This window comes from Rousettus aegyptiacus, unplaced genomic scaffold, assembly GCF_014176215.1.
Source record: "Rousettus aegyptiacus isolate mRouAeg1 unplaced genomic scaffold, mRouAeg1.p scaffold_m13_p_3, whole genome shotgun sequence".
In the NCBI taxonomy this organism is placed as follows: Eukaryota; Metazoa; Chordata; class Mammalia; order Chiroptera; family Pteropodidae; genus Rousettus; species Rousettus aegyptiacus.
The window spans coordinates 80,117,222-80,189,310 of NW_023416306.1; positions in this window are offsets into that span (position 1 = coordinate 80,117,222).

A 72,089-nucleotide genomic window follows, 5' to 3' on the forward strand; every position below is an offset into this window, starting at 1 on the left:
GTAGGATCAGGAAGAGAAGAAGGCTATGATGAGTTAAATGGTGACCCCCCCCCCCCCAAAAAAAAAAGACATGTCCATGTCCTAGTCCTCAGAAACTGTGAATGCGACCTTATTTGGTAAAAAGGTCATAACATGTAATTAAAGAATCCAAGATGAGATTATCCTCAATTGTCCAGGTGGGCATAAATCCAATGACAAGTTTCCTTCTAAGAAACAAATTGGAAAGACACATAAAAGAGAAAGCCATGTAAAGATCGAGGTAGAAATTAGAGCAATGAAGCCAAAGAATGCGTGGGGCCACCAGAACCTGGAAGGAGCAAGAAAAAAGTCTCCTTTAGAGCTTTCAGAGGGAGTGTAGCCCTGTGATACCTTGATTTTGGATGTCTGACCTCCAAGACTGTAAGAGAATAAATGTCTCTTGTTTTAAGCTACTGAGTTTGTGCTAATTGATTACAGCAGCCTTAGGAAATTAATACAGATTTTGGTACTGGGAAGTGGAGTGCTACTGTAACAAATACCTAGAACTGTGCAAGTGGCTTTGGAATTAGGTAATAGGTATAGGTTGGAAGAATTTTGAGATGCATGAGAGAAAAAGCCTAGACTTCCTTAAAGAGACTACTAGTAGAAAAATGAACTTTAAGGCAATTTTGGTGAGAACACAGAAGGAATTGAAGAGTATGATAGGGAAAGTTTCTTTTATCTCAGAAAATGCATCTCTCATCATGAACAGAATGTTAGTAAATATGAATGTTAAAGGCATTTTTGTTGATGGCTCAGAAAAATGAGGACCATGTATTAGAAACTGGAGGAAAGGCAATCCTTGTGAAATGGTGGCAAGGAATTGGGCTAAATTGTGTCTTGTAGTTATGTGGAAAGCAGAACTTGTAAGTGATGAACTTGGATAATTAGCTGAGGAAGTTCCTAAGCAAAGTGATGATGGTGTGGACTGTTTTTTTTTTTCTGTTATTCATAATAAAACATGAGGAAGGAGATAAGTTGAGAAAGGAACTGTTAAGCAAAAAAGAAACCAGCACCTGATGAACTGAAATGTTCTTGGCTTATCTGTATTACAAAGGAAAGTGTGCTCTGGAGAAAGAGCAAAGGGTGCAGCTAGACAAACTTTTGCTGTAAAGATTAGGCATGTGACTCCACTCAAACTTCTCAGCAGAGCCAGGAATAGAGAGGGGGTTATTCAGGAAATATCTGTAGGGGACCCTCTTGTCTAATGGCATACATCCTCATGACATATATGGGAGGCTCACAAGGTTTTGAGAATGTTACATGAACACGAACACTTCCAGCTTGGCCTGAAGGGACAGAGATGGGAGAAAGTGAAAGAGAACTGATTTTTAGAAATTCTCTAGGCAGAAAATAGGCTGATAGAGCTATTCGGCTGTATGTATATGCTGCCTATCAAGAAAAAGGAAAAATTGCCATGAGGGCAGAACTATGGATGCAGAGGTAGAGGCTGGAGAAATGAGATCAAAGGCCTATCAAGCTGTTATGCGTACAGAGGACTATAGAGCTGTGGGCATAGATGATATAGATTTGAGCCACAAAGGATTACTCTAAAGACTGAAATCAAATAAAACTTGCCCTGGTGGATTTTTTATTTAGAATTAATGACGCCTTTATTACTTTCATTTTCTCCCTTTTAGAATGGAAATATACCTATACTTGTCTCACCATTGTATTTTGTATGTAATCTTCTAGTTTCACAGGTCAATAGATGAAGAATTTTTCCCTTGGATAGATTATACCCAGAGACTTACCCTATCTGATTTAGATGACTTAGATGAAAAGATTTGGGGCTCTTTGAGCGGATAATATTTAGACAAGTGTTAAGACTTTTGGCGATGTTAGGATGGGGTGAATGTATTTTGCATGTGAGACATATGAATTTGTGGGGCCAGAGGTCTGACTGTAGTGGGTAGAAGTGCAACCCACCGAAAGACATGTCCATGTCCTAATACTTAAAACCTGTGAATATATCTGCATTTGGAAAAAGTTTCTTTGAAGATATAACTAAGTTAAGGCTCTTGAGTCGAGACCACCTTGGTTTATCAGGATGGGCCCTAAATACAGTGACAAGTCTCTGTAAAGAGGCACATAATAGACAGACAAGAGAATGTCATGTAAAGACATAAGCAGACATTGTAGTTATGCAGCCACAGCAAAGGAATGCCTGGAGCCACCAGGATCTGGAAGACACAAGTAAGGATTCTCCCCCAAAGACTTTAGAAGGAGTGCAGCCCTGCCAACACCTTTGTTTTGGACTTCTGACCTCTAGAAAGATGAGATAATAAGTTTCTGTTGTTTTAAGCCACTCAGTTGGTAATAATTTGTTATGGCAGCCATAGGAAAATAAAACAGAAAATAAAACTGCTGTATACAAACAATCCCAAAGTAAAGGTTTAAAATAATAACAATCATCTAAATTGCTCACAAATTTTGAGTTTGTCTGTGTTTAGCTAGGCATTTCTCACTGTTGAGTGGTTGTAACCAGCAGGTGGCTAGAGCTGGGGCCATCTTGAAGATGTCTTACCTCGTATGTCTGGCACCTGGACTGATAAGACTCAAACAGCTAGGGGCTGGAGCTCAGACCCTTTGATCCTCTCCTTCTCACCCTATGTGATCTCTCTATGTGGAAGCTACCATCTACTGTAGAAGCTTCCACAAAGATATGTCCAACCACAGGTAAGATAACGTAGGTTCTATTTCTTGATGGTGTGTAAAAGAATTAGCAGTATCATTGACTTAATCCAGGGGAGATGATATAGTTCACCCCTCAGAGTTGGTGTGCTTTGGGGGGCAAGGAAGCTTCAATATGTATATCCCAGCAACCATTAATCATGGGCTGCCTGGGGAAAACAAACATTCTCAGATGCTTCCAATTGTCCATATGAGCAAGGAAACATAGATTCTGGCAGCCTGAAGGTAAGCCTCTTAAAAATGCAGATGATGGCTGTTGGGAATAAAAGCACCTAGAGTAGGCAAAAGATACACTGTACTGGATTCTGAGGGGTGTTGGCAGAGCTCTGACGTCATCTGGTAATTAGTGCCAACTCCATTTGGAAATGTAATGCGTAGTGCTAGTGCCATTTCACAGGACTGGGAAAAGTCAGAATTAGGCAAATAAATGGCGTTGGCAAATTTTGTTATACCTTTAGGAAAAGATAATTATAAGGCCCATACAAAAATATAATTTCCAGAGTAAGTAAAGAGCTAACTATAAACTACAACAAACTGATGCAAATATGGGAGGAAAACATACATGTGGTAAAGATGAGCTTTCTAAGCAAGATACAAACCCAGAGGTAATAAAGGAACAGACTGATACATTACATAAAATTTAAAATGTAGGTATGACAGAAGACAACATAAACAACTAGAAGAAACTTGGCAAAAATTACTGTCAAACATGAAATAGGAAAACATAAGATATTCGAAATGTATAAAGAGCTCCTATAGAGCTATAAGAAAATACAGAATAACCAATAGAAAAATGAGCAAAAAATATTAATCGGTGACTCACAGAAGAACTACTGATGCCAATAAACATAAAAAGTTGCTAAACCTCATGAATAACCAGTAGCATGGAAAATAAAACTCAGTAAGGTATCATTGTATCTCCATTAAATTGGCAAAAACTTAAAAAGGTTGATTATAGTCATCATGGGCTAGAGCGCAGCCACACTTTCAAACATTTTAAATTGGTTGACCCATTCTGGAGAACAATATGGCAGTATTTATCTATATTAATAACATGTATACTCTTTGACTAAAATTTCACTTTGAGGATGCTCATCAGAAACGCTCTGACATACGCAGAAAGATATACACAAGTAGATGTTGACTGTAGCATTATTTGTAATAGGGAAAAAATGGAGGGAAATCTAAATGTCCACCAGTAGGAAAATGTTTAAATAAAATGGAACAAGAAATATAAGAAAATATTTCAAGAAAATTGTCTTCTTCAGCCATTAAAAATACAAGAATTATAGGCAAAAATTACAAGAAAAAATAATAGGAAAAAACAAATTGTAGAGCATTGTCCCTATGATCGCAATTGTCTTTAAGAAATCCAATGCAAGGAAATGTGTATGCACATCATGTTTGCATACACCTCCTGCGAACCGAAAAGTGGGCCATACACTAAAACTGACAGGCTCTGGGTAGAGAAAAGCACATGGCAGACCTTAACAAATTCGGTGACCAAAAGTAACCACACAAGATATTACAAACATTAAAAAAAAAAAAATCCTAAGTGGATCATTGTGGGAAATCAAGTCCCAGGCCTGTAGCTTTTATGATAAAGGTCAGTCTTTAAGTGAAACTTTCTATTGTCTTTGTGCATCTAAGATAAGATACCTTTGAGTAATTTTCTTTTCCAGACCTCTGGAAGTCACAACAGCCAGCACTAGAGCACAAGACCATCTGCTTATTGTTAATTACCCCACACCTACCAATGTAAAAGAAGTATATATCTCTTCATTTTACTTTTCATTCAATCCTAGACATTTTCCCACTTTGCTTTCTCCAGCCTCTTTAAGCTTTCACCAATGGATATTATATCATGTAACCTCCCTTAGGTCTCCTCCTTTGATTCTGACGTATTAAAAAAAAACTACAAAACTGAAATACTCCAAAGCTTTTTCTCAATCCGGGAGACTGTTTCCTGGCCTGTCCTCAAATTTTTGGTTCTAATAAACTCTTATAAAACGTTTCTATAGCTTGGATATTCTTTCCTCTGACACTATGAAGACATTGGAATGTTCCACACCTACTTGCTAGTGACTTAATATCTGCATGACACACAGTAAGTGCTAGGTAAGAGTTGGCTATTTTTATTTATATTTCTGTATTTTTAATGATATTACATTCTTAAATTTTTACTTATGTAATTTAAAATAATGTTTTCAATTATATTAATTAATAACACTCCCTGAGCCCAAATGGGAGCCAAGGGCCATTTGATCCCTCCATCCCCAGAACACGACAGGGGCCTGGCATATAATGGACACGTCGGAACATTAGCCCCAGGAACCAGCCTGCTGTTTCCCACCTCTGTCCAACCGTCTGGCGATGCCCTAAGTCCATATCCAACCCTGCAGGGCCCTAAGCTTTGCCCACCCCGCATAGCCCCAGCTTCTCAGTGCCGGGAGAGGGAGAAGACCATAGTCGGGCGCTCGGTCGCCCCCGCCCCTCCAGCGCGAAGACGTCACTGGGCCGCGCCACGCGCGCTGGAGCGTACCTGCGACCCGCCTTCCGGAAGGAGGCCCGGGCGGGTGACCATGGCGACTGCGACGGAGCAGTGGGTGCTGGTGGAGATGGTACAGGCGCTCTATGAGGTGAGCTAGGCAGCCCGGGCGGCCCCCAACTACGCCTAGCCCAGGGGAGGCGTGTCGGCTCGTGTGGACTGTGGTCAGGGGGGGTTGGCCCCGTAACGCCCCGACCCTCGGTGTCTCGCTGGAAGAGCTCGTGGGGGCACACGGTCCCGGTCGCGAAGTGTCTGGAGGGACCGGCGGGAGCGGAAACCGAGAGTCTCGGTTTGAGCTGCGAGCGCGGAGCCCGCCCTGGGTCCTGTCTGGGCGCAGGGAAGGAAAACGTGGGAGGGGTACGGGAGAGAGGCTGGTCCTCAAAAACCAGAACTGGGACTGAAGGTAAAACGAGTTGGTGAAAATACAGTGGTACCGCCCCGTCTGGGGAGGTCCTAGGGAAGTCTAGTACTTGGAACTGCGGAGCAAGTAATAGGGGGAAAGCATTGTAATAAGTTGGCGTTTGTATTTGTCGAGGCGTTGGGTTAAAAGAAAGCCAAAATAATTTAGGATTTAAGCAAAAGTTGCTGTGCTTAGAGAGTGAACCTCGGTTTTCTTTTGACAGTTGAAAAAGATTTTAACATTGCTGCTCACTGGCTTGGGTGATGATGGTGTCTTCTATTGCAAAGCTTATCAAGACTTGCAGAAAAACAGTTGACAGAGTGAATGTGGCAAAAGTTATGTCCAACATTAGATTAATTATAGTAAAAACAGATAAGAGCCACTAAAATTTCATTATTTGTTGCATAAATGAATAATTGTCTGTTATCCTTTGTTGCTCCCTTCTTGAAAACTCCTTAATTGAACAAGAGTGAGACTTGGGAGAAGTGCTTCCGGATGTAACATTTCCAAGAAAAGAAGCTGCATTTGTGAGTTTTATTAATTCAGTAGACAGTATGAGTTTTTCTTAGGATGCTTTCTCTGTGGAGAGGAATGTTTAGTGACTTGGGCAGATGTTTGCCTACTAGAACCCAATTATTGAGAAAACTAAAAGGATATTTAGACTAGAGTCCTTATTTTTAAATGAATTATGTTCAAGGGAGATTGGCAAATTAAAAAGAAAATCATCTTAATGAGAAATTTCTGTTCTTGCTTTCACTTTTTATATTTGTATATCGACCTGGAAGCTTACATACAACTTGGTCAGCAGCTGTCCTATCTCGTCATTCCTGATTTTTTTTTAGACTGGTTAATCATTATTGCTTTCTTTCTGTCTAATGTTGGAAAATAATTTGTGTTTATGTCTCTAAAAACCTTTTAAAAATGATTTTCCAATGACAACCTATTGGAGTAGGGCACCCTGTAACTGGGTTTATTTGATATGTGGAATCTTCCACATGAACTTTTTGTGTGTAGTTGGACAAAGGCTAGAAGTCAGCGTGGTCTTTATCCTGGAAATGTAGAAGTTGAAAAGAAGACATAGATATTTCATTAAAGTGTCTTTATGCCTATTGACATGGACAACACTACATACTTTTGGGGAACTACAGTAGAAAAAAGACCTGCTATCCCTTTAAGCTTTTTGTAAGTTTTTTTTTTTTTTCACTGTCACATTTAAGAAGGATTTAAAGAGGCTTATCAGGAATACAGAAAATGTAGTAAGATGTGCAAAACTCTTTAAGAATTGTGGAAACTGGTTTCCAAATAACACTCTTAACTCATCCGTGATAGATGGCGTTGTAGTCTTGTGAAACTATGAGACGTTTGTTATAGTAATTTCCCATCAGTAAAAATTTAAATTACCTAAATGATCTGATAGTTGATATTGTTTGACATGTTGGGATTCTGTGTAAGATTTTATTTTAAAGATATTTTTTTTTTTTTCCGAAGAGGTTTTAAAGCTGCAGTATTAGAGATTTTTATTATGTAGAGGAAATTGCCTGCTGTTAGAAATGGGAAAAGGAATGAGTAGAAATGAAAAGAGCTTTGAAAGTAAATTTAAGAAGTTATAGGTTAAAAGTCATAGGGAGGCAGTATTTGCGGGTACGTTAAATTTTATATGCAGGTTTTAGAAGTGTTCATTTTTTGTTTTTTTAACTGTCAGGCTCCTGCTTACCATCTTATCTTGGAAGGAATTCTAATATTCTGGATGATCAGACTTCTCTAAAACTTACAAATTGCAAGAACAATCTGATCTTACAGTCAAGGTAAGAAATTAAATCTCTATTATTTGGTATATTATCATAGTTGTTACATCTTCCCAAAAAGGACTTGTAGGGGCTCAGCTATATGCTAACAGGTACTAAAATGTTTTCTGTAATGTAAGGAAATCAAAGGAAATGAAATATCAGGGGTAGGCAAATTACAGGGAAGCCAGGGTAAAGTAACTACCATGTTACAGACCTCTCCACTTTGCCAGGGATAAACAGAGATCTTATGAATAGGTGATGAAAGGGAAGCATAGACTATTACTGGATTTTACATATCCATATGCAAGATTGCAGGACTTGCTCAGGGAAAAGCCCTACTATTTTTGAAGCATGAATGAAGATTTCCCTTGTGGTCTTCGTAAAGGAAATTCAGAGTTGGAAAGAATCCTTGTCACCATGTACTCCCCACTTCCCCACACCAAAGCAAATTTCAATTTCGGTGTGTTCTATATGGCAAGGGACCCAGCTCAAGCCCAAGCCAAACCTTAGGAAGCAGGAGTCTCTAGAGGATGTATGTTGTTGCCCACTTGCATCCCATTACTATGAGGGAAAAGGGGGCTTGCAGAAAAGATGCTTACTCTCTCACTCAGGTAGGAGCATTTAGTGACTGCACCTCAGTGTTGGAGGGGAACGGCAGATTTGACTGCAGCGTAGTTTCTGTCATTCGAATTGTTGTGCCAGAATACTTAGGGAGGCAGGGTCTATGAGAGATTTGGTATATTATTATACCATAGCAATGTATGATTGTTTCCCTGGTTTCACTAACTAGCTGCTGCTGCGCTGATTATTAATCACAAACAGTAAGGCGCTGTTCCCTAGGGAACATGCAGCATATGGTTCTTAGAGCAAAAGGTTTGGCAGCCTGGGTAAAGCAAAATAGAGATGTCTTATTGCATAATTTCTTGCAATCTTCAATATGCCAGTGGATATTTGAACCTCTGTTTGGGGGAATACCCTAAACTTGACCACAGACCTCTCCTCCACCTTTTATTTTGTGAATACTTTGTGGGATTAGTGTGCTGTGGAACACCCTTTCGATAGCATTGCAGTAAGACTTGGGCCTTCCAGGCTAGAAATCCCATCTATACTTTTTACCCTCAGTATTTAGAAACTCCTTGTGAATCATTAAGTGGCCATGAAACAGCTTTCTAGGCCAGCTTTTTAAATGGATTGATTAATCTGAATTTTCTAGTTTTAGTTTAAACATATCGATCCACACATATATACATTTTTTTAGAGTGATACATAAACATAATTTTAGAATAATCCTCTGAAAGCAAACTTAGAACAAGATTTGGAAATCACTGACAGACATCTTTCCCTAAAAGCAGTGGAAGAAAAAAACCTGAGTGTTGCGAGTGAGAAGTGACTTCCTTAGTTTGCTAGACCTGCAGGATTTCTTGAATACCAGAGCATCTTGAGTGGATTCTAATAGCTGTCTACACAGTAGCAAGTGAACAGTGTGCATGACATGTATGTACTCCAGGCCAGTTCAGGCTGCTGTTCTCTACCACAAGGTCAGAAACAGATGAGGACTTTATTGGCTGATTTATTCAGCCAGCATCTTGGAGTGCCCGAACATCAAGTGAATATGCTCTTGGTCCTGCTCTGGAGTTGCCTATCAGGAGAAAAATGCACAGAAGCATTTGACCAGACGTATGAGACTGGAACTATTGAGAGAGGGTTTATCCGTGAGGCAAGAGTCTGTTGCCGTCATGTTAATTTAAGTGCCCATCTCATCCTGTATATCCAAACTACGTTCTCAGAATTATCTTGTTATTCTGAGTCAAGAAAGGATAATAAATTCAAAATAGTCAAAATAACTTAAAATGCATGAAATAACAGGTAAAAGGAATAAAGTAGCTTTTTGGGAGAAATTTCCAAACAAAATGGCATTACAGTAATTATAAGAGAGTTTTTTTTCTGTATTTCAGCTATATCTGAATGCCTGCACATGACTTACAGAAATAGTGCTCTGTGATCTGGTTGATTCCGTTCCATGACAGTTACCTCTATAAACACTTTGAGTGTCACTTTCTGTATTGTCTTAGAATAAATGCTGAGCTGACTTAGCAGAAATCAGGCTTCTCACCTTTGTGTTGTAGACTTTCTTTTTGTTTTATAATCACTATAAGTTATACTTCTATTTCCCACAGAGAAAAATCCTGAGCATAGAAATAAAATTGCTTATTTTATTTGCAAAACTACAAGGAAAAAGAGCCTTTGGCTTGTAGAAGAGGTGAGAAAGTTGAGTGCCCCAAACTCAAAAATGATTCTCTTTCATTGCTAGCCACACAGCTCTTTCTGGGTATATTCATTATGACAGTTCCATTACAACAAAAAATTTAGGTACTGCTGGAGTCACTGTTGTGATTAGCATTGTGCTGTATTTTAGCACCTTTTCTTCTGTAGGAAAAGGAAGAATTGATAGAAGAGTTGCAACCAGAACCTCTTGTTTCTCTTATCTCAAAAGACTATCCAGCTCTCAACTACAGCATTGTTTCAGGGTAAATCTGTTTGCTCCTCGAAGGATTTGTATTTGGTTTCCTGCATTTGGTTTCATATGGTATTCCTTTTTTAACTGAAATACAACATGTAGAAATTTCCACAGATCAGAACTAACTGCTTTACTTCTCAATATAAAAATTTAGTTTTAGGAATGGTATGGGAATTTTTTGTAGTTTTCAGTTTGGGCATTATAGTTTGTCCATTTTTTCTAAAAAAAAAAAATCTCTTTTTCAAAATAGTATATGCACATATGTCAAATGGTCAGATACACTTAAAATGAAAAGGAACACTCCCGCGTTTTCCCACCTGGTTTTGTTTCTGATTTTAGGTGTGCTGCAGGTTACAATTATAAATAGATAGTAATAGCATGCTTACACTACTCTTTCTTGATTGATTGACTATAGACAACGCATATTGACTCTCACAATATGAATTATGAAACATTAACTCACTTAGGCTACCTCTCTTGCTTTCAGTATCTTATTTGTTTTTACTTTTAATTGCTTCATTGTATGTGCTTTATTTAAAAAATATTTTTAAAATTCAGGAAATATCAGACATTTGTATCAACCATCCAGAATTAATAGGCATTAATATTTTGCTGCCTTTAGTTGAAGTGTTTTTTTTAAAAAATAAAATGTTACAGATATAGTTAAAGTAACCCCTTCCCATCTATCACTTACTCTTGCTTCCCACACTAGATAACCACTATCCTAAAGTTGGGTGTTTTTCCTTTGCTTATGTTTGTATTTTTACCACATATGCCTGTTGTCATGAAAATATTTAGTATTTTGTTGAAAAATGTGATGCAGGAAATTTTCAGTGTGTCCTTCTACTTCTGGTTTGATCTGTGAGAGCCTTGTATTTTCCACTGCCATGGATTTGTTTGTTCTTAAAAAAATTCCACATTTTCTAAAATCAAACTTACAAATCATTAATCTTGTGAAAGAAATCTTTCCGTACCCCAGAAGTCTAATTTGCCTTTTTTCCTTGTGATGGTCAGTTGTCTTAGTGTTGTTAGTTGAATAGTCCATTTTTTACCTATTGACTGGTTAGAAATTTCTCTTCTTTTGTACACTAAGTTCTCTTGTAAAGGATCAGTTTCTAGCTTTGTTTCTATTTTTTTTGGTATATTTGTCTCTCCTTGTGCCAGAACCTCACTCACATAAATAGGGCTTAAGAAGAGGCCTTGACAAGAATCAGTCCTTCACTTCCCCTGTTCTTCAAAACCATCTAGGCTACTCTTGATTCTTTACTCTTCACTGTGATCAAATTTGTCCAAAAAATGGTTTTGAGTTTATGACTAGCAATGCATTGAACTTACAAAATGATTTGGAGTGAAATCTTCCTAATACTGAATTTCATCACCATGTACCTGGTGTGTCGCTTGTATACTTAAGTCCTTTATGTCCTGCAGTAAAGCTACATGATTTTCTTCATAAAGACTTGGTCTGTCTTTTCTGTTTCTACATTTATTTTACAATGTGTAGATTCTCATATGGTTGTAAGAAATAATACAGAGAGATTCCATATACCATTTCTTAGTTTTCCCAACAACTAGAAATTGACATTGTGTATTGACTAATAGATTCATCCCTAGTTTACAGAGTGTCTTCATTTCTGTCATGAGAAGCGTCTTTTTCTTCTTGTTGCTGTGTTATTGAACTAGGTTGGACACTTCCAGGTAGTGTAGAATGGAGGCGGTAGCAAGGGCCTCAGTGTCCTATTCCTGATGACTTTTAAGAGATAACCTGTATCAAGTTAAGGGCCTTTTTTTCTCTAGTTTGCTAACAGAGCTTTTTGTTTTTTTAAATCAGAATATTAAAATTTATCCAATATGTTTTCTGTATCTGTTGAGATGGTTATGACTTTTCTTCTCTAATTTTGGTACTATATTAAGTTACACTGATAGACTTTAATTATTTATGCATATACATAAATTTTTATGACAGAAATTGCAATCCACCATGCCACTCTTCTTCATCTCAGATTCCTTTTTCGAAGGAACTTGCTTATAATGTTATTTCTTAATTTCTTCCTCCCCCCCACCCCAGGTTTAATTACATTTATTAATTTTAGGAGGTAAAGATGGCTCTCTGGAAAAAAAAATGTACACTTGCTGCCCCCAGGTCCATAGTAGTCCCTCTGTTGCCTTTGTGTGGACTAGAGAAACCACCCTTCCTCTGGCAAACACAACAGCCTGATGTAGACCTTGGCTGTTGTGTGGCTCCCTGGGCACCATCAACAAGACACTAGCTGTGCAGCCACATGCTGCTACCCTGTTGTTCCCCTTTCTCCTAATATAGTTCTATTATTGCATCAGGTGATTAGTGTTTACATTTTTATGACTGCATTAATATCGTTCATTAGTTTGGGTTAGCATCCATTGTTTTCAATATGCAGAATATTTTAATTACTTTTCTTTCTTGTTTTCTCTAGAGTTAATCATTTTGTTTTGTTTTGTTTTGTTTTTTTTGATCTACTTGCTTGCTTGTTTTATATAACAGTCTAATGCATCCCTTTATCTTCCTCCAAGAAAATGTAAATCTTTATTCAGAATGTTCAGATGCAGGAGTTATCTCTTGTATTCACTTTCATTTTTCTTCCTGGAGCTATTGTTGTCATATTCCAGTCCTGACTGATTGCTCTACTGAGCTGCTGCCCAGGGTGGCCTTGGAATTTCAACCTCAGGTTAGCTCTGGAATTCCCTTTGTGTCTTTCCTTCATTGTCAGTGCCCTCTATCTTGTTTTACTCCCAGATGTTGGTAGAGTACAGGTGGACTTCTGAGGAAGGCCTATGGAAGGTAATTTTTTGAAACTTTACAGGTCTTACAATTATTTTTTAGTTTACTCTTTCACACGAAAGTGATTGTTTTATCTGTTTTTATTGCTCTGTTAGACACTTTCTCGATGTCTAGTGATTCTTGGCATCTTTTTTCCCCCAGTGTACAGAATATTTTATCATAATGAATGGCATTATGAAAATAGTCTGCAAAAACCACAAAAACTATGATGTTTTGTTGATATTGATAAATGAGGAGTTACTTTTCAATGTATGCAATATTTCTTTACAGTCAATATGGAGTTGACACAAAAATAAATGAATTTACTTAATTTGGATATGTCTTTTTCTTGAAATAACAGCCTTATTGAGATATATCCACATACCATAAAATTTACCCTTGTAAGGTGTACAATTAAGTGAGTTTTAGTGTATTCACAGTTGTGTGACCATTGCCACCATCTAACTCCAGAATATTTTCATCACCCCAATAAGAAATCCCATACCCATTAGTAGTCACTCCCCAGCCCCTGACAACCACTAATCTACTTTCTGGATTCGCCTATTCTGGACATTTTATATAAACTTGCCTATTCTGGACATTTTAAATAAAAAGAATCATGCAATACATGGCCTTTTGTGTATGCCTTCTTAAGCATAATATTTTCAAAGTTCATGTTGTAGCATGCATCAGTGTTTCATTGATTTTTATGGGCAAATAATATTCTACTGTGTGTATAGATCACATTTTGTTTCCACATTCCTCAGTTGATGGGCATTTGGGTGGTTTCTACTTAGAAATACATGGGGAAAAAAATATGTATATCATTCCTATGAATACTTGTATACACACATTTTGTGTGGACATATGCTTTCATTTTTCTTGGGTATTTACCTTAGAGGAGTTGTTGAGTCATATGGTAACTTAGGTTGAGGAACCACCATACTGTCTTCTGGGATGTAAACTGGCTGAATCGGTTTACATCCCAGGGCAATGCATGAGTTCTTTTCTTCACATCCTGGCCAACATTGACTCTCTGTCTTTTTGACTCTTGCCATCCTGGTAGGTAGGAGGTGGTCTCATTGTACTTTTGATTTGCATTTTTCAAATGGTTAATAATATTGAGCATCTTTTCATGTGCTTATTGGCCATTAATATGTCTTCTTTGGAGAATTGTCTAAAGTCATTTGCCCATTTTTTATGTAGTTTATTTGTCTTTTTATCATCGAGTTGTAAGAGTTCTTTATATGTTTTGGATACTAGGCCTTTATCAAATATATGACTTGTAAGTGTTTTCTCCTGTGGGTTTTTGTATCAGTTCTCTCATAGTGTACTTGGAAGCACAAGTGTTTTTAATTTCAATGAAGTCCAATTAATTTATTTTTTATTTAGTTGCTTGTGCTTTTGTGTTAAATCTAAAACTCTTTACCTCATTCAAGACTATGAAGATTTTATACCTTTGTTTTCTTTTAAGAGTATATAAGTTTTGCTCTTAATTTTAGATCTGTGAATCATTTTGAGTTAATTTTTATAATGGTGTGAGATAGGGATTCATCTTCATTCTTTTGCATATATACCCAGTTGTCTCAGCACCAGTTGTTGAAAAGAATGTTCTGTCTGTATTGAATTATCTTGGCACTCTCTTGAAAATCAGTTGACCATAAATGTTAGATTGTCCATCCATTTTAAGAATGAGATACTGAAATGCTAACTGGAAGCCCTGTGTAAATGGATTGGACTTCCTGACTGGTGATGGGCATTACTCTAGTATAATCGGACAGGAACTTGTCCATTTATTTTAGGAGACTCCAAACTCAACATTTTCTGTTTTCTCTGGATTTTGAGTTTCACCGAAAGGGAATCTTCCAGTGTGCTGGGGGGCAGGGGGGTAATCCTAATTTCTAGCTGTCTGGGAGATGAGTTGGAGATGGAGGGCTCTGTGTCTCATATTTTATTATGTAGATTTATGCTTAATTTCTGTTTCCAGAGTGACATCTGTCCCCTCACTGGACCTCTGGACTTTCAGTTTATATTCAGCCCTTCTAGAGACTGAATCTCTCGCCTTTCAGTAGGGTGAGAAGGAAATGCGAGGGAATGCCTACTTCTTATGAAGGTTTCTGAGCCATACTCCATAGTCTACCCCTTCTATTCCCCACTCTAATAAGGAGTCATGCTCCCAGCCTGAGAGATGAATATTTCCAAGCTGTCCTCCTAGAGTCCACCCCACAAATTCCCCACTGTCACAGAGAGTCGTGTCCCAAGACTGGGAGCATTTAGACTGTGTAGGAATTTTTTGTGAGGTATCAGAAGGGACCAGAGGTTGACATGTTTTTTTTTTACTTTTGTCTTATTTATCAGAAGTCACTAGTAGGGTTTTCTATTAATAAATAATCCTTACATCCCTAGAATAAACCTATTGAAGCATGAATTTGGTTTTTATACATTGCAGGATTTGTTTTGATAATATTTAGAATTTCAAACATCTAGGTTGAAGCAACACTGTGTATTTCCTGTGTTTGTTCTGTTAAATATAGATTTTTTTTAAATCCTGAATTCAGTGTCTTTGTTTAGTTTGTAAAGCTATTCGGCTTTCCTTTTAGAGTAAGATTTGTTTACCATCATTTAGTCATTGTCCATTTCTTATGTTTCATATATGCTGGTTTGAATAGTTTATAGGATTCTCTTGGGCATGGATGTTTAAAATATATGCATCTATCTTTATTATACAGATGTACATGATAACACATCTGTGGGTTTTGGGTCTCTTCAGTCAGATTCTCCAGAGATTTGTCTGCTGGTTGAGTTGAGTCTCCTTTGTTTTATTTTCTCCATTTTTGAGCCTTTCTTGGAGACATAGACATTAACCTTCTGCTCAGGTCTACTGTTGTCAGCACCACATAATGCAGCACTCTTTGTTGCTTTATTCTTTATTTGCCCGCGTCCATTCTCCACACTAAGGCCCCCCACTGTAGTACCTTGTTACGCTTTCATCATCGTTTCATGTGTTATACATTTGTATGTTATTAAAATGATACATCTTATTTTTATATTGTGTGAATATTTGAAATCTCATAACCTTAATATTTTATGAATGTATGTTTTTAATTTTCTGTTCTAAACTTCATTCTGAGCTTTTTACAAGATTTTTTCTCAACACGTATTTTTTTCCAACAAATATTTGAGTGCCTGCTATGTTCAAGGAATGTGCTGAGCACATTGGTTTATATAACAATAAATCACAATCTTAGTTTCTTAGGGCAGACAGACCAACAGTGAAATAAATAGCATTAGCTAATATTAAATGGTATAAAGAGATATCAAAGCAAAGCAAACAGAGGTGGGGGTGCTAGATCTTTTTGTTCATTTCTTCTGGCCACTACAAATTATTCTGTTGGGTATAGTCACTGAGTTTTATTTAGCCATTTTCCTCGAGATGCAAAAAAATTCCATCACTTTATGCCTTCTTAGAGTCAATGAAATACAGTAAACTCTTCATCACCCATCTGTTATCTTTGTCTGAGGTATCTTTGTTGAACTAGAATTCTTAATTTCGACTTGGTAAGATTCATCCATTTTGGCCTCATGGTTTGTGTGTTTTAAGACTTGTTTTAGAGATCATTTCCTACTCCAAGTTCACAAAGACATTCTTCTACATATTCTTCTATTATCTTTACCAGATGTCTTTTAGGTTTTTAATATGTCTTTAATATGTCTGTTTAATGTACTTTTGTACATAGTTCTGCAGCTTTATTTTTCTTTATAGAGAAAAATCTATGCATAACTTAGTGGTTTGTGGGGCAACTGCTGTCATTTGCCAAGTATTTATGTATACACAGTTTTCTTGAGTATTAGATTCTTTCATTGGTCTGGTTATCTATTCTTGCACCAATTTCAAACCTAATGTTAACAGAGATCAGTAATATTTGTTTCTTGCTGGTAAAGCACCATCCTCCCTATTTCTAAATTCACTTACCATTCATGAACCTTCATTCATCCAAATAATTAACAACTCTCACTAATAATAAGGTTATGGGTTTTGATTGGAAAGGGTTTTATTTTCCCTCTTTCCAGTTCTTTGAGACCTTGCTCGTGGAGATGTCTTTCTAGATTGGTTTTATTTGCTTCTGCTAGGTGATCCTGAGAAATCTTATGCTCCAGGATTCCTGTGTTAGGAGCCTGCATTGGGCACATGTGTGAACCTTTCATTTCTCACTGGAAACAGTTTTCCTTCCCTGTTCCAAGTGCTGGACAGAAATCAGATCCAGACATCCCTGTGTCATGCTGCCTCTTGACTGTGGTCAGGGGCTTTGGGTGTGTTTACTCCTGATAGTTTGATTTCTCTCTGTGTATAGTTTTTGTAAAATGGCCTCAACTTTCATAGCAGCAACCATTACTACAGGCTTGTCTACATAGGTGTTTTTGTTTTTTCATCTTTTTGTGAGTGCCAGAACTTCCACACCAGGGAGGACTCGAGAAACTTAAAGAAGCCTTGAGAATTAGGAAGCTAAATGATGCGATGGATTCACAATCACAGTGATAATTTGAAAGAGAAGACACCCTTGAAGCCATAAGGAACAAGAAAGAAAATATTTAAAGAGCACCTCTTATGGGACAGGCACTTTTATAATGACAATTACCTTGAGAGAAAGGTTCTTTCCTCATTCTGTAGATGAAGAAACTGAGCCTCACAGAGGCCAGGTAATGTCCCCAAGTCTCTGAAGCCATCAGTAGCAATAATGCAGATGAGATCTGTCTGACTGACTACAACCTGTGTTCTTTTCAATGAGTCCTCTTGCCTTTTATGAGTTTATCTGCTTTTGTGAATTTACTTCAAGTTGTCATTGATTCTCTTCCCTAGTTTTCCTGCATCTTGTTATTTTTCTCATAGAAAACCAGTTCTGTTAAAACATACCAGTGAGAGCAGTTTCTGTCTTTCCTGTCTGCAGTACATTTTATAGAGCAGCCCAGTTTGGAGACCAGTGCAGATGCATCATAAGTTCCTGGCCACAGTCCTTTCGCTTCCCCTGTGCAGTGCATTGTGACATTTCCATTCCATTCTAAGGGTTTTCTTTAGTTAAAATAGGCTGGTTGTGACTGAATAAATTGATCTCACAGCCCTTTAATAAATAGCTCATGGCCCTGTGTTTTTGAAGCATGGCCTAGAGCTAGAGTGTTTGTCAGCAAAGGACTTGACAAATTGTCTCCTCGAGAGCCCACCTCCTGCCCCAACCATACTCAGATCCATGCTCCTGATTCCTTTAAAAACTTTCTTTTTTTCAGGTGTGGGCTAGGAATTCCTCTTAATAGTATGCCAGCATTAACTTGAGAAATTGGGCACTGGTCCCACTTACTCTTTTCATGGCTTCCTATAGATAAATTTATTTGTAAATGACTTAACTGTAAGATCATAACTTGTTTTGCCTATTCTTGCTTTTGATCTTTTTTATACTTTCCTCTCTTTTTATCTTATCCCAGAATTTTTCTGAGGTACTTTATTTAGTTGTTCTTTCTTAAGTTAATTTAAAATCAAAACAAAGTTTTCCATCCATCCATCTTGAAATTCAAGCTCACTTTTTAATGTAAGTAGTACAGGGTAGCCAATTAAGAATGGAATTAATGACAGGGTATCTGATTTTTAAAACACCATTGTCTAATTTTACTTTTTAAAATAAAAAGTTAAAGAGCTAAGAGACTGGTGTGTAAATAGGATAGAATGACAACACTTGTATATCCTGACTGCTACCAGGGAAATGTCACAGTGTGTGCGCTATAACACGAATACCTGCTGAAGTAAACCACTGTTGTTTCTTTTCCCCAGCCCACCAAGCCACAGCATCATAGTGAATGGAAAAAAAATGTATAAACTTTGCCTCATTTAATTTTCTTGGATTGTTGGATGACGCTAGGGTCAAGTTAAGCAGCACCTATGCTAAAGTGGACAGATAGCGTGACCGACTTAAGAAACTGGACATAAAATCGAAGACAAATGCACAATATCAGAAAGGGCTCCATAAGTGTCTGCCGTTACTCTTTTCTAGAAGAACTGTGACCTGGATTTACACAGATGGTGGCAGGAATGTCTAATGAGGCTTAGTGTTGTACAAGCCAGACCTCAAGATAGTTGGAGATGTATCTAGGAAATTACTCTATTTCCTATTGAGATTGTTGGCCTGTAAACATTTTTGAGGATAGACTATGTCTACAAATACCAGAAACTACAAAGGCATTGAGTTAATCAGGTTTTGATACTCGAACTAATAGAACAGTTCTATGTTTTAAGTTATATCCCTAAACCTTTATGTTTGACTTTTCTTTACATCCTGTTGTTAGAATGTCATATTTCTGAGAAAGGAAGGAAAATGGTTGAGGGAGGGAGGAGTTATGTAGGTTAATGAATAGGAAATGTCAATTTTGAACTCTTAAAGATAAATTATTACAATTAATTTTCTTTTCTTCCTCAAAGGCAGCAGCTTTGGCATCTCTAAAGAAGTACGGTGTGGGGACTTGTGGACCTAGAGGGTTTTATGGCACATTTGGTATGTTTTTGTTGTATTTTGCAGACTGCTACTTTCAAGAATTAAGATTCTATTTGATTTCAAAACTCTTTGGAAAGGATAGCCTTACTTAGTTACAGTGTTAAGCTGGTGAGTGCTATTTCTTGCCTAATTTTCTCATGGAGGCCAGGTAATGTCCCCAGGTCTCTGAAGCCATCAGTAGCAATAGTGTGTGTTTGGAACCACTGGTGGGAGGTGCATGGGTCTGGGGTTTAGTGACACCTGTGGAGAAGAGCTGTAGGTACATTAGGTGTGTAGCTCATAGGTCTAAGCCTGAGCTGCTATTGCATGTGCCCCAAGAGGCAGAGGTATGAGGAGACAGTTTGTTTCTTTTGTGCATGACAGTTGTAAGGGGAAGGATCTGGTTGTGGGCAGCTCTGCCCTTCATAGTTGTGTGGGAATCCTAATCTTCCTTGTCTCTTTGCTCCAGTGTAAAGGGTACCATCCTGGTTTTTGTGGCTGCCATGTAGGAAGTACATGGGAAACAGGAATGCAGTGTAGCAGTACCGTTTTAGGCGGGCAGGTGGCACTGCACATCACTGTGTCCACATTACATTGGTGAGAATGTAACCCAGGTCATGCCTCACAGTAAAGGAGGCAAGGAAATAGCTCTATCTGGGCAGCCACCACATGCTAAGTAGTAGTAGACTCTGTAGCTCTTTTCCTTCTGGAATGAAGACAAAGGATCATTGATTTCCTTGTGTTCAGGTGACCCCAGGACAGGCTAAATATTAAGATGAGTGTGTGATTTCAAACACTACAAACTCCCTGACAGCTGTCAAAGATGATCCTGGCATTTTGTGGTTATGTTTGTTAAATGCATATTGTTATTTGGTTCTGAAAATTTTGAAAATGTCAAGTAACTGTTAAATGAATATATTACTGGAAATACCATTCTAACTTACAAAGTGTCAGAGTCAGAGTGTGGGGAAGGTAGAGCTTCCGTACTCATTTTTACCTCTGGGTCTTTGTGTGTTTTTTTCACTTTAACATTTAAAATGTTTTTATTTAAGGGAGCACCTTTCTTTTTTCCGTAGCTAGCTTGATGGTTAAATTATTTATATTAGAAACAAGTGACTGGAGTTAGTGTACAAGAATCCTACAGCTGGAAAGGATCTTAAAAGTCTTGTATTCCAGCATCCCAATTATTCATAAGAGGAATAGAAAGCCCAGAGAGGTTAAGTGACTGCCGCACAGTCACACAGTTCATTAACTTTGGCCCTAAAACTAGAAACCAGGTTATGCTGACTGTCAGTATTAGTGGCAGGATCAAAGACTTAAATGAGCTCAGCTCAGTCTCCCTTTTTTCTCTAAGCCTAGTGCGAACATGGGTTGATTTCTTGGTTTCGATCTGTAGGGAATGATTTTCTTGAAAAGTATTAGAAAACTAGAAACAGCATTTTTTATGAGGGAGGTTGTTGTAATCTGATCAACAAGGCTTTCTTTCTATGATCTGCTCTCTCGGCTAAAGTAGTTACTTTCCTAAAGGCCTCTCTTTTTAGTAGATTTTATTTCTGTGTGGCCTTGGCCCCTGCTTGAGAGTTAATCTGAGATGACAGATAAAAGATTTATTGCTAAATCAAGTCATAAAAAACAAATGTTTTAAATCTTCAAGACCAGTTTTCCAAGAGCTGTGGAAGTGCATTGTTAGGATAGCCCAGTCAGCTTTCCAGTTGGATCGCTTGAAATTTAATATGTATAATAGGGTGCTTTGTGCTTCCAAATGTGGGGTATTTAGATGAATGGTTTTTAAATTAATTTTCTTGATTGAACAATTCAAAGGTATATAGAGATAGTGGAAAGTCTTTCCTTTCTTATCACCATCCCACCCCGCAAAAAGACAGCTACTATCAATCAGTAGTATTGTCAGTTCTAACAGAGACTTTTTTTTTTTTAGAATATACAGTCCACTTCCATATGTATATATTTCCCCCCATTTTTACAAAAATAGTAGTATACCACACACATGTTCTGTACCTTGCTGTTGGAGTGTTTTAAATTGAATTTGATTGTTCAGGGGTCTGAATGGACCACCAGAGGCAGTATAATGGACAAACTGTTATATATCAACTCCTCTGTAAACAACTTTATTGGCCACTGAGTCATATTTATTCTAAGTATGTTTGAAGCTTCAGACTGGCATCTGGCAAAGGTTGAAGATTACTTTGTAATGTTTTCATAACAAGACACTAAACCTATAGCTTATAGTCATGTGTAATGTTTTCCTAGCACATTGTCCTTTGGATAAATTTGTCTTGTTCCTTAATATTTACTTGTCATCTTTTTTCTTTCTTTGGATATATATTGTCCATATATTTCCTTTTTCATTTTCTAACAAGATATTTTCTATGTGTGTCCTATTCTGGAAGTAATCAGTTTAATTATCTTAAGTTAGATTAAATTACCTTGAAATTTCAGTGTTAGATAAGATCAGAGAAGGTACTCCAGGTCACTAAATTTAAAATCTCTAAGATACCCTGGATGATTAACTTACCCTAAATGTTTAGAGTTCTTTTGCCCTTTGTGCTGAGCAAGGAAGCAGACTTGAGGGATCCTTTCCTCTTGTTTGTAGTTGCTTGTGTGTTCATGAGGCCTAGATTCTCTTTCCATGGATCCTCAAAAGGGTGCTTTTAATTTTGTCTTTTTTTTTTCCTGGAAGTATCACATTCAGGCATCTGTTTTCAAAGATGAAAATATTCTCTCTCTTAGCTCTTTTTCAGATAACGAATGTAAATCATTTGTTATTAAAATGTTTTTTTATTTCACAGTAATATATTAGATGTTATTAGATGATTAATACAGAAAAAGAAAAATCAAATAATGGTTGAGTCAAAATTCATCTAGTTTCTTAGGCTAAAGGTTCTGCCTCCTAAAGGCCTGGCAGGTAGAACTAAACAAGTTCTTATGGTAGTCTTGTAAGGATTGTATGATCAGAAGTTTTTCCACCTTCCCATTTTATTGTTTTAATGTGTATTTTAGAACTGAGAAAGTAAGTGGTTTTATCAGATTGTGGAGCCTTCCTTTCCTGTAAGGCTAATGGGGTCTCCGTGCACTTTGATAGTTGCTCTTGTTGAGAATATCTTTATTTATTTTGTTTATAATTCTTACAAATCTCATTTAGCTGTGGTTTATTGCCAGTGCCCAGAATCTGCTCTGTATATGTAATGCCTACTTGGCTCTTCAGTCTTAAACTAGGTCAAAGACAATTAATGGCAGGGTTTCATGGTAAGAGAGAATGACATTGACTTGTGTTCTAAAGCCAGCAGTAAATAATTGTTCATTTGTTTTATTTTTAAACATATTCTTTTCTTTGTTCTAGAGTACTCAACGAAACCATGACTGCATGTTTTAGTAGGAAGAGCATTGGGTCATGAAATTCTTAGATCTGCCTCTTCTTCCTACCAGTCATGCCAGTGTAGTTTACACAGTGTAAGAGGGGAACACTTCTTGTTTGCACAACTTAGAACATTTTGGTAAAAATCGTGTAAGATACTACATGTGAAAACGTCTTGAGAAACATTCAGCACTGTATTTATGTTCTATTGAGTGCGTAAGTGATAATACTTGTACTTTTAGGAGAAATTATCCAAGTCTCAAGGGATTTAAAAAACTAGCAGTATATAACACGAAAATATGAAGGCCTTAAGAGAAAACATAGTTGGTTTATTCTAAAGTTGATGTCTCCTCTTATCAGATTAAGAGGAGATATATAATATAATGGGAAAGCGAACAAGTAACTTTAATATAAGATAGTTCTTAAATATCCAGGATTGGGATAAATTAATTAGAAGATAGTGTAACTTTTTCCCTTTTAAAAGAGAAAATTCTAGAATTTTGATTCATATTTCTAGAACTGTAATTGTAATTCTAGAAATATGACTTAATTGAACAAACACATAGCATATTGCATTTTCCATGCCAGGCTTTGTTCTGAGTGTTTTATAAGCATTAACTCCAGCGGTTCTCAAAACAGCCCTTGAGTCAGGTACTATTACCCATTTGACAGAAGAAAGAGGCACAGAGCAGTTTCAGTCCTGTCCAGGATTCACACTTAGTGATGAGAGAGCCCAGATCTGAACCCCCTGTGATTGCCATGAGCAAGCTCTTTGCTGGGTACCAGGCACCCTATAGTGACCCTACACCCAGATCTTACTTTCTGGTGATAGAGCAGGTTCTGAAAAGGGCAGCAAGTTCTGGGAAAAGATACAGAGGCTTTCTGGCCACCTCCCTTTGTGCCCTCTTCCCTACCGTGTTTTCTTCTGGCAGTGAATCAGAGAATGAGGTGCTCTACTCGCACTCCATGCAAAGCTATGGCACCAGTCAGTGAAGTGGATCACACACACACAAGACAGACATTAGAAGTTGGAGAACATACCCTGGCAGTTTTCCTGTTTGCTGCCTTCCCGTCCCTTGGGTCAAGAGTTCCTTCATTGAACACAGTAGCTATTATACATCAGGAGAAGTTAGGCAATTCATCCATATTTACCTATGACCAAACCTGCTTTGCAAGGCTGACATCAGCTAAAACCCAGTGTCTTTCGATCGGAGGAGGACAAGGTCAGTCTTTTTTAAACTTTTAAGACTAGGCAAGAACCAGTAAGTCATTGATTTATTATATAGAGATTCTTCTTACCACTTTATGGCAATGACATAAAAATGGTTGTGAGTATTCCTAACATACAATTTTTATAAACTGGATAACTAACTCCAAGGCTCCAAAACAAAGCCAAGTTTTGTTTTACTATCTCATCACTAATCAAGGGAAAGAGTCCTTTAGAGCTAAGTTTACTGAATGATTTAAAACCCCTTTTGTAGTTAGCAAAAGTAGTTTACATCCAAAGCATGTTTTTCTTTATGCAATAGATATATTGAATGAAAGTGATGCACTGTAGCTACATTGTGAAAATTTGGAGTAGATAGTCCAGTTTAGAGGCAGCATTGTAATTTGAAGGAGGCCTTCCACAGGGGACCTGCCTTTATGTCTGAATGGAAGTAAGAGGTGGCAAGTGGTGGAGACCTGTCTGTAGGGAGGCGTCCAGAGAGCACTAAAGAGAAGGAAGAGGAAGACATGCCTGAGCTCAGCTGCATGGGAAGTGACTGTTTTCTAGTGCTTCGGTGTTTCCTAATTCTTGCAGATTTTTTCTGAAACTTTCCACTGGCTGCATTTGTCATAGAAAGGCAAGCAGTCAGGTGCTCAGATTTGGTGGTGTTGATATCGCAGACCTGATGCTTGAAGAGCTAAGTGCCCCTTTGGTACCATTTTGATCAAATGGATACATTCTTCTGTGTTATTGTAAAAACCCCATTTTTATTTAATGTTGATATAATGAAAATGTCAGTTCTATAAAATGACTATAACCAATTAGTATGGAAATCAAATGATTTTTGTGTGTGTTTTTTTTTCTGTAATAGACTATGTTCGTATACATAGTTTAGCTTGTAAATGGGAAGAAACATACGTAGTTTTTTATCGTTATCTGATCAGAATGGGATAAATAGTTCATTTTCACAGTTCTACAACATTCTATAAGAAATCTGTAAATAAAATGGGCTTCAGTTTCTGGGTATTGCTATTAAATTTTCTAATTCCTCACTGTATTTCTCTTCCTATCTAACTGGGATCTAGTGTAGACCATGTGTGTTTTCCCATCTCTTACTCAGTAGCTGGCTCCCTCCTTCACCTTTGGTTCACCATTGAGTGTTCTCTGTCTTTGGTCATAAATCACCGGATATGTGGTGGTTCTGAGTGTGGAAGGGACTAAGTATTTCAGACCTGTCAGTTGAAGGCACGTCTTCATCTTGTATCTGTTCTCTAGCCTAAAGTTCTTCATTGACAGCTGCCAAATACCTCTCTTAGCTGTGTCACTTTGTCAAGTGTCAGAAACCCTGTATTTTTCCCTGATTCAGTGCTTAATCAGAATATATCTTTATGTGATGTTCACTAAATGTTTGATTAATAAATTAACTGAGAAGATTGTGTTGGATTGCCCTCATCTGACTATTTTTTTAAATTTAGTCCTTCATGAAGTTGCAACTTTTATAATTCTTAATTTTTCCTTTTACTAGTTAAAAAGCATCACAGTAGATTAGCTTGCCTCATAAATCAGTGAGTGGGTTTACAGATTTAATGTGCTAAGAAGTTGTTTCTTTATTTGCTGTAGCTAAACTGACCTTAATTGTCCCTCCCTGGAAGGTGGTGAAAACTTTGCCCTTGACAGTTAACCACATCCCTTACAGTGGAAACATTTAGTCCATTCACAATAAAGCATTGTACCCAAATGGGTTAAGTTGTCTCCTTTGTGTATCTCAGGTCTTCGGGTCTTGTCCCTCCCTCTGTTCTCATCAAGAATGCCTATGAGAGTCAGGGGCATACCTGTCCCTCTGGTGTGGGGAGGCGGAGGACCCTACCTTATCCCTGATCTCTGGAGTGAGGTGCCATTGCTCCCTTAAGGGAAGGCTGATGCTGAGAGCGGGGATTCACCAGTCTCTTGGAGTGATGCTCCCACACATGGGACCTCGACATCTGGGTCAGAGGCCTCTGTCGGCCCATCAGCCGTCTGTCTGTACCACCCCTCACTGGGGACCGTTGTTGGAGCCCCTGCCTAGACTTCCATGTTCTCCTTAGAGGACATGGCACACTGCAACTCCCTCTTCCACAGCCTCAAAGTCTGCCTTTATCACTTGTGACCTCCCTCCTTTTTGCTATGAAGCTCCAAGGCTGGACGGGCCTGACCACATCCTTCCTTATTTGCGTTCTCCTTGCACAGGGCGTGTGGTAAAACTCTGATCTAGTGTCCTGGCTTGGGTCCTGCTGTAGTTAAAGAGCTAAAAGGAAGTTTTAAAAACCTTTTTTTCTCTCCTGGATAACGCCTCATTTTAAGGTCACTTTGAAGTTTTCAGGTTCAAAGCCAGTCAGTGCATTTTATTCTAGACATCACTGGTGCTTCATCCTAGGACATGAAACCTCATGACTCAGCCTGGGAAGGTGAAAGGTTATAAGGAACCATGATATAAGAGAGAAAAAATGACCAGTTTAACAATTACTATTTTTTCTCATTATTACATCAGTGTTTTTATTAAACTGCTTTTATAAGAGGGCCATATTTCTCTTTATACTGTAAATTTGAATTCCCCAGAACACTTGAAAAGGAATTCAGACAGAAACTCAGTCCTGCAGAGTGATGGCAGGTGCTACAACTAAGTCCTGACACCAGCTGTTAGAGGAACAACCACCACTCCTGAAAGTCTTTACTGTCTTGATGCAGAGCATATGGGGTTCTTTTTAAATGAACTACTTTTCTTTTTTCTTTCTTTTCCTCTTAAAAGTTGGTTGACAGTTGTCTTAGTGCCTGGTTTGGTACCTTCTGCTAAAATGCAAAATTGCATTAGTAATTCATGTTGTAGATTGGTAAAGTACTGTTACTATCGGCTGAGGGACTTTAAAGCAGGTGAAATGGTTGGTTGAGGGAAGGGAAGAGACTTCAAAGCAGGTAAAGTCACTGGGCCTTGAGTTCTTAGGCTAGGGTGATATCAAAACAAAATCCTGAGTTGGAACTGTTATAATGGTAACATCGTATAGATAAATGATGAATAGCTGATTCCGTTCACAAATTTTAGGAGTAGTATTGGCCCAGAATTATCTTAATAGATCTTATATAATTTATAACTTAAACATAATTACATTTTGGCCATAAGGTGACAGTACTAATAACTAAACTGCTTATTTTCTTTATTCTTTAGCTGAAGAAAAACTTTTTACTTTTGCTGCTGCTTTCCCTTTTTAACACCATAGCTAGAATAACCATTTTTGAAAAATGCAAAATGTCACATTCTATTTAAGAGCTTCCATTGTTCCTAGAATAAGGATCCAAGTCTTTAGTATGCTTTTATGTACCCCTTGTGTGTTCTAAACTACCTTTGCAGGCTCATTTTCTTACCAATTTCCCTCAGGGGGTCATGTTGTAACCTCATGAGCCTTATATGCTAGTTTCCTTCCGCCTTAGGGCCTTTGCGCATGCTAGTCCCTATTCCTAGAATATTGTTCCTCATCTCTTCTACTTAATTCGTGCTTATCCTGCTCACCCTGCAAATATATACCTCTGCAGGAAAGCCTTCCCCAACCTCTCAGACCAGGTGAAGATCCCCTGCTGCATGTGGAGATCTTAAAGCCAGAGGAGTATGGTATCATTATGAATCCATGACCACGTGGGCACTCACACTTCCTGTCAAAGTCCCTCTGCTTCTCATACCTTTCTTATGCTCACATGTGTACACACACAGGCACACATCCTCCACTCTCTGCCCATCTTGCCTCAGACTCACTGTACTCTTTTATCGCACTTTCACCAGTTTATACTAGTTTATTGCCTAGGATGACATTTTCCATTTAATAGTGCTTAGTAAAATACCAGTTCAAAAAATGAACGAATAGAGGCTGGAGCTCAAAAGAGGGATCCAAGTGAGTGAGCAGACTTCAGGTTTTGGCTTGCCTCAGCCCTTGCAGCCTCCTGCTGCTTCTCTCTCGCTGTTGGAACTCCTGCTAGTGAGAGAGAAGTGATAGATGGGCAAAAAATAAGAAAGGAAAATATGAGACCAGGTCGTGACACAGTTTTCCAAATTAAGAGGTTGTGGAAGCATATTCTCTCTTCTTCCTTCTCCCTTTCTCTTTCTTCCAAGTTTTGCCCACATCAGTGGAGGACTGAGAACTAGACAGTGGGCATTAAGCTTACAGAAGAGACAAAGATGGGAATATTTAAATGGAAAGGTCGGGTAGATCTGGAAATTCAGAAATTTACCCTATGAAAAACCCAGTAGCCCACCATGGAAATAAATGAGGCCATTTCAAGGTGCATTTAGCTGAATCAGGCCTAAATTTACTTGGTGGTGGACAGTGTGTCCCTGTTTCCCTTCCCCATTATTTTCTCGGTCTCTCTTTCACATTTGTTTTCTGTCCAAAGAGCTCCACAACTGTCCACCTCTAGCCCATCTTCTTCATTCATACTTTTCTTACTGAGTACTTCACATTTCTGTGATGCTACTAGAGCCACTTTAAAAAGTGAAAGCTTTTCTCAACTCAGTCTCAATACTTACAATAGTTATGCTAACATCTTATTAATACACTGAGAAAAATTATTATGCTCCTCTTGATAATGAAAAGTGAAAATCTGCTAACACTGATTTTTTCCCCATGACTCTAATTTGTTACTGTTCTTAAAAAATCAAATAAAAATTTATCTTTTGAAATAATATTCTTTTTCTTGGAGCAAAGACCCATTTTTTCTTACTAATTAGTGTCTTGATTCTCTCCAGGCTGCAATGAACTTCTCTGAGTATCTTTTAAAAAATCTTGCCAGTGCTGATTTTAAGACAGAAAACATATCTACGTATAAGAAGTGGGTAAATGAATTTCATTTTAAAGCCAAAGTTGATGGTAACAGGGAAGTTTCTTGGAAGGATGATTTACTGCTTATTTGCACCCCACAGAACTTTTAGCATCTTGACATCTTTTCCTTTGAAGTCCCTTTAAATACTACATGGCTGCACTTAATTGTGCAAACCAATTTCAGGATCGTATTTTACTAGAAGAGTTTGCCTCAAAATACTAAATGTGTTTGGATGTACTTCTGTTATTAGTTTTACATAAACCTTTACAACAGTTTTATTCATAATTGTTAAAAATTGGGGCAAAAAAAACCCCATAAATGTCTTTCAATGGGTGAATGGATAAACCGATCCTTGTATATCCGTACAATAGAATACAAAAAGGAACAGATGACGTACAAGCAGCATGGTTGAACCTCGAAAGCATTTGTTAAGTGAAAGAAGCCAAGCTGAAAAAACTACATACCATAGAATTCCACTTATACGACATTCTGAAAAAGGAAAAACTATAGGGTCAGAGAACTTAGTGGTTGACAGGGTTGAGAATGGGACAAGTAGCTTGCTATGAAGGGCAACAGGAGGAAATTTGGGGAGTGATGGAACTGATCGTTTTCTGGTAATTTTGATGGTCGGTATAAGACTGCAGGTATTTGTAAAAATGCTTAGAACTCAACACCACAAAGAATAAATTGTGTTTCTGCTTCTTTTCTGCATTCTTTGTTTTCTGTCCTTGCTGTCAGACTAGAGTCTTGGGTAGTAACTTTAATCAGCAAGGTAGCATGCTTCATTGAATGGAAATTTTTTGCAATACTTTCCAGGCATTAAACATTTCACTTTTTGCAACAATATATAATTAATTTTTTGAGAAAGGTATATAAACACATTATTATGTGAGAAAAAATAATTTTTCTGGAGTAGATACTTAGAAATGCAATTGGTGAAGAGTATGATATACATTTTCAGTTTTAATAGACATCGTTCAATTGACTTTCAAAAAGATAGTGTGTGAGAGTTTCTATCTCTCTATGATCCAAGTCAAATCCTGCTATTGCCAGATTTTAAAAATTTTGCTCACTTTCTGAATAAAAAATCATATCATATAATTTTAATTTCTTATTATTAAGAGAAAATGTCTATCTTACTAACATCCATTGTCACAATTTTCTATTATTTTCTGCTTTCACTATGGCTATTTGTTGTTTCTTTTTCTCTCATGATGACTTTTTTATATATATTCTGGACACACACACAGACACAGGTGTGTGTGTGTGTGTATAAAGTTTTATGTATATATTCTGGATATTATTTTAAATTTACCAGGTGAATAAAATAAAACCGAATGTAGTTTTAATTATCATGTTTAAAGTTACATGAGTAATAATTTCTGAGGTATTATTTACAACCAAGCATTTCTGCTTATAAGGATTTACTGTAACAGAGGTTATCTTCATTGAATAGCTCTTTTTAAAACAAGTTCACTTTATTTTATACATGATCAATATGATGACATTATAGTGGGAAGATCTTTCTTGATCCCCTGCTTAGCTTTTTCATGACAATTGTACATTTCTTGGTTATATGAATGCCAAAAAAACATGTATTATCTGATTGTCCATATTTCATTATCAAAATACTTTATATAAAGTCTTCCCAGAATTTAAAAGCAAAGTTTTAATCAACAAGTATTTTACCAGGGCCAAATTATGCATATGCTTATAAAGTAAAAAGAAAATGTTACACTAGTAAAAAAAAAATATATATATATATATATATTATATATATATGTAAACATGATAATCCAAATAACAAATGGTATTCTCTTGAAAGTATAATCTTTTTTCAAAACCATGAGATGATACTTTATTCAAGTTTCTAATTCACAGTCTTTCCCACCATCCTTTGTTCGTCAATGCATCCATGAAAATAGTACCTTGGCCTAATAAAATTTTTCATTTGTGACGACCACATCTCTGAGAGCAAGCTGCAAGATTTTTATAACTCCACCGAGCTTTTTCCTGATATCCAGCTTCACCTTGACAGGTTTATCTAACACCTCCTTCCCCTACTATGTTAGTCATCACAGAGTATGTGAAATAATGACATATCTACTGCAAAAGATTACTGTGTGGTGCAAACAGTATGCAGTAGATCAAACAGTGTAGACTCTTACTTAAAACCATTTTCTATGTTCTAAAGAGATAGATTTCAACATTAAAATTAAATTAGTCTTCTGTCTTGACTAATTCTTCACACATCCTTCATCTGGGTATGCAATGACAGCTAAAGATACTGTTTTCACAAATGACTTGACTATTGATTGAACACCTCTCTCTTGGATATCTTACAACCTTATTCCCCCACGATAATATATCGGCAGAAAAGGTATTTCAGATCTGTCAGTGTTTCAGTGGCTAATGAGTGCTATTTTGCCTGCTAGCTATGCCTCTTTTTCAGTAAAGGCAGAGAAAATTAATTTGCTGGGGCTGCTGTAACAAACTACCACAGACTGGATGGCTTAAGCAACAGAAATTCATTGTCTCACAGTTCTGGAGGCTGGAAGTTTTAGGTCAGGGTGTTGGCTGGATTAATCCTTTTAAGGGCTGTGAGAAAGAGCATGTTCAGCTTCTCTCCCAGCTCCTTTGATTTGCTGGCAATCTGTGGCATTCCTTGGCTTGTAGATATATCACTGTGATCTTTGTTGTCACGTTCACAAGGCATCATTCTGTGTAGGTGCCTGTCTTGTTGTCTAAATACTTTCTTTTCGAAAGGACACAGTTCTATCGGATTAATGCTCTCCGTAATGGCCTCTAATTCCTTTGCTCATCTGCAAAGACCCAGTTTCCAAATAAAGTCAATTCACAAATACTGGATTCACAAGTAGGATTTCAACACCTTTTCGTGGAAGACACAGTTCAACTTACAACAATTTATTGATTAATGTTTAATTTTGTCATATATTATAAAGCCCTTGCTACATTCTAGTTACTATATCCATTCATTTTGTAATAAGAATCCAGTTTTCTTTTCTTACCTTTTTTTTCTTTATAAAATTCTCATGATGACTTTGTTAAAAAGACATTTATTCATTTTAATCTTTGTTATCTGCTAGATAATCTGCCTTCTTGATGTATAGTTTTCTTGTTTCTTTTTATGACATTTCATTTTCATAAATTTTTGATCTCTCCACATTAGATGCTGCCTCTTGTTCTTGGTGTTTTGTTTTGTTTTTCATCTCACTGACTCTCAGCCATTATTTAAGCTTGGTAATGATCTAAACACAGAAAAAGCGCTATAAATGGAGGAAAGCGTCAAGACTTTGTATCAAGGAGAGGGACCCCATCAGAGTTGTTAAGCGCCTTCCTTACTAATATATACTAAAGCTTTGTTGGTTAAATGGGAAGCATTTTAAAGTCACCAGAAGATTAATGTACAAACACATATGACATTCAGTACTCTGATATTTCTCCAGGAAAAGTTTGACTAGCTCTTCTTTGCTCTCCACCCCTAAGCCATCCCACATCCATTTCTACTATGGGGAGCTGGCCTTTTTGGAGCTTCACCTGGGATCTTGTGATCTCTAGGTACCATGCGTCTTCACCAGTGGGAAATGCTGTTGGAAGCAGGGGGCCAGGAACAGAGAGAGCCCAGGGTACTTACTCTTCATCCTTTTATGGACACAACCCTGGCAATTGCTGGATTCTTCTATGGCCATGGTTATAGTGTGGGAAGGCTTCAAACACAGCAAGCTCTGGTTGAGCCCAGGAACACATTCCCTCTCCTGCACCTTCAGAACTGGAGGTAGAGCCGTCTTTTTGCAGTCGCTAATCCCCAGGTCCCCAGGTGCCCATCTCCCTCAGCTGTCCTGTTAACCCTGCCCTCACCCCATGAGAAGTTCTTTTGTTAAAGGCTCTTTTGTAATCATTTTGTGTATGCCATCTGTTTCCAGGCAAGTGCAATATTGTTTAAATTTTGAATTTTAATCAACATTTAATCAACAACCCTCCTCCTTATTCTATGAACCTGAGAAAGTCAAACAAATTACAGTCTCTTAAGAAACACAAGTCTTTTTTCCAGATCATGGTCCGTTGAATACTTTTTTAGAACTTTCAAGTTAAATAATGAACTTTTCTCAACAAAGAGTGAATCAAGTGAGGCTTAGGCTCAACATTTTATTAAATCCCCCAATTCAATTATATTCGTGATAATATTTCGTTTTCGGAACAATTTTATCTTTATGAATTAATGAAATGCCTCAATGATCCACTCGTTTGAATTAATAACGCGATTTCCTTCGACTCTGTAAGAAAATGAAACTACTATTCTTTGAAACGTTATTCAACACCAGCATTAGTTACATCCCTGGTCAGTGGGTGGTGGTGGTAGCGGTTCAGCAAAGACGTCCATTTTACAAAATTGTACATTATGTATAAGCATACAAAGTAAGTTAGACTATTGAATGTGTCATTACTCTATTGTTATTTATTACTGATGCCTTCAGATGATTCTGGATAATTCAGTTCTATATTATCAGCAGCTCAAAAGAATACTCAAAAAAGCTCAATCTTATGCTAATTATTCAAAGGAGTTTCCAAATGGTGAATGCAACATTTGTTATTTTGATGACTCTGGTATGTTACTATAGATCTCATGGTCTATTTTGGATCCTGTTTATTTCAAGTAATTAAAAATATTTATGTTTGGATATTTGGAAGAAAATGCTATAGTATGAAATAAAGAGGTCAGTGGGGGTACACAGTGGTGCTCAATCAGTGGTAACTGCTGCTATAGCTGGCACTATTTCTCCACCCACCACTGAGTCCATTAAGCCCAATGCACTACCGGGGCGGGTGGGAAGGGAGGCTAGGGCTAGACTCCCTTACTGATCCCAGGTTATTATTGTACACACTTCTCAGTCTGCAGCCTTCATGGATCTCTGGTGATCCCTTTCCCCAAGGGTCTTCCACTTATCGATCAGCCTTCGAATGCCTTCTGAAGACCTTGAAGAAGCATCAGGGGGAAGTGTATGGAGAATGTGACACAGAATGAACTCGCAGCCAGCTCCTGGCCATGCTGGCTGAGCTATGTAGTTGGTGACTCCCAGATGCCTGCCTAAGGGCAGTGAGGGTCTCGGTCCCCACGGAAAAGAGAAGAATGATATAATAAGTTGCTCACAAACCCAAATGTGTTCAACTAAACAGGCCTGCCCTTAATTCTGAGAATATTCCTTTCTTAGAATTTGCACTAAAATTCACTTTAATTTAAGAAATCAAAGTCATATAGTTTACCATTTTACTTTTTATGATTTTTTAATGTTTTTATTTGGCCAAAATATTTTTATGTTTTTATTTGGCCAAAACCAAAACACTGTAAAGAGAAAGAAGTGGAACACATATTCTGTTAGTGAAAACTTTTTTCTGTATTCTTTCCTATTTTCTCACTTTAGACTTTTAATTCCATAACTTCTCCTCTTTATCTTCTCTGCAATGATCTTTTCCTTACAACTACAAAGAATGAGACTTTTTTTTTTTCTGGAAAAATAATTTAATTGTCTTACCATCAATTCTAGTACTATAGTTAGAATTTTTTTTTATGCTTTCTGTATTTTAAAAATGTGTCAGCATTTATTACTTACACAAAGCAGGCATTAAATGAAAATCCATTTTTCGAAGCTTTAGGACTATGTATTACAAGTGCCAGAAGCGACTTTTTTATGAGTCTGTTTTTCGAACATCCGGTGTACAATGGCATAGCAGTAGGATAACAATGACCATGGGGACAGGTCACTGTTGACACAGGGACTTAGCTTCTTTCCAAACTGTTTGACATATTCTACAAAACGTGAGGATTTCTCTAAATACATTTCAGTCCTTTTAAAATTACAATTTTAAAAAAATGACTTTCTTACATATCAAGAAGGAACTTAGACATATGTGAATATGTAGAACTGTTTAAGTATTTCATTTGAAATACACTAAATGCTTCTATATGACATCAACGTCTAATATCTCTGAACATTTGATTAATTTTACAGTAAATTAGGCTGATTAAAGCAAAAAGAAATAATAATGAGCATAGTCTCAATGGATCATGATTTTCCACAAAAGAAAATAAAATGTGTAGTTGTCAGTTTAAATCTCAGTGAGAGCATAGTATAATAATTTTATTCTTAAAATGGGTACGATTTTTCATATCTTTTTTTACTTATTCATTTGATGTAGCAAAATTTTACCTCATAAAAATTTGCTTCACACCCATCAGTATGATAAATAAACAGTAAGCTCTATCTGGCACCACTGTCATTTACATGTGCAGACTGCAGTGAAAAGCATGCAATATGCAGCAGCCCCGCTCAATCACTATTGCTCCCATTTTCCTTCTTTATCTGTGGAAATCTGCATGCATGTATGAAGCCAAGTGTAGCATCAACTACAGCCTGCCCCTGGGCTTCTTTCCTAATAATAAGAGACTTGACGCACTCCATCAAGCCTAAAGTGGATAGGGCTGGGCTGTTCCTTTGTGCTCAGTAGCTAAGCTATGGAATGTAGGTCCCCTAAGAGCTCTATCATGACAATAAGCTGTTCTTCAGTCATATGGGAATTTCTAAACCTGGACTTGAAAGAACTTTCGATATCTTCAGACTAAAATCTCTTATATATCCAGATTCTCTCTTTTTATATTTTCAAATGAGGAAAAAGAAACATCCTGATCTAAAGTTTCCAATTACTAAAGAATTCATATAATGATATCGGATTGACCTCCAAATGAATGTCAAGGCTGGGTATTTTCACCTCCTGACTTGCTTATAGAGTAAAATATGTATCCAATGAGATTTTTAATTGTATAGGTCTTGTCGGTGGCTTTACAGGACTAGTTCGAGATGTTCAAGGCTTAGAATATTTTAAAAATTAACAAAGTTCAGAATGAGGATAGCCAGAACATCTCTGCTCTTTTCATTTTTTTAGTTATCCCAACCACTTTCCTTGGTTACAAGTACCCAGAAAGTGTGTTTCTTTCTTGCATAGTTAAGCATGTGAGTTAGAAATGAAAAATGAAAAAAGGCATGTGAGAATATAATGTGTGATCCTTGTATTTTAAGTGAGGATAAATTTACCAACTAAAGATGCTCATTCCTATGCTCACTGAGATGGTGCATTTAAGTACACCCATGACATGTAATGGGCAGTGGCGATAATGTGAAGCCAGTTAGGTAGCTGGAGATTTGCATAGAGCACCTGGGTTTAAGGGATCTCACACTTTCACATATCTCCCCAGTTCTCCAGCTCAGTTCAGAGCCCTTTATTCTAGCTGGTCCAACACTGAGCATGCATCAACTTTATGCAGAAAGGCATGGACACAGACATAAATCTAGCCCCATTCATGACTCGAAGAGAATTATAGCAGAAGCAAGCATTCGCAGGAGTAATTGTAATTAGTCTAATACAATGCATATCTTAAAAGAGGTGTGCCTTTAATACCAGAGAAGCTTAAAGAAAGAATCTCATTTTCAGGTTAGGCAATAACGAGAAAGCTACTTGGAAGGAGTGACATTTAGACTTTGAAACTTGGATTATACTCTAATGAACAGAGAAGCACAGAGCACTTGAGACAGAAAGAATGCCATTAGCTAATGGAGTGGAGGAATGTTTAGGGCTAATGTGAGTAATCCAGTTTGGCTGATGAATGGGGCAAAATATAAGGTAGACTAACATGAAGAACCTTGAAATTCCAAATCTGAATATAAAATGTTGAGGAACAGGGAAAGATATGTGAGCTAAAGTGTGATGTAACAGTTTTTTTAGAAAACTCAACAGAAAATGGTTTTAATATGGGTGAGCAGTTAAGAGACTAGAGATGAGGAGGCCTGGTAAAAATTGAAAAGTGAGGAGGTAATTTATAAGAATGACGTACAGACAGATAGCCTAACGAGCTTAATTAATTATTGCTGAGCACTGAGCGTATGATGTCGAGCAACAATAGCCATATTATAATCTAATACAGTGAGAGAAATTAATCAAGTAATCACATGCATCTGAGCAGAATCATGACAGTGATAAATACTTGACAGAAGAAATTTGGCTCTAGAAGAAGCGATTGACAATATTAGTCCCAGACAACACTCTGTTAAGAAATTTGGGTTTTCCTTTTGGACAATAAAAAAATCCACTGAACAGTTCTGATCAGAAACTAAGATTAAGAAAGTAGCCTTCTTTATAGTTCCAATCAATGTGGTCTTCTGTCTAGAGATGGGGCATTGTATCATATATACCAAGAGATTCTGGAAATTTAATCAGAGGTGGTAAATAGTATGTATGCCTTTTTCACCTTGAGTCAATGTCCAGTGGTTCCTTAAATATTTTTTTAAAAGAATGCTTCTGTTAAACTTCAATAATTCATTCATAACATTATAGAAACTATACTTATGCTGTAGCACCTTGGATAATTAGTGGATTCTGCCTTTCTGACCGAAACGTCTCACTTCTAATGAACTTCCGATCTTTTCAGGTGAGGGTATGTGTGGGGAGGGTGGGCAAAATGTAAGGATGGCATCTCCAGGAACTGGATTTTGTGTACTTTTACCTCCAACCCTCAAAATCTGTGACGACTGCCTTGAATTGCAGGTGGATTCAAGATTCAGAAAAGATACACTTTTCATGATGTAGTGTTATCCAGAGAGAGATGTGAAACACACACTTTGCAATACTTTTCATGGAAGTTAATAAAGCCAGATTTCCTTCTTTTATCATTCTATTTCTTTTAAACTATGCTATGATTAAAAATATTAGACTGCTGGAAGGGTTTCCATACTCTGAAATACTTTGTTATTTAAATGGCAAAATGACTTTTTCCTTCCCTTTTTTAATTTTTTCCTTTTTTATCCTTTTTTTCCTTCCTTCCTTCCTTCTTTCCTTCCTTCCTTCCTTCCTTCCTTCCTTCCTTCCTTCCTTCCTTCCTTCCTTCCATCCTTCCTTCCTTCCTTCCTTCCTTCCTTACCTTTCTTTCTCTCTTTTCCTCTCTCTCTCCCCTTTCCTTTTTTCTTCTTTTTACCCGAAATAGTAATATGTACCAAAGCCTAGTGGTGGAAGTAATTTTGTCAAGGGATATCATCTGGCTGACCTATAAAAGGGATTGTTTCTCACAGGTTGTATGATGTGGCAGAGGAAGCATTTGTTCTGAGTCAGATGTGGAAACTAAGTGTATGTGTAGCTTGGGGAATCTCTCTGTGTCCCAGAGTCTCCCTTTGTTAATTAGGTCACTATGCTAGAAAAGAGGCCACATTCATTTTTTGGTAATGGCTCTTCTTCATGTACCTCCTTCACCTGTTTCCTCCTCACTCCTGTTTCTCCTCTATCTTCTCTCCTCCTCCTCCTCCTCCTCCTCCTCCTTCTTTTTTCTTCTTTCTTTCTTCTTTCTTCTTTCTTCTCATCTACTGCTTCACCTATAGTCCCCAGTAAGTCCCCAGACAATGAGGGTAGGTAATGGGATAAGGTGATGGTGAAGGGCAGGGTCATCTCTGCCTAAACGAAGGGGAGCAGCACTCAGCAATGCTCTGGCCAAGTTCCAGTTCATGCTTAGACCAAAGAGCTGTGTCATCCACATTTCTTGTTATCAGGGTGAAATAAAGCAATTGTGTTTTCCTATAAAAGATGCTAGTATTTCCTAAATCTTCATCTATTTTGTTGGGAGTCACTTTTTATATCTCTTACAATTAAACCATTAAAGATATGGTTTAAGAATATGAGCTTAAACTTTCAAATAGAAAAAGTATCAGATTTATGATTGTGAAATGTTGTGGATATGGCTATTTACAGGGAAATGATGATTTATTCTAGTTATTGAATACTATTGATTGGACATTAGAGTGGCCACTTTCTACAGTTCTGTGAATTAATAACAATAAAATATCACAAAGGGAGCAAATTTAAACAAAATAGCTATGATTTTATAAAATATTTTGATGTTTTTTTCTTAATTAAAACAAATATACACTCATAGACTCCTCTCACGTCAGTTCATTCCTCTCTTCTGAGAGAAAAGACCATGACACTGACACTGGATAACCTGAGACTCTCGACTTGAGTATACTTGACATCCGTTTATTATGTAGATTTTAACATGTCAAGGGAAACAGGATTCTTATGACCAGTGAGAAATGTGTAGTTTCAACTTAAATGCACAATTTGGAAAATATTAGGTAGACAGCAAGACTTATTATTATTATAAACATAGTAATTAAATGTATACTTTCTTTAACAGAACTTAATATGCCAATTCTGAAGTAATTTAACTGAGGTAATGTACATTTTGAGTACTGGTTAAGTGATATATTTTCTAAGACTTCAAAATCATTTTAAGCATGTGTTCTTTTTATAGCTGTATAATGAATATAAAACAGAACCTGACCTCTTAAGTCTTAGAAAATATGCATTTCTTAGAATTATATGAAATGTGAATTTTTCTAAATAGTCCAGAAATCTAAGCTATCTTCGCTGAACATTAGGATATTTTTTTTCTCTTTCTGGAGACAGGCATAATGCCATCTGAGGGTATTACCACTTTTTAAAAGAAGCATAGTAAACAGTGTCATTTAATTATTTAATATTAAGCAGTAAGTATAAATATGCCAGAGGAGATAATAGAAATATTTCCAAAAATCTGTCTCATTTGTGAAAAAGCTTCATATGTTCGATAATCTTTTTAAATTTAAAAATAAAGTAAACCTCACAAACCCAATACAAGCTGTTCTGTACTAAATAATGTGCTAGCTGCACCGTCAGGTATGAGAATGAGTTAGATGCTTCTTTGCTGGTTCATTTTATGTTAGATCTCGCTTGCAAAGTCCTTCTTGCTTCGTGCAAGGACTTGTCTCCAACAAAATAAAAAATGTGACCCCCTGATGCCATTTGACTGAATGATAACTAAAATCTGACCAAAAAAATATTTTCCCTCATTAGATGCTTGGCAGAGTTTTGCTCATTTTTAAAGTTTGTCAATCTCTAAACTGTGGGTCGGAGCTCAAGCTAATGACAATCTGTAAAGGAAAGGATTTTGCAGATTTACATGTGGAATCCATAATTCTCTTTTTCAGAAGTGATTCAAAAATACAAAAGCATTTTCTCTGGAGGCACAGCTGCAGATACTTTTCCTGTGCTGCCAGTATCATTCAGGTGGCTTGCCACTAGGTGGCTGCTCAGGCTCCAAAGAATGGATGTGAAGAGTCTGAGGTCTCTCTGTGGTCTCTGTGAGGCACTGGGAGGCCTCCATGTGGACTGTGGTGTGGATCTGTGTATGTGTGTGTGTCTCTGCTGAGACCTCTTGATCTCTGAAAGAAGTCTCTGTACGAGGTTCCTGTGGGAGGTCCTTGCATGAGGTCTGCATGGGTCTCTGTCACAGGTCTCTGTGGGTGGTCATGATTTGGTTCTCTGTCAGGTCTCTGTCACAGGTCTCTGTTAGAGGTCTCTCTGTGGGTCTCTCCGTGTGGGTCAGTAATCGCATAAATCTTCACTTCTTTAAAATGACCTTTTCTCCTCTTTCTCTGTGATTCAAACTGGCCTTTGCTCACTTGCTTCTTTTCTTTATCTTTCTGCATACTACACGGCCACTCCCTTAGTCATTAAGCCCTTAGGTCAGCATCAAACAGTCTTTGAAATAAAGCCTCTGGTCTGTTGACCACAGAAACAGAGTTTCATGGTGAAACTAAAGATAACATCTTGCAGCTCCACACCCATGAAGGTGGAATGACCCTACCAGCATCCCCTTGGAACCAGATAGAACTATCAACAGGACCCAAGGCAATGATCAACTACCTCCTACCCTAGCCCCAACAAATGAAGAGAGCCCATGACCCCATCTCCCTTAGTTACTAATGAGTTTTTCCCTATATAACCTATTCTGTAGAGGCCATTGGGGAGCCAGGTCTTTGAGAGCTAGCTCACCTGTGTCTCTGGGCTTGGTGCCATTTCCTTAAATAAACCTCTACTTTCTTTGCAGCAACTCCTGCCTGTGTCTTTTGGCTTTGGCGCGTGCAGGCGAAACGAACCCCCTAAGTTTGGTAATAGGTCTCTGTGTGAGAAACTACCGTGTGAGGTCTCTGTGGGTCTCTGTCACAAATCTCTGTGTGGGTCTCTCTGTGTAGGGCTCTCCATGGCCGGTCCTCCTGCATCTTATGACAGGAGAGGAGCAAAGGGACTCGCTCCTTGTTTCTTACTGTTCAGTCAGCATCCCTGTCTGTCTGTGATACATCTCCTAACAGGAGTGTAGGGTTCATATCCAGCTCTCTCCACTCTCAGAACTTACTTCTTGGTCCCCTGCAAAGACCCGGCAGCAAGCCAGAATCAGGGCCCCTGTTCTGTGCTGGACCCTCCTGAGCTCCTGAGGGCCGAGGGGTGCTATCTGCTCTGGGTCCCACCTTCCCACACATCTTGGCTATGCTATAACTGCCGTACCCACCCTGGAGGTGTCTCAAGATTGGGGTCCAGAATCAAGACCTGGCTCCAGGGAGAGATGGCAGAGCAGACCTGTCCCCACTCTGCCCCATCTATCCTGATCCTGGCCCTACATGTTGGGGTCCTGAGAGGCATGAGGGCAGGACCATTCCTGCTGTCATCAGATCAGGGCCCCTCCTGGAGCAGGAGTCTCACCATGACAAGAACACCCCTGGAGCTGGGTCCACTATGTGCCCTGACTGACACAAAGCTCTGAATCACTCCAGAGGAATTGCTCCTGATCTAGCTTTTTTATTTGGCCTAGCCTTGGGGGAAGAGGCCAGCTGGGCTGGAACAGAGGGCAGGAGACCACTCCTGGACTGCACCTGCATTCTGGACATGTTACTTAGGCTTGCTCTGCCACAAATCCTGTCTGATGGCCTCTTCTCCTTCCAGGCTCTGGGGTAAGCAAGGCAAGCCAGGCAAGACTTACTACATGAGCCCAGGCCAGATGAGATGATACCATGGCTGTTTCCAAAACTGTACATGGTGATCAATTACCCCAGGCCCTTCCAATCAGTAGCACCCATTAATGTATGAAGGAGGCAAGATAATTAAAATGTTAAATCATGCTGCATTAAGAGACTGCAGTAGATGGGCCACCTCTGCAGCCAGGCCAGGAGGACACCTGCAGAACAAAGGACGATTTCTACTAGGATTGCTAATAACCCATTTCCCTACACTGTAAAGGGGAAACATATAAAAGAATCTTTATGTGGCTGCCCTACACAAAATAAAACCATTCATTTCCTATGGCAAAACCATGTGGAACTTATGGATTAAAGGCTGGGAACTGCCAGCAGGCCTTTCATGCTACGTGTTCTTACTTTTTTACATTACACACTCTTCCTCTTCCTCACTGTACAACCATATCAAAGGAAATGGGTAAACAAAGTCTTTAAACTGTAATTCACAGGAACTAAAGAATGATATATAAACTGAATTCCCCACACTCTCCTTCTCACTCTTTCTCTTGGTATTCTTTATTCTGTCTCTCTCACTGTCTTCATCTCTCTTGGTCCCTCTCACTCTCTGCCTCTGAGAGGAGACCACATTTTGTCTATGGAGTATTATACCTTTTCTAATATACTTTCCTTTTGACTCTAACTTTGGCATATATGTTGAATTCTTTCTACACTCTCTGACAAAGGACCCTCTTCTTCTATCAGTGCAGGACTTGGTCTCCCCTCCTCAGGGAAATTTGCCCTGTCCTACATCACCATGACCCCAACTCCCTTAGTTTCTATGGCCGATGATTTTTTCTTATACAATCTATCCCCTTGAGACATTTGGAGAGACCAATAGATGAGGTGATAGCTCACCTGTGTCTCTGGGACTTGCAACTCTCTAAAATAAACACTTATTTACTTTGCTGCAAAAATCTAACATATCGCATATACACATGCATGCAGATGAACCCATTTGATCCAGTAAGTTTTTGACAATTGCCTTGACAAATAAATTATTAACAATAGTTATGACAATTGAATATTAATGATGTGATAAAATTTGGACGTGAAATATGTAGTGAAGTTGAAAGAAAGGTGAGGAATGAATATAGTCATTTTAGAAAGTCTGGAATTTAAGAGAATACCAAAAATCAATGAAACAAAAATATTTTTAAAAATTATTTAATGTTAAAACAACTAACCTAGAAAATATAAATAATACAAATAGTTAATAAGACAAATTGTTAGTAATAAAACAAAAACCTAAAGAGGTTTTAGAAATGAAAATGGAGAATGAGTGTGCTTTTTTTTCTTTCATTATGATATTCATTTATACCATATAAAGTTGCAAAATCATGAAATAGAAAAATATATATTTTCTGCAAGTAATAGGAAAGTATAAGATGGAAAAATTTTTGTATATCTTTGTGAAAAATAAAATCAGAATATCAGATAAATGTAATAGATTTCTGTTCAAGATATGAAAAAAATAAAACTCATGAGCTCTGTTTAAAAAAATTGTTGACTACATGTCATCTAATGATTTTTCTGTATAAAGGATTGATACACTGAGATAGTTATTCACATTCTATGATACAAAATAGAATATATTACCTAAAAATGAGACATAATAACATCAAATGTTAGTAAAAATTTATGTAAACTGAAGAACTGAAAACATGATATGAAATATGGAAAACTTGAATGATTACTTTTTCATTTATTAAATTAACAAAATTAATAAAATTAAATAATTAAATTTATATTTTACATTTCTCCTTTAAGATTTGGTATCAAACAGTGGAAAAATTGGCTTAGGTAATAGAGGCTTTGTTCATCCTTCTTGCAACCAAATCAAAGTTATGACAGAAACACATAACAAAAAGTAAGCAAAGTCACCCAGGATCTAGATGAACAAAAGCACTACAACTAGAAAGGGAAATAAGAAATCACCCTACAATGGTAGAACGTAGAAAGGGACGAAGACAAAAGGCTACCCAGTCCCCGGAACTGAGAAGCTAAATGAGACAGAGGCTACAACAGTGGCAGCCAGCAGCTGCATACCCCTCTTAAAGGAGCCATATCTATGACTGGACTTTCATGGTGACAGAACTGCTCACTCTGAGCACCAGAGCCAGATTGGCTGCATGCGGGTCACCAGGGACTTACAGGGCTACTCTGAGTTCTCAGTAAGGGTTAGAAGTGAGGCTTTCTCCTGGGCAGAAGTGCCAATGGTATCCATTATTCCTCTGTTGAGCCCTCCCCACTCTTAGTGTGTAGTCTCAGCACTGCCATAGCTGAGATGTCATCAAACTGGATAATACAGGTCGCTCCGACCAGAGGATTACCTGAAACTCTGCCTCCTGAACTCAGGGCCTCACCCAAACCACAACCAGTTGCATCCTTCTGGAATTCAGTTCTTGCTGAGTAATGCCAAAACTCACACTGGTGACAGCTGACCTCAGTTTCTGGTCTGGCTTCTTGAGGCAACTGTAAGCACAGTATCCGTGGATTGCTTGCTGAATCTTAACAGGTGGCTCCAGAAGGGCATAGGCTGGGGCCAAACTTAACCTGCAACTGAACCCCTCTCAGAACTGCCACTGGAAATCTACTACATTAATCCACACTAATAAGACCGGGATACTTAGGGGCTTTGCTTAATACATAGAAACAGACACAGAAAAGCAGCCAAATGGGAAGACAAAGAAGCAGAAACCACATGAAAGAACAAAATAGAGATACAGGGATAATGAAGTCAAGCAATCTAACAGATGCAGAGTTCAAAACGCTGGCTATAAAGATGCTAAGTGAACTTAGGGGCAGAGTAGATGAATTCAGTGAGAATTTTAACAAAGAAAAAACATAAAAATGGAAATTATAAAAGGGAATCAGTCAGAAATGAAGAACACATTATCTGAGATAAAGAGGGTATCAGAGGCAATCAACAGAATGAATAAAGAAGAGGATCTAGCCACTGATATAGAGAATGGAGAAGCCAAGCACACTTAATCAGAACAGCAAGAAAAAAGAAGCCAAGACTATAATAATTTAAGAAGCCTGTGAGACACAATGTAAAAATATCCATGTCATAGGAGTACCTGAAGGAAAAAAAGAAGTTGAAGAGCTATTTAAAGAAATAATGATGGACAACTTCTCTCAGCTATGAAGGAAATAAACACAACCTAAGGAAGTTCAGAGAGTCCCAAAAAAGAGGAACCCAAAGAGGCTCACAACAAGCACATCATAATTAAAATACCAAAGGTTAAATACAAAGAGAGATCTTAAAACCATTAAGAGAAAATCAATTAGTTACCTACAAGGGAGCACCCATAAGACTGGCAGCTGATTTCTCAAAAGAAACTATGCAAGACAGAAAAGCTTGGCACAAAATATGTGACGTAATGAAAACCCAGGATCTACAACCAAGAATCCTTTATCCAGCAAAGCTATCATTTAGAGTTGAAGAACAAATAAAGAGCTTCCCAGATAAAAATAAGCTAAAGGAATTTATCAATACCAAGCCACTATTACAAGAATGTTGGAGAGAGTTCTTCAAGAAGAAAAAATGTGCATCTGAATAAAGAATGATAATAACTACATTTTTATCAACAAGTACCTCAAATAGAAAAGAATTAAGTGTTCCAACCAAAAGATAGAATGGCTGAATGAATAAGAAAACAAGACCCCTACAAATGCTGCCTACAAGAGACTTCAGATTAAAAAAGATATTGCCTTGATGGACCTAGAAAGTATTGCGCTGAATGAAATAAGTCAGATAGTGAAAGACAAATATTACACGATTTCATGTACATGTGAAATCTAAAGAACAAAATAAACTACTACAACAACAATGGAAATAAATTCATAGGTACAGTGAATATTTAGAGGGCTACTAGATGGTAGGGGGAGTGAGGGATGGCATAAAAGAGGAAAGGAATTAAGAAGTACAAATGGATAGTTATAAAATAGACATGGAGATAAAATGTAGTATAAGGAGAATAATTAATAATGTTGTAATAAATATGTAAGGGGAAGAGAGACTAGATTTAGTGGAGTGATCACTTTATGAGTTATATAGATCTCTAATCACTATGCTGTAGAACTGACACTAATATATTATTATATGCCAACTATAATTTAAAAAACTCATTGACTTGCATAATGTAAATGCAAGAAACTAATTGTCCATATATTTCAACAGAGTAGGAAGGAAAAAAAAAAAGACTAAAGAATTATTTTTAAGAAGTATAAGAAATGTTAACCCAGAGACTTCGAATGCAAATCTTTTGACAGAGTTGGTAGTACTGCAGCCTTAAAGTTAGATATGTATGTTACCTCAACATTACTTTGTAGTATAGTTTTTCTGCCTAAAGTAAGTGTTTATTATATGGCTTTTACATTTTAAGAACTAATAATATTTTCTCTTTACAAAGTCTGAATTTACAAAACAAGAGTTTAATTTTTTAAAAAATTGAAAAAAAGATTTGGTATCTAATCTTTAAATTTTCTTTTAATATATTTAAAATGTCTTGTGTTAAGTGTTTATAATCACACACATCTCTTTTATTATGAGAAATATAGAATTTTGTATAAATATTTATAAATATTTGTGGTTTATCTTCACTCGTCATAAGTTGCTGACTTTCCTAAACAAATGAGTAAACAAGTAGCTGTTTCCTGGGTTAAGTGTACAATGTCATCAGTTTAACATATAATTGCATTAGTAGATGAAAAGTGTTAAAATAGACAACAAGCCTTTCATTTCCATGATATAACTCTAAAACTGCCTGACTCAAAAACTACAAATTAAGCTTTGAAAATACACTTCTTCAAATTAATCTGCACTTTTCATGGTAGTTGCTCTATCACTTTACTTTTTACCAAGAAAGGAAATGAGCCTGCAAATTGATGATGAATGAAATTTAAGAGGATAAAGTGTTAATTGGTTTGAGATTGTTCAGAAAAGGTCTGAGAAGCTCCCCTCAAGTTGAAGATCACTGGATGTCCAATCCCAGGGAATCATGTAACTGTGTTGGAAAGCAGTGGGGCCAGTTTGATGAAGAAACCTTGACTCCTTTGTGGTGGGCTTGACATTTGACATTTTGCTTGCATAAGACAGGAATCATATATGAATATAGAACTACCTGCACACCTAACCTGCTTTAACAATTTAGTTTAAAACTCTAAATTCGGTCACTTTTTTAGTTCTTGACAAGAACTCAAAATTTTGACACATTTTCCTTCAATGGTTCAACTGATCACTTTTATATATTTCAAAATGTTTCCATTTGAGAAAACATGTAGTAAAAGATATTTGAAATCTCTCAAAATTAAAAGCAAAGCTTAGGTACAAATCTAGTTTAGCACTTATTTAATTCTAAGCAGTTTACCTATCAATATTTTAATGAGTTCCTACTTACTATTTCAGCAAAATTTTCTAAAGATTACTCAGCTACCTTATAACCTCCTTGCAATGGCTTTTAAAATCAGTTTAGGCCAACAAGCACAGACATATATGGCTTTACAGCAGTGATGGAGTATATGACTGACAGGTCCCTTTCTGAGACTTATAATTGATTAGTTAGCACTGTAAAAAAACAAAAGCTTAAATATGAGAGTCTGCAAACTTAATTGCTTTCCCAGGACACAAGGAAAGATGCAACTACAAGGATTTACACCACAGCACAAAGTAGGAGGGATTGCACATACTAACAATTCATTGCATATAAAGTCACAGTAGGAAAATACTATTCATCAACTATAGAAAAAATTAATAGAAATAATACAAAGTTTGTTAAACTGAACTTTTCTTGTCTACTTGATTAATATAACAAAATATCAACAATGATTTTCAAGTTAGCACAATCATTAAGTCTTCAAACAACTAAACAGAGTAACTTTCTAATCACAGTATTTATGGTTCTTAATACATGGCATTATAGCTATAGAAATTCTTTTATACTTATTTTATTTTTATATATTTTATTGTCTGTTAATTGTATGTACTAGAATCAGATTTTTTTGTGAATAATTAAAACACACAAATTAAAACACACACATAAAAATAAAAAATCTACTCAGTCTGCATTATTTGTTACGTGTAATATGAAAATGAAATCAGGATCTGTTTTATATAGTTAACTCCAAACACATAATTTGATTCTCCTGATTTGTTTTCTAGGAGTTGCCCAAATATAAATAAAAATACTTTCAAATTCCTTTCCATCATCCCTTCCTACCCCTCTTTTCCCTTCCTCTCTTTTTTCCTTTTTGCCTCCCACACATGTTTGCATAAAGCTTCCATGTGCCAGGCTGTTGTACATGATTTGGATACATTATGAACAACAAAAGTCTTTGCACAGATCATGTTCTGCTTTCCTGTCAAGAGAGTTACACTTTCTGAATGGCATTGCGAGGAGCTCCACAGACCTGTTCCCAGTGAAACAAAAATAACTTCTGAAAACTTTTAGAGCAAAACCATATAAAGTACAGAAAATTTTCACATACATGTGGAATCTAAAGAACAAAATGAACAAACAAACAAACAAACAAAAGCAGAAACAAACTCATAGATTCAGAGAACATTTTGAGGTTTACTGGAAAGGAGGGGGGTTGGAGAGTAGGTGGAAAGGGGAAAGGCATTAAGAAATACAAAATGATGGTTACAAAATAGTAATGGAGATATAAAGTATAACATAAGAAATATAGTCGATAATATTGTAATAACTATGTACAGTGTCAGATGGGTACAAGATTTATTGGAGTGATCACCTTGTGTGTTATGTAGATGCCTAATCACTATGTTGTACACCTGAAACTAATATAATACTATATGCTAATGATATTCAAAAGTTAAAAATATATATATTTAAAAAATTTAAGTATCAGGAAATTGTTCTAAGGGCATACAACCAGTGATAAAACATTTACTGAAGAAAATGTACTCGATCTTGGTGAGAATAGCGAGAGTCTATATTTTTGGAGCCACAATGAACTCACTTCATTTCTCACCTCCCCAGCTTAGTAAAGTGCATGGGTGTAGCCAAAAAGTTGGTTCACCCTTTCGCCTCAGTTTCCAGTTAAGGGACATGAAATCCAAACTGGAGGGGCAAACTGCAGGTGTTCTAAATCACTTCCACCTCTGAGGTTCATAGGCTAAATTCCTAACAAGGAAGGCCTGGAAATTGAGGGCCTCTTTCTTCCACCCAGCCCCAATTTATAGAACAGAAGCTCTGTCCAGGCATGCGGGATTAAGAATATGGTGTCCCAGTCACATAATCCCAGCTTGCCCATAAGGCTGAGCTTCTGTGCTTAAGGAGACAGAGGCATGTTGAAAAGACCAGGGATCACTATTCAGTGATCTCATAAAGTGAGGAAGCCAATTTTATTTTCAGCCACAGAGAAGTGACCTAGAGATTTTACTCAGGGTGAGAGGTGGTCCATAAGAACAGAGTACTCTCCTGAAAAGAAGTGGCTTTATTTGGAGCAGAGTATGGGGAAGTTCGATCCTGAGGGCACTCTCAAAAACAATAGAGATTTTGGTTGTAAGCCATTAAGGAAGGCTAGTTATTCTATGACAACAAGCTAAACTGTAGACCAGCAGGTTTATCAGAGAAAACCTTGAAAAAGGACTGCCACAAAGCAATCACCTGGAATCAGAAAAAAACCTCAAAGATTGACTCCAAAAACTGGCCTGGCAAAGGTGCACAAATTTTATTTGATAAGATAATGGAGCAATTTATACTCCAGGGCCTGATCCAAAATCATAGACCAATTACCCAGCAATTAGTGTAACCTAACAGCTGGGTGTGATACCTAAAGGAGTAGTCAGTTTAACAGAAAGATCATAGTAACAGTCAATAAGTGCCCTGCTAACACTTGTTGCTTCACAGAGAGAATGTGCACATGCACGAGAATGAGCTCTCTAAAGAGCAGCATTACAGGTTTTACATTGGAATTAGGGGAGCAGGATAGACTTTGTTAAAATAATCTGTCCAAGTAGCTAAAAAAAGAAGCAAAAAACAATAAAACAAACCCCAGGGAGATCAGTAGCCAGAGCTATGAAAAATATCAACTGGTTCAATATTCAACAAAAATGTACAAGTCATACATAGAAACAGAAATATGTGGTTGATACACAGGAAACAAAACAGCTACAAAAACTATTGTGAGAGTAGCTAGATTCTGAATTTAAAAAGACAAACTCTTCAAATCCACCAAAACTCTTCAAAGCAGCCTAGCATGGAAATTCATGATAAATATGTGTATGTGTGTATGTGTGTATATATATGTATATGTGTGTGTGTGTGAGTCTGTGTTTCTGTGTATATTCAAAGAATAAAAGAAAATCACGCTTAAAAAAATAAAGGCAGGTATAATGACAATGTCTCAATATATAGAAAATTTCAATATAAGGTTAGAAATTACAGAAAAGGACCAAATGTAAATTCTGGAGTTGAAATTCAATAACCAAAATAAAAATATTTCTAGAAGAACTCAACAGTAGATTTGCGCTGGCAGAAGAAAAAATAAACAAACTTGAAGACAGGTCAATACAGATTATGGAATCTGAAAAACAGAGGAAAAAATGAAGAAAAATGAACAGAGCCTCATAAAAATATGGGCCACAATTAACATATGTGTAATGAAAATACCAGAAGGAGAGGAAAAAGAGAAAGAAATGGTAAAAATATTTAAAGAAATAATAGCTGAAATTTCCCAAATGTGATGGGAAACATTTATCTACACATTCAAGAAAACAAACTCCAACTAGATAAACACAAGGATACCAACATTATAACAAAAATGCTGAATAGAGATATCATACGGCCCAATAATTGTGTTGCTAGATATATGCTGAAAATAAATAGAAATATATGTTTGTGTAAATGTTTATAAACAAATGCTTATAGAATCATTATTTTTTATAACCAAAAATCTCATAATTCTCAGAATTTTGAAAAATAATCCAAATGTCCATTCAATGATGATTGGATAAACAAATGAATAAATCTGTACAGCAACATATTATTCAACAATAAAAATAAATGAAGTACTGATACATACTAAAAAAAAGTATATAATCATTGAAAACTACTATTCTAAGTAAATGGAGTCAATCACAAAAGGCTATATATTGTATGATTCCTTTTATGTGAAAAGCCCCAGATCAGTAAATCTATAGACAGAAAATAGATTCACATTTGACTAGATCTGGGGCTGAAGGTTGTTAGAATATTAAGAATGGCTGCTGATGGGTGTGGGGTTCCTTTTTAAAGTAATACTAATGTTCTAAAAGTGATTGAGGTAATAGGTGCCCTGCTCTGTGTATATACATAAACCATTGATTTGTATACTTTAAAGAGGCAAATTGTACAATGTTGAGTATATTTCAATAAAGTAGTTATTAAAAATTTCATGAACAGCCATTTCATATAAGAAGATTATTGATATTCACCAAAGTAAAAACAACCATATAATTTGTTTATGGACATTTTACCCAGCTGAACACACAGTTTATAGCCACAGGAGGATATTAAATAATGTATTTGTTAATAAGCTGCTCAGTTCCCACCAAATAGAAAGGTTCGTATGCGAAAATTAAACATGAGTTTAATGTTTGCCTGGTATTAAATGAGGAAAAAACAATTTTAAAAATCTCATGAAATGTAAAATTTAGACGTATCATGAGTGCACATATGTATTAAGCTAATTACTTATCGAGATAAACTCATCTTTATACTACTATCGGTTATTTAAACTGCAATCAGTTGTAAGTGTTCTCTGATGACTTTGGATTTTTTTTCTGAATGAGAATTAAAAAAAATATGTGAGGAAATTTGTAACACACACATAAAACATTGTTTCCTATATGAACATTTTGTGACTATTTTAATCGAAAATTGGTAGGCAGCTCCTAGAATCTCTGCTCACCTGGCATTTTCCCCTCAGAAGTCACACAGGCCAGCATGTATGACTCCAATTCAATAGCTTCTGTATTTTAAATGGAGATATTATAAATAAAACTTTTCCTTTTCACTCATTTCTGGTAAAAAAATAATATGCTCAAAGAGAGAAATAACTTCTTAAAATTTTATTTGTATGAAATTTTCTTAATTTATAAAAAGGCTATATTAGCATCAACTAATCTTGTGTATAGTTTGCCTTAGAGGAAGGTAAAAATGGTAATTACAGATTTGTTTCTTTCTTACATGAATTCTTTAAGAGTAATTTCCTATGTTAATAGTTGCCTCTTTTTAATATCTGGTCCAGGTTGCCATAAATCAGTCTTGGAGAGCAGGACCCATTTTCTAGCAAGACCATGCAATACATTTGATTACTAGCATTTGTTCCTTTCATGTGCCAACATTCACTACTCTGAGGTATATGCATACATATACACCACAGACACACAGAGATGGACACACACACACACACACCTACTTATGTCATTGTCTTTCCTTGAAAGAATTATACGAATAAAGTCCAGTCCCTCTCTCTCACATAATATTATCACTAATTTTTCTATCTCAATTTTGAAAAACATATCCCATTAAGCATGTGTCTTAGTTTAAGTTTCACTAAAAAGAGATTCTAAGACAAGGAATTAGGTGTCTATAGTTTATGTGAGGGGTCGCTCCTGGAAACCCAACTTAGGAAGTGGGGAAGAGATAAAGGACATGACATATAATGACATGTGTGTCACTGACAGAATTGTGGGCAAATGAGGCTGAAACCTGCCTCTAGGACCCTATGATACACCACGTGGAACATGCCTCAGATTTGTCTGGCCAGACTACAGGAAGGAGGAGGCATTTATCACTGACTTTATTCCCATTTGCTGAGTATTACTCAAGGTGTTGGCCATCTCCCACTGCAGGGTTTCCCTCACACTGGCAAAGGACACTCCTGTAATGTTGGAGGATGTCCTGGCCCTTGAGACAGGCCCTGGAGATTGGAAGTTGTCAAGTTTTCCAGAATGTTTTACAGCTAATGATCACAGGTGAGTTTTAACATTAACAGTGTCCGCTTCAACATAGTTTTGAGTGTCCTCTCCATGGGTATTATTTTATATCCTTCATAGAGCATATTTATTACACCACAGTCAGGTATCCTTGACCAGGCCTGAAGAAAGCATAATTCCATCTACTTTATTTGGATTTCAGTGTACATAACTGACTTGCAACAAGAGCGATTTGATGAAATTTTTAAGATTATTTTACATGTGTTTTACATGTGCTGACAATGTCTACTGTTACATGTTCTAATCAAATAGAAACTCTAGATTTATTCCAATTAATTACAAGCATATGTATATATTTATTGATGTGTGTGTCTGTGTAGACACACATAAACACACCTGTAAGAAGACACATCCACAACTGCCCAAAGCACTGTGTGATTGTGTTTTTATTTAGAGTGGTTTCCATGTAAAATGGTGTGCATTATTTATCTCCATGATATATTTCTTTAGTGAGTGCCTTGGGGTCAATAGTACCTTGCACTAATGTCCACAGTTTCACATTGTCTCACCATGGACCATGCCACCCTTCCTTGGTCTTTCTTCCTCTTCTTCTCTGTGCATGGTAGGTTAACTGATAAGGATGTACACTTATCTGCTACAAGGTGTTATTAACAGATGATAGCTTAAAGTACTACTTTTCTCAGATAGCAACTACTTTTTTTCCCAATAATAACTTTTAAGCACTTAATTAAAAAAAAGTTTATAGAAATTTTGAATAACATTGCTGGTACAGTTACAGAAAACTGTGTTAATATCTTATCAATTTCTATGTTTCTTAAGTTATACTACTTCTATATATGTCCAGAAATTTTGTAGATTATTTCCAGAAAGTTAATAAAATTATTCTTTCAAGATTCCCTGGGAAAAGTTGAACTATTTTACCCATTCTTTATATGAAAGTTGATGGTGGACTAAACTCAGCAAGATAAACAGAAATGAACACCAGAAAAAATGAGATTGATAGGATCAAAATGGTAATACAGTCCTCTTTTCTCATATTTACAATAAAAAGTTATCTCTCAGATACTCATTTGCCTTGGAAAACCTGATAATTGAGCAAAGACAATATGGCTAACATGCAATTTTTAAAAATATGTTTCTAACATCTCTGTTATCAAGAACAATACTAATGTGAAATGTCACTTTTTTGACAAGTGAACTTGAAGTATCAGGTATTTTCAATATTTCCTTATTCTAATTCTATATAACTGATTTAGAGAAAATATGTCCAAAAAACTGACTTCAGCTTGTGATTTTAACACAAGAAAATCCAGGCACAATGTGTAGTTTATGCATCTGGAATCAAGATGCGTAAGAACATACTTGGCACCATAAACACTCATCAAGCTGGATGAGGTATAAGTAAGTAATGACAAGATTAATTTGGTATGAAACAACTATTTGGTTACACAATTAGAAAAGAAATAACCACTCAATTTTTAATGGTGACCAAGAGTAATTATAATTCAATTTCATAATTCTTTGCTTCTGAAACAAAAGTTATTTACTCCTATAAAGTTACACATAAATCTGGTTCAAAATGCTTATTGGTTTCAAAGTGAATTTTGCTGATTACTCTTTAATATATCAGCCTCTACAATATGCTAATTCTTAGGAAATATTTTTTGGATTTAAATTGTGAATATTTTAGTTGAATTTTTATATTTTTATCTATAAATATAGCCTAACTCAGCAAAACCAAATAATATAATTACTAAATTATACTATTTATTATTTAAATTATAATTTTATTAATATTTAATATGATTTACTACATTATACCTTTATTATTTACTAAATTATATAGTTCGCTGTGTTATATATAGTAAATGTAATACTATCTTCTTATATTGTTCTTTTATGATATTGATGTTTTATAAATAAATTGAATTGTAAGATTAATAATAAGATTAAGTGGAGATTATTTTATTTCTCCAAAATACTAAGCCTCCAAAACATAAAAAAAAAGTATCAATCCATCGACTTAGTTAATTTTCCATGATTTACATTGTTGTTAAACTTAGTTGTAACTATAAAAACATATAATTTATATGGATCTCATATTTAGCAAACTTGGTACATTCATATTATTTCTTAAAGCTCATTTTCTTGGATTTCATGTGACCCACAAACATTAAAAATTTTGCCTTTTTCATTTTAGTCCTTTTATTTAGTTTATTTCTGTTATCCTAACCTTAAGATCTTTTATGCAATATTTTACATCAAATAAAAGAATCTTTGACTTATTTCTGACTATACTAAAAAATCTTCAAAACTTTAGTATTATTTCTGATGTTTATAGCCTATTCTGATAGATAATGATTCTCACCATAAATAAGGACAATAAACTTGACAGAAGGTTTTTCTTGTAATTGTTGTTGACATAGGAAGAAACCAGTATATGAATGAAATTAATTATAAAATTCAGAAACATATTCTTTCATTCATGTAAATTACATCAAAAGGTTACATAACAAATACAAAGGACAATCTTAACAAGACTATTTCATGGATGACTGTGAAAAATTTGCTTTTCATGTGCAATAAAGTAGATCTCAGCATCATACAATTCACATACAATAATTTCCAAGTGGACAATATAAGTAAATGTGAAAAAAGAAAACTTCAAATCTATCAAAGAGTGTAAAAGAATAGTTTTATTACCTCAGAATAGAAAAAGACTTTCTAAGTAAGGCACAAAAACCATAATTATAAAAGACAAAATTGATAAACATAACAACTTTAAACTAAGTAATTTGTACAGCAAAAGATGCCAGAAATAATATTTTAATACCATGTTGAAAATATTATTTTTAATATAGATAACAAAAAATTAATATCCAAGGCATTTAAAGAACTTCAAAGGTCAGTGAGAAAACAAAGGTAAAAAAAAGAAAAGGGATAAAAATACAAACAAGATGACTAATAAATATCAAAAGATTCTCAGAATCATTGCCATTTATTTTTTTCATTGTTTATTGGGGTAAAATTGGTAAATATGATTATTTAATTTTCATTATATAATTGTAATTTGACATCTATATATTCTATTGTGCGTTTACCACCCAATGTCCGATTTCCTTCAGCTACCATATATTTGATCCCCTTTATGCACTTCACCCTCCCCTTACCCCCTTATATTTGACCCCTTTATCCTGTCTACCTCCCCACTCCTCCTCCACCCCCCTACAATCTGGTAACCACTAGTCCATTGTCCATGTCCATGAGTCTCTACTTGTTTGTCCTGTTCATTTGTTGTTTTTAGTTGTATAACCCACATCTAAGTAATATCATGCAATTTTCAACTTTTTCTGTCTGGCTGGCTTATTTCGCTTAGCACGATTTTCTTGAGGTCCATCCATGTTGTTGCAAATGACAGTATTTCATCTCTTCTTATGTCTGAGTAATATTACATTGTGTATATGTACCACTGCTTTCGGTTGTTTCCGTGTCCTGGCCACCGTGGATGCTGCTGCTATGAACATTGGTGTGCAAATATCATTTCTGATATGGGTTTTCAAGTCTTTGGGGTAAATACCCAGCAGAGGGATTGCTGGATCATATGGTAGATCAATTCTTAGTTTTTTGAGGAACTCCATGCTGTTTTTTATAGTGGCTGTATAAATTTGCAGTTCCACCAGCAGTGTATGAGGGTTCCTTTACTCCATATCCTCTCCAACATTGTTATTATTGCCCCGTTGATTATAGCTATTCTAACAGGTGTGAGATGGTAGCTCATTGTGGTTTTGAATTGTGTTTTCCTAATAGCTAGAGATTTTGAGCATGTTTTCATATATTTTTTGGCCGTTTTTATGTCCTGTAGGGAGAAGTGTCTGTTCAGGCTCTCTGCCCGTTTTTTGATTGAATTGTTTGGTTTTTGTTCTTGTTGTTATTGAGTCATATGAGTTCTTTGTATATTTTGGATATTAGGCTTTTACTGGAGGTGCTGCTTGCAAATATATTTTTCCATTCAAATGGTTGTCTCTTTACCATGTTGATGATTTCTTTTGCTGAGCAGAAGCTTTTTAGTTTGATGTAGTCCATTCATTTATTTTTGCTTTTACTTTCCTTGTTTTTGAGATAAAATTCATAAAACCCTTTTTAAGTCCGAGGTCCTTGAGTTTAGTGCCTATGTTATCTTCTATGCATTTTATTGTTTCAGGTCTTACATTCAGGTCCCTAATCCATTTTGAGTTAATTTTGGTGTGTGGTGATAGACAACAGTCTAGTTTTATTCTTTTACAGGTGCCCTTCCAGTTTTCTAAGCACCGTTTATTGAAGAGGCTTTCCTTTCTTCACTGTATGTTTTTGGTGTTTTTATCAAAAATTAATTGCCTATATAAATATGGGTTTACTTTTGGACTCTCGACTCTGCTCCACTAGTCTGTGTGTCTGTTTTGCTGCCAATACCATGATGTTTTGATTATTGTCACTTTGTAGTATAATTTGAAATCGGGTAGAGTGAGGTCTCCAGCCTCGTTCTTTTTTCTCAGGATGGCTTTGGCAATTTGGAGTCTTTTGTGCTTCCATGCAAATCTCATGATTTTTGTTCCAGTTCTTTAAAAAAAAAAAAGGCCAATGGGATTTTGATGGGGATTACATTAAATCCATATAATGCTATAGGTAATATGGTAATTTTAACTGTGTTGATTCTTCCAATCCAAAAACACAGAATATCTTTCCATTTCTTTTTATCTTCTTCAATTCCTTTTAATACGGTCTTGTAGTTTTCATTATATAAGTCCTTCACATGTTTCGTTAAATTTATTCCTACATTTTTTTTTCTTTTTGGTGCAATGGCTAAAGGAATTACATTTTTTACTTCTTTTTTGACACTTCATTATTAGAGTATAGGAATGCTATGGATTTTTGAACACTGATTTTGTATCGAGAAACTTTACTGTATTTGTTTCTTGTTTCTAGCAGTGTTCTTGTGGAATCTTTAGGATTTTCTATATAGAGAATCATGTCATCTGAAATAGTGATAGTTTGACTTCTTCATTTACTATTTAAATGTCTTTTTTATTTTTCTCTTGTATGATTGCACTTGCTAGGACCTCCAATGTTATACTGAATAACAGTGGCAATAGTGGAAAACCTTGTTTGTTCCTGATCGCAGAGTGAAGATTTTTAGTTTTTCACCATTAAGTATAATGTTGGTTAAGGGTTTGTCATAGATGGTCTTTATTATGTTAAGGTACTTTCCTTTTATACCAATTTTGTTAAGTGTTTTGATCATAAATGGATGCTGCATCTTGAAGGCTTTTTCTGCATCTATTGATATGATCATATGATTCTTAATTTTTAATTTGTTTATGTGGTATATTACAGTAATCTATTTGCATATGTTGAACCATCCATGTATCTCTGGGATGAAGCCCACTTGATCATGGCATATAATCTTTTCGATATGTTGCTGTATTGGTTTGATAGTATCTTATTTAGAATTTTTGCATCCGTGTTCATGAGAGATATTGGTCTGTAGTTTTCTTTTTTGTGTGTTATCCTTACCAGGTTTTGGTATCAAAGTAAAATAGGCCTCATAAAATGAGTTGGGAAGTATTGCCTCCTCTTCGAATTTTTGGAAGAGTTGAGGAGAATAGGTATTAAATGTTCTTCGAATGTTTGGTAGATTTCACTGGTGAAGCCATTTGGTCCTGGACTTTTACTTTTTGGTAGCTTTTTGATGATTGTTTCAATTTCCTTAGTGCTGATTGGACTATTTAGATTTTCTGTATTTTCTTGATTCAGTCCAGGAAGGTTGTATTTTTCTAAGTACTGGTCCATTTCTTCTAGGTTATTAAATTTTTATGTATATTATATATTATAAAAATAAAATTTTTATAATATTCTTATATGATCATTTGCATTTCTGTGATGTCAGTCGTAATTTCCTGTTTCATCCCTGATTTTGTTTATTCGTGTTCTTTCTCTTTTTTCTTTAGTGAGTCTAGCCAGAGGTTTGTCAATTTTATTAATCTTCTCAAAGAGCCAGCTCTTTGTTGTAATTATTTTTCTATTGTTTTTTGTTTTTAATTTCATAAATTTCTGTTAAAATTTCAATGATTCCTTTCTTTCTGCTGACTTTAGGTCTCAGTTGTTCATACTTTTCTAGTTTTTTAAAAATGAAATGTTATAGTTGTTTATTTGGGCTCATTCTTGTTTTTGGAGATAAGCCTGTAATGATAAGAACTTTTTTCTTATGACCGCTTTTGCCATGTCCCAAATGTTTTGATATGTTGTACTATCATTCATTTCTATCTATCTCTTGATCTCTCTTTTTATCTGTTCTCTGACCCAGTTATTTTTCAGTAGTATGTTGTTTAATCTCCATGTATTTGTGGTTCTTCCTGCCTTCTTTTTGCAGTTGATCTCGTTTCAAAGCATTATGATCAGAGAATGACTGGTATGATTTCAACCCTCTTATATTTGTTAGGCTATCTCCGTGTCCCAGTATGTGGTCAATACTTGAGAATGTCCCATGTGCACTAGAGAAGAATGTGTAAGCAGCTGTTTTTGGATGAAAGGCTCTGTATATGTCAATTATGTTCAGTTGGTCTAATGGGTCATTTAAGGATGTTATTTCTTTCTTGATTTTTTGTTTGAAAGATCTGTCCATATCCGACAGTGGGATATTTATGTCCTCAACTACGATAGTGTTTTGGTCTGTTTCTCCCTTTAGTTGTGTTAGTATTTGCTTTACATATTTTGGGGCTCCTTGATTGGGAGCTTAGATATCAATAACTGTTATGTTTTCTTGATGTATGAATCCCTTTATCATTATGAAATGTTCCTCTGTATCTTTATTTACCTTTTTATTGTGAAGTCTATTTTGTTTGATATTAGTACTGCTACTCTTGCTTTTCTTAGAATGCCATTTGGTTGAAATATCATTTTCCAACCTTTCACTTTTAGTCTATATTTGTCTTTGGAGCTGAGATGTGTCTCCTGGTGGCAGCATATTGTTGGGTTTTATTTTATGATTCCCATCTACAATTATGTGCCTTTTTATTGGTGAGTTCAGTTCATTTATATTTAGGGTGATTATTGAAATATGAGGTCTTCTTATCTTTTGCTTTCTGATAGTTTGGTGTTTCCATTGCTTCCTTGTCCTTGTGTTTCTGTTTTCTTTATTTTGGTTGGCTTTTGTGGATTTTTCCTCTGATTATTCTTGTTTTATGTTATATACTTCAGTTCTGAATCTTTGCTGTGTGGTTACCATTATGAATATGGAAAGAATAGTTATATGTATACAGTCGTCCATTTCCTTCTGCAGAAGCTTTATCGCCATTCTCATTTGTGAATTTACATCTTTGAATCCTCCCCTTTCAATCACTGTTATCTCAATTCATCTCTATGTATGCTGAACATTCATTACTATCTTGTTGTAGCAGATCTCTTATTATTATTTAAGCTTATAATGCCCTGTTCGTAGTAAATATTGCACTCCTCTGCTTTTTTTTTGCCTGATAGTCACTTCACTCCTAATTATATATATTATTTTTGTCATTTTGTTTTAGGTGAGCTGATCTCCTTCAGTATTTCTGGTAGTGCAGACCTCGTAGTGGTGAATTCCCTCAATTTTTGTATGCCTGGAAAGGTCTTAATTTCTCCTTTGCATCTAAAGGAAAACTTAACTGGATATATTATTCTAGGCTGGTAGTTCCTTTCACTTAATAGTTTAAATATTTGGTTCTATTCCTTTCTGGCTTATAATGTCAGTGCTGAGAAGTCTGATGATAATCTAATGGGTTTCCCTTTATAAGTTATCGTTTCCCACCCCCCTCTGGCTACCCTGAGAGTTCTTACTTTGTCATTGATTTTTGATAATTTTAATACAATGTGTCTTGGTGAAGTCTTTTTCAGGGTTGAAATAATTGAGTATTCTGTTGGCTTCTTGAATTCCAAACTCCAGCTCATTCCTTAGATTTGGGGAATTCTCATCAACTATTTGTCTAAAAATGCTTTCTAGTTCCTGTTCCTTTTCCTCACCTTCAATAATACCCAGTATTCTTATGTTTTCTCTACTGATGGCATCAGCTAGTTCTTGAATTTCTTTGTCACTATTTTTCATTCTTCAGTGTCTCTCTTCTTCCTTCTAATTGTTTTTCTAGATTTCCATCTTCAATATCACTGATCCTTTCCTCCCATTGGTCAACTCTATTTCCCAAGCTTGCTCTTCATTTTTCAACTCTTGCGGTGTGTTTTTCTTATCTTCAGAAGATCTATTCTGTTCTTTTTGAGGGTTCCAATCTCGTTGCTCTGCTCAGCTAGTTGTTTTTTTCAATTCTGAAATTGTTGATATGTCTTGTTTTGGAACTCACTGAGTTTTTTCAGAAGTACTATCCTGAATTCTCTGTCATTTAAGTCGTATATTTCTATTTTTATTTTCTGGAGATTTTTCTCTTTCTTTCTGAGATGCCTTGTAACCTTGGTTGTTCATGGTGCTTAATGGGCTATTTTTCCACCTGAGCATTAATGAATGTGTATTCTGCTGTTTTTTCAGAAAGAAAGTTTGTTATATAAAGGTCTCCCTTTAGCCTACTGCAAAGAAAATGCTTTGCTTTTGGATTACAGGAGGTGGTGTCTAAGCCTCTTGGATCTTTGTTTTATATAAAGCTTAAAAAATGCCTTTTTAATTTTTTTGTAGATATTTAATCATGCTCGTTACCCTCATTTTCAGTCCCTGCTAGTTTCAGTGATAGTCTCAGCAGTGTTTGGGGTTCCACAGTGATTGGTCTCAGATAATATGCAGGGAGTGGCCTCTAGGTTGAAAGTTGAGGGCTGCGGCTCAGCCTTGTTTTTGTAACCATGGCCAGTAAAAATCAGCTGTTGTTTCTCTGCCATTCGCTTTTCTGCTCTCTACCCTGATGACTGGGCCCTGTCACCGACCACCTGGAGCTCACAGCTTTTTCAGGCAGGGTTGTTCAGGAAACTCGCCACACCTTCTCCCTCCTTATCCTCCTACAGGAAGCTTCCGAGGGGGTGAGAGGCAGCTTCTTTACTTCTCCTAGTTCACTGCCCAACACCTGGGATTCTGACCTGTGGTAGCTCTTATGCACAGATCCCACACTCAGATGTGCTGATGTGCAGTTTGGGTGTTTTTTGTTGAGTTTTAGATATTCAACTTATTGTTGTTTCAAGAGGAGAGATCTGAGGATGTCTCTCACTCTGCCATGTTTCCCAAAACGCTCATTAGCATTTAAAGAAATGCGAATGATAACCCTAATAAGATACCACATTTTACGACTCAGACTGGAAAAATAGAAAATATGACAAAGTCAAGTATTTTGAAGGTGTTGATAAGGAATTCTGTCAAGATGTTGGTGAAACAGTAGTGTAGTCACTTGGACAATGATTTTATGGTATCTTCTAAAATCAAAACATTTGGTTTACTCTTTAGTCTCTACAGTTTTATTATGTGCACAATAAGACATACTAGGGTAATCTGTGTAGCATTGTTTGTAATAACAAAAAAATTACCTAAATGCTTTTTATAAGGAAATGCACAAATGTGGAGGGAAATTTTTTCAATAGCTTCTGAATGGGCATTAGGTCCATGGCAGAAAACAACAGAGAGTAAGGACTGACCTGTACAGGCATCCTCCCTAAGGCTTATTTCCCAGCTCATCCACCATTCCTTCTTAATAATCATACCAACTTACACACCGTTACTCCCAGCTCATCTACCTTTCCCTCTTCACAACTTGTATGAAGAGGGAGCTGGCTAGAAGGGTGGGGAGGGTCTTCAGTGTCACAGAGAATTCAGTGTTCTTGGTGAAAGTTTACTCATACACCTGGCCCAGAGAGGGGATAAGCCAGGATGAAGATTCTAGAGAATAAGGTGTCTGCATGAAAGGGGGTTGAAGAGTTTCTTGCGTGCCTATTTTGGCATGAGAAGAAGTAGGTAGAAATGGTAAAACAGACTTGAGTAGCACCTCAGTACCTCCTACAGGAGGAGCACCAGAAGAGTGAGGAGATCACAGACACAATACATGTGGGTCTCTCTGGGCTAAAATCAAAGTGTCAGCAGGGCTGTGTTCCTTTTTGGAGGTTAGAGAGAAGAATCGGTCTCTTTGTTTTACCCACTTTTTAGAGACCATCTGCATCCCTTGACTCCTGTTCTTCCTGTATCTCCAAAGCCAGCAGTAGGGAGTCAAGTCTTCAAATGCCATTACTCTCATCTCTTTTTCTGCTTAATTCATCCACATTAAAGATTCCTGTGATTACATTGGGTCCACTTAGAAAATCCAGGGTAATCTTTCTATCGTAAGGTTCATGCACTAGCAATCTTATTCCCATTTGCTACTATTATTCCTCTTTTCTATGTAACCTAACTTACACACAGATTCTGGGAATTAGGATGTTGATATCTTCTGGGACCATTATTTTACTTAGCACACTACTAGTCTTCAAGTTTTCTTGTAATATCCAAAATTTGCACAGTATTTTTCTTCTGTCCAAGAAAAGTCCTTGTAAACAATTGAATTATATGTTTTTACTATAAACATATAATAAATATGTTTACTATATTTACCATTTCTATCCTTCTGTGGTATTTCTGAATAACTGATAGTTTAGAGGTCTAATTCCTTTGTGACTATTACAAAACATATTGTTTATGGGCTATAATTCATTTTATAATTCAATTATGTTTCATAACACATTCAGAAAAGATATGTAAGCAACATAAAGGCATTAAAATGTAATTACAATTTTATAAATATATAGTTAAAATTAAATAGATGATATAAAATGCTTGGTGATATAACTGTTTCTCAGAGTTTTATGACTTTAAAATAATTCCTCTTGCATTATTGTACTACTCCATAAGAGAAGTCAAATAGTTTGAATGAATACAAATGATTTGGCTAAAGAACAAAAGAAAAAATCTATGAGACTAGAATGCCATTCAGGTGAGACAAGAAAAAGCAGAGCATACCTGGGGAATGAATATATTCATGGTATAATTTCCTACAATTCCACTGGCTAAGAAGAGCTACTTAGCTTTGAGTTAGAGAATAACTCTAACATAAAAATAATTTAGCAACACATTTATTTATGAGAAATTATGAAAAATAAAATATATCTTCCAAAAAAGGAATCTTTGCTAAATAGAGGGGAAAAGGACAAAAATAAAGAAATTGCATCTACTATGTGTTCCAAATACTAAAAGTAGATATCAGTTGAGAATATAATGTTGCAAAATCTGATTAAATAAAATGCATTTTTCTCATAATGCTGATAAGTTAAGAATTGTGCGTATTTAATTTCAAAACACTCAGTTTGTTATATAGTGATACAGTGATATGCTCCTGTTGCTTTGTTTATTAATTTAGAAAATCCATCATGTAGAGTCCATATCTCAAGCAAGTCTAAATCTTTCTCTTATGTCAGCAGTCCCATCTACATTAATACAATTCTCCAGGAAAAACTACCAGGCTAGAAGTACATAACACAAAACAGAAAGAAATAACCTTGTAATAAGTGCGTATTCCTCGGCACTAAGATGCCTATCTAGAGTTAAGCACAAAGTAAATCTATTTAGTCTAAAAACTTCAAAACACAGGTGTTTTCTATGAAAAATTCTTAAGTACAAATCAAATTATGTTTTTTAAGTTTAATATTAGTTTTCAAACCCTTTGCCTACCCTCTTAAGGCCTGACAGTACACTTACCATATACATCAACACAGAGTTGACTTTTATTCCCAATTCTTATGTATTCATGTTTGATGAGCTGTCATTTGGTGGTTAAATTGTTTGTAATTTTGGTCAAAAGATCAATGATAAGCCATGAATTTATTTTCAGAGCAAATCAACTCAACCTAATGTCCCGTATTGCTATTGTCGCCATCTCAGCAAAATTAATGAAGGAGCATTCCCATGCGACTCTAGTCAGAAAGTCAAAGCTTACCTAAAACATTTTTCCTCCTAAGGGTAAAGATAACATCTTTAACATTCATAGAGCAGTCCGTTTTTTCCTTGGAGTGCTCTTACTCCCAATGTGAATGAAACTCAAGACCTGGGAAGAAAATCAAAGAGATTATTTTGTGAACATCAAAATACTGATATATAAAAAATAGTGCAAGTATCTTTGGAAACACATGTAATAGATTGAAATTTTGGCAACAATAAGCAGGGTTGTTTCTTATATTTATACAATAGAGTTGATATAAATATTGTTAGGGTTTGGTTCTGTTTTTTTGTTCATCAACTTTAGAGACATAAGGAAGGAGCACGAGATATGGAGAAGAAACAATACTTCCCTGCTTCTGGTCAATTCTTTTATCTTTCTCCCAAAAGATGGATGAAAATACACATGGCTGTCCACCTGTCTGGCTAGGGAAAAATGTGGAGTACTCTGCATACTCGGTGGCTGAACAACTTGGTTGTATAATCTAGAACACTCATAAATTTATTTGGGAACACTAAATTTTCACAATTTTTAAGACATTTATTTTTTTAAGTGAGAAAGTAGTGCATATTAATCACATAGACTTATACAGAAAAATATGTCAAATTGATTATCTACACTAACTTCACAATAGTGGGGCATTCTTCCCTCTTTTTCTATTGTCTATGTGATGTGTTTTTATTAATTTTATTACCACAAATAATTTACATAAAATGAAATTAACAGATTTAAACTATAGAGGGATCAATAATTTTGGCCAAATATATATACCCATGTAACTGCAATCAAGAAATGAAATATTTTATCACCCTAACAGTTCCCCAAGCTTCTTTCCAATACCAGGAGTCACTAATTTGATTTTTATCATAACTTTGTTCTGAGTATTCTAAAATTTCAGATATATGAAATCATGTAGTACATATTCTTTTGTTTTTTGATTCTTTTGCTCAACGTAATTCATTCATGTTGTTTGCATCAGTAGTGTGTTTGTTCTTATCAAGTATCAATATACCACAATGTGTTTACCCATTCTTCAAGTGGGTTAATTGAGTCCTTTTCACTTTTTTCATTGTTGTAAATAAAGCTACTGTGAACATTTTGTACAAGTCTTTGAGTAGATACACTTTTATTTTTCATGGTTTGAAAGATAGGAATAAAATTTCTGGGTTGTTTTGTTAGTTTATGATTATAAAAATTTGCCAAACTGTTTTTCAAAATAGTTGCCCTATTCTACATTCTCACTAGGGTTTTATGGGAGTTCTAGCTACCTCCAATCCTAATCAATATTTGGTATTGTCAATCTATATTTTAGCTGTAGAGTGTTATCTTATTCTGATTTAAATTTGTATTTCCCTAATAACAAATGATGTTCAGCATTCTTTCATGTGATTTTTGGTCATTTCCATGTCTTATATTTTTAACTGTCTTATCAAATCTTTTGTCCACTTTTATTCAACTTTTTAATTGAGTTTTTCTTATTGAGTTGTAAAAGCTTTTTATATATTTTGTATAAATTACTTTATCAATATGTGTTATGAATATTTTCTCCAAGTATGTACCTTATCTTTTTATTTTTTTACTTGAGTTTTTAAAAAAGCAAAAATCCTTAATTTTTGTTAAATTAAGTTAAATTTATAAATTTTTGTTAAATTAAGTTAAATTTATAAATTTTTGTTATTATTCATGTTTTTGGTTTCTTTCTAAGAAATCCTTTTCTACATCCTGATTGCAAAGCTATTCTCTCATAATCTCCTAGATATTTTTTTGGTTTTACATTTACATTTATATTTATTTAATTTATTTTTCATCTTAATTTTTATGTATATCTGACTTAGAAGCCAAATTAATTTTTTCTCCAGATGGTTAGCTTTAGTTATGAAAAGACTCTACTTTCCCTTTCAGATGACCTTAGGTCTATATGAACACTCCTATTTCTTTATTCTTGTGTCAATATGATATCATCTTGGTTATTTCAGATGATATCATAAAATCAAATAGTCATTTGTTCTTTTCCAAAATTGTTTTAGTTATTTTAGGTTCTTTAAATTTTCACATACATTTTACAATCAGCTTATTAAAAAGTACAAAGTAGTAAGATAGGATTAAGATAGGGATTGGATCGATTATATAGATAAGTTTTTTTGAGAATTGACATCCTAACAATTTTAAGTTATCTAATCCATTATTATAGCATGCATATTCATTTAATTTTTGTTATTATAAGTTTATTGGGGTAACATTGGTTAATAAGATTATATAAGTTTCAAGTGTACAATACTATAATACAGCATCTGTATATTAAGCTGTGTGCTCATCACCCAAAGTTTAGTCTCCTTTCATTAACATATATTTAACCCTCTTTACACTCTTTAGCAACCCCAAAACTTCTTCCCCTTCTGGTAACCACCATATTGTTGTCTGTGTCAATGAGGTGTTTGTTTGTTTGTTTGTTAATTTGTTGCTTGATATTTTATTTTCCACATATGCATGAAATCATATGATTCTTGTGCTTTCCCATCTGACTTATTTCACTTAGCATGATTCTCTCAAGATTCATCCGTGTTATCACAAATAGTATTTTTATCTTTTCTTCTGACTGAGTAGTATCCCATTGTATACATGTACTACATTTTCTTTATCCAATCATCCCACTAAAGGACACAGATTTCCCATGTCTAGGCTACCATGAATAGTGCTGTAATGAACATAGGGGTACAGATATCTTTACAAATAAGTTTTTTCAAATTTTTCAGGTAGATACCCATAAGAGGAATTGCTGAGTAATATAGTGCTCTACACTTAATTTTTTAAAGGAAACTTAATACTGTTTTCCAAAGTGGTTATACCAATTTACTTTTTTTCCAGCAATGTATGTACATGCCTCTTTCTTTATGTCTTTTCCAACACCTGTTATTTTTTGTCTTATTGATAATAGTCATTCTAATAGTTGTGAGGTGGTATCTCATCGTGGTTTTGATTTGCATTTCCCTTACAGCTAGCAGTGTTGAGCATCTTTTCATATATCTGTTGGCTATTTGTATGTCTTCTGGGGAAAGTGCCTGCTCAGGTCCTCTGCAGATTTTTTAACTGGATTATTTTGTTGTTGTTGTTGAGTTGTAAAGTTCTTTATATATTCTGGATATTAGCCCCTTACATGGGGTATTATTTGCAAATATCTTCTCCCATTTAGTTGCTTGCTTTTTGTTTTGTTGATAGTTTCTTTTGCTGTGCAGAAGTCTTTTGGTTTGATATAGTTTCATTTACTTATTTTTGCTTTTATTTCCCTTGCCTTTGGAGTCAAATTCATAAAGTCTTCTCTGAGACTAAGGTTCATAAATTTAGCACCTATGTTTTCTTCTATGCAATTTTTTTGTTTCAGGTCTTATATTTAAGTATTTGATTCATTTGGAGTTAATTTAGGTATATGGTGATAGATAGCAATCTAGTTTCATTCTTTTACATGTGGCTTTCCAGTTTTCCTAGCACCATTTATTGAAGAGGCTCTTCTTTCTCTATTGTATGTTTTTGGCTCCTTTGTTGAAAACTATTTGCCCATTTATATTTGGGTTTATTTCAGAGTTCTCAATTCTGTTTCATTGGTCTATTCATCTGTTTTTCTGGCAATATTATGCTGTTTTCTTTATTGTAGCATTGCCATATAATTTGAAGTCAGAGAGTGCAATACCTACAGCTTTGTTCTTTCTTCTCAGAATTGTTTTGGATACTTGAGGGGTTTTTTTATGGTTCCATTCTACTTTTTATGGTTCCATTCTAATTTTTTTGTCTTATTTCATTGACAAATACCAGTGGGATTTTAAAGGGGATTGTATTAAATCTGAATGTTGCTTTGTGTAACATGGACATTTTAACTATGTTGATTCTTTCAATTCATGAACATGAAATATTTTTCCATTTTTTTGTATGTGTCATCTTTAATTTTTTTTCAAAGATGATTAGTAGTTTTCGATGAATAGGTCTTTGCATCTTTTAAGTTTATTCCTATGTATGTTATTCTTTTTCTTGCAATTACAGTGGAAATTTTTTAAATTTCTTTTTCTAAAATGTTATCGTTAGTATATAGAAATACAATGGATTCCTGAACATTGATTTTGTATTCTGCAACTTTACTGTATTTGTTTATTGTTTCTAATAGCTTTTGGTAGAGTCATTAGAGTTTTCTATATGAAGAACCACATTATCTACAAAAAGTAATAATTTTACTTCATTTTCAATTTTATTTCATTTTTAATTTGCTTGATTGCTCTGGTTAAGACTTCCAGTACTATATTGAATAACAATAGTGAAAATAGGCATCCTTGTCCCTGATCTTAGAGGAAACTCTTTCAATTTTTTAGTATTCAATATAATATTATTTGAGAATTATCATATATGACCTTTATTATGTTGAAGTACTTTCCTTCTGTACTCATTTTATTGAGCATTTTAATCATAAATGGATGTTTTATCTTGTCAAGCTTTTCCTGCATCTACAGATATGATCATATAATTTTATCCTTTCTTTTGTTAACGTGATACATCGCATTGACTGATTTTTGTATGTTGAACCAGCCTTGTGCCCCTAGAATAAATCCCACTTGGTTATGATATATTATCTTTTTAGATGTATTATTGTTTTCCATTTGCTAATATTTTGCTTAGGATTTTTGCATCTGTAATTATCAAAGATATTGCTATGTAATTTTTTTTTTTTTTATTTTGTTGTTCTTGCCAGGGTTTGGAATCAGGGTCACATTAGCCTCATAAAGTGAGTTAGGAATTACTGCCTCTTCTTCAATTTTTTTGGAAAAGTTTGAGATGGATAGGTATTAAGTCTTCTGTGCATATTTGGTGGAATTTGCTGGTGAAGCCATCTGGTCCTGGATTTTTACTTTTGGAGAAGTTTTTGATGATTGTTGCAATTTCTTTACTGTTAGGTGGTCTATTTTGATTTTCCAGTTCATAATTCAGTCTCAGAAAGTTATATATATATTAAAGAACTTTTCCACTTCAAGGTTTCAAATTTGGTGGCATATAGCATTTATTTCACTATATTCTTGGATAGCACAAGTAGCACAAGAATTCTGTCATGCAGGGCCTTCAGCTAGCTGGATAAATGTGTCAAAGTAAATGAAAAAATCCATTTCCAGATTTATATATAATCAGAAAGGATTACTGAAACCGGCATTGCTAAAAGAGATAAGTGTGGGGAAAATTTCACTTACATCTTCTCCAAATATTTCGGAAGATACAGTTTGCTCCTCTCTACATAAAAGCATTCTAGCTTCATAGAAAAGCATCTTTTGCCAGCCTTCAGAATAACTCACCAGGATACCCAGTACGTTCGTGCTTTTCTGATGAGATTAGGAAGCTGAGAGGAGTAACAGCAGCATGATCTCTAAATTGCCTTTCATACTCCATTGGTGATTTTTTTGGTATTGTGAGGATTTTTCTCAAACTTTAGGTCAGGAGCACAAAAAGAATTGTCTCCTGTCTCATTTCATACAGATTCTAAATCCCTCTCTGATGTCTCCACTCAGGACTATTTAATTTGGTTGAATACAATACTTTGTTAAGTAGGGAAAGGAAAAATACCAAACACACAACTGCTGGTCAGGCTAGTGAAGGAAAACCAAACTTCAGAAGGGTGATCTCTAGAATCTGGCAAAGTCAGACATAGTTGTGACTGTCTGTGGATCCCAGTTCATCATGATAGTCTTCATGCTCTGCTGAACTAAAAATTAAGCCCAGCAGATCTCTAATTATCTTTGCAATGCAGTCTAACAATACCAATTCAAATATCCTTCTCTGAGTAATATTTATTATATATGTTCACATATTTCCAGGAAATTACATTTCTCCAAAGTTAGATTTTATTGCCGCAAAATATTTTTACTTCTTTCAATTCTATCTCATTTCTCATTCTCAATAATTTCAGATAATCCTTTCATTTTCATCATTTTTTTTCACTAACCAAACCAGAGTTTTATTTTCTTACTAGATATTTTTGGAGATCTAAATTATGATTATAATTCTCTTTATTTTGTTCTATTTTTAGCTTTTATATGTATTTATAGCCTCCTACCTCATTTTATAATTTTCAATTTCTTTTTAATTAATTAATTAATTAATTAATTTTTATGGTGACATCGGTTAATGAAATCCAACAAATTTCAGCCATACACTTTAACTGTAAGGCATATATATATTTACACTGTGTGTTTACCTCCCATAGTTAGATTTCTTACTCTCACCACATATTGGACCCCCTTTATGCCATCTACCTTCCTCCTCCTGCCTCCCCACTACCCTTTGGTAACCACTAGTCTATACCCATGTCCATGAGTCTCTGTTTCTTTGTCCTGTTCGTTTGTTGCTTTTAGGTTAACATCGCATATGTAAGTGATATCATGTGATTTTCAACTTTTTTAGTCTGGCTTATTTCGCTTACCATGTTTATCTTGAAGTCCATCCATGTTGTCATAAATGGCAGTATTTCATCTCTTCTTATGGCTGAGTAATATGTACAATGGGATATTCTTTAGACAATCATCTGTCTTAGGCACTTCAGTTGCCATGTTCTGGCCACTGTGACTAATGGTGCTACGAGCAGCAGTATGCAAATATATTTTCTGATATGAGTTTTCAAGTTTTTGAGGTAAATACCCAGTAAAGGGATTGCTGGATCATATGGTAGATCAATTCTTAGTTTTTTGAGGAAACTCCATACCGTTTTTCATAGTGCTTTGCAATCCCACCAGCAGTGTACGAGGGCTCCTATTTCTCCATATCCTCCCCAACATTTTTATTACTTGTCCTGTTGATTAGCCATTCTAACAGGTGTGAGATGGTATCTGATTGTGGTTTTCATTTGCATTTTTCTAATAGCTAGCGATGTTGAGCATCTTTTCATATATTTGTTGGCCATTTGTATGCCCTCTAGGGAGAAGTGTCTGTCCAGGTCCTCTGCCCATTTTTGATTGGATCATTTGTGTTTTTGTTATTGAGTTAAATGAGTTCTTTGTATATTTTGGATATTAGGCCCTTATCAGATGCATTGCTTGCAAATATATTTTCCCATACAAATGATTATCTCTCGATCTTGTTGATGATTTCCTTTGCCGAGCAGAAGCTTTTTACTTTGATGTAGTCCCATTCATTTATTTTAGCTTTTACTTCGCTTGCTTTTGAGGACAAATTCATAAATCCTCTTTAAGTCCAAGGTTCTTAAGTCTAATTCTTGTTTTCTTCTATGCATCTTAGTGTTTCAGGTATTCAGGTCGTTAATCTATTTTGAGTTAATTTTGGTGTGTGGTGATAGACAACAGTCTAGTTTCATTCTTTTGCAAGGGGCTTTCCTGTTTTCTCAGCACTATTTACTGAAGAGACTTTCTTTACTGTATGTTTTTGGCATTTTCGTAAATAATTATTTGCCCATTTAAATATGGGTTTGCTTCTGGACTCTCGATTTTGTTACACTGGTCCATGAGTCTGTTTTTCTGCTAATACTATGCCATTTTGATTATGGT